This window comes from Nicotiana tabacum, chromosome 19, assembly GCF_000715075.1.
Source record: "Nicotiana tabacum cultivar K326 chromosome 19, ASM71507v2, whole genome shotgun sequence".
Classification (NCBI taxonomy): Eukaryota; Viridiplantae; Streptophyta; class Magnoliopsida; order Solanales; family Solanaceae; genus Nicotiana; species Nicotiana tabacum.
Window position 1 is genome coordinate 5,674,769 of NC_134098.1, and position 72,089 is coordinate 5,746,857.

The following is a 72,089-nucleotide window of genomic DNA, read 5'->3' on the forward strand; positions in this document are numbered from 1 at the left end:
TCACTCTTTATTGTTTATTTCTTTTTTTTTCTCCCTTGATGCTCATACTATAGATACTTTTCTCATTTAAATTTCATCAATTTCCCTTTTTATTTTATTTTTGCTTTTTCTTTTTCTTCTTTCTTTTCTTACTTACTCTTTTCATGGAGATAATTTCTTTTCTCCTCTTTCAATGCCTTGTTACCTTTTTTAAATTCCTCAACTCCCCCCCCCCACTAAACATAGGTTTGAGCCACTTATTAAGGATAACTCTACTATGACATTTGAGTTTCAAGAATTGGCTTCACTCATCAAGGAATCTTGTTCTTTTATATAAATCATGGTGGACTCCAAACTCTTCCTCCTCTACCTTCCATTTTTTATGCTCACTTCAAGATTTAACACTCAAATTCTAGATTAGTAAAGGGTTCACTCTTCTCTCACAAAGGATAGTCACAAGTAAAGTTTCAAGTACCATAGGCTTGCCCCTCTTGTAGATCTCCACTAATGTAAGTTCACTCGGTTCAAAATCAAGTAGGACTTCTTTCGGGTTATAATGAAGGCTTTTGGATTGGGGTAGGATACAATATGGGATGAGTGGTTACATCATTTCTTAAGCACTTCCACTTTTCATTTCTTGGCTAACTTTTGCCAAACCCTTGGAAGTATTTCTTTTTCTTGGGGACTAGAGAGACTTGCCATCACTCTTTATTATTTATTTCTTTTTTTTCCTCCCTTGATGCTCATACTATAGATACTTTTCTCATTTAAATTTCATCAATTTCCCTTTTTATTTTATTTTTGCTTTTTCTTTTTCTTCTTTCTTTTCTTACTTACTCTTTTCATGGAGATAATTTCTTTTCTCCTCTTTCAATGCCTTGTTACCTTTTTTAAATTCCTCAACCCCCCCCCCTCCCCTCCCCACTAAACATAGGTTTGAGCCACTTATTACATATGAATGTTAAGGAAGGTTCGGGTACCAAGAGAGGATTATGATCAAAACTATTAAAGGCTTGTAATATGGTTGCCAATAGAGAAAGGCTAAAGGCTCAAAGGGGTTGACTAGGGATAACGATCATAGAGTGGCAATAGAAAGCTCAAACGGTCCAAGGAAATCCTATAATCATTTTTTAAACCAAGAAAACTTTGAATTTCGTCTTGAAACACATTCGGGGCAAGTTCTAGATTATTCACTCAAGTACTTGGACTAGCAACAAGAATTCACCTCACCTCTCATGCAACTAGATCGTAAAAGAAGATAGAGTCTAAATCCCACAACGGTCAGAGTCAAGTTAAAGACCACTATGGTCCATTCAACCACCTAATGATTATCAAAGTCAACTAAAGAACCTCGTACTCACTAAACTAGAGCTATTTCTTCCCAAGAATCTTGTTTCAAACCATAAGCTTGTAGTTAAGTATGTTGGTTCCAAATGAAGCATAAACAACCCTTTTTTTGAGAATGACTTAGTTAGGGCTTTTATTCATTACTACTTACTCCTACTATTACCTAAACAAGAAACTGACTCATTCCCTTAAGAAATTTGTCACACCATCCATCCTCGGGAAGGTCACCCGGTTCACACAAATGACTTCCTTTGGAAAGAATCGTAGCATTAAGAAAATCAAAGGCTTATTATCAATACTAATACAAAAAACATAAAATCTACCAAAACAAACACAATTAAAGATAAACAACTAAATATGCTAATAAATGTAGCAACTACCAAAGAAAACAAAAAATAAAATCATCCAATTATTATATCCGAAAATTGTCAAATGTATCAAATCATCAAATATGCTCCACCCCCGGAATAAAAAGAAGCATTGTCCTCAATGCTTAATAAAATAATATTAAAGAGAAAAGAGGGCAAAGAAACTCCCTAAGTGTCCTCACTCATCAGAGTGTCACCACCAGCACCAGTCCCAACCGGCTCAGCTAACTGAATATCATCATCAAGTGTGGGAGTGGTTTTAGAGGTGAACATATCATCCGCTGCCTCAGCAGTATCAGAGTCAAGACAGGCTCCTCAGTCTGAGCAATGAGAGCATCATGAGAAGATGGAGCTGGGTGAGGCTGGGCGGGGCGTAGTAGCATGTAAAAAGGCAAATCTCTGGCCTCAGCTATCCGGGTCACCTCCTCTCGAAGTGCATCAACTGACTTCTTGCTGGCTTGCATCTTCCTCATCTTATGTACCTGCTTGGTCAACCCCTCTATTACAGCACCATGTTGTACAAGTGTATCCATAATCACTTTCTGGTAGACCAATAGTGTGGTGAGCTTCTTGTCTATTTTCGAGGGATCTAATGGTGCCCGTGAAGATGATTGCCCTGCAACTGTACTGGAGATATCATACAGCTTTGAAGTAGCTGCCTGCATCCAGTTGTTAAGGCTTGCAAGTGTTTGAAAGACTTGCAGGTCAGATAATGGACTTGTAGGCATAGGCACCAGCCTAGGAGCTGGGGTAGGCACTGTAGTAGGAGCTGAGGATAGTGGCTCAGGAATCGAACCCGTGATACTGGTAGAAGGCTCGGTCGAAGTAGATACAATATCAGATGAACCAGGAGCTACCACTACCATCTCATCAGACTGGCCAGCAGTAGTAGGAAGTTGAATGCTCTTCTTTGGGTTCCCGAAGCTTCATTTTTGGATTTTGAAAACCCGACCCTACTTCATTAAAATAGATGTAAAGGGCCATTTTTAGCAAAACCTGATAGTCTAGAGTGAGGGCGAGAATCCTAGAGGGAGGAAGTAATCTTCATCAAATTACTCTTCAATTCTTGCTAAACCATTGAGGATTAACAAAGGAAGTCTTCACCCTAAAGGTAAGAATCTATGTCCTAGCTCTCAATTTCAAAACTTTATAAAAATGGGGTAATTAGAGAGGCAATTATTGGGTGTGGGGCGTGGGGTGTGCAGGGTTGTTGTCTTGCATGCATGTATCCTTGAAGTATGTGGGAAGGTTATGATCTAAAAATGGTAGAGAATGGGTTGGGAAATAATGGAATCTTCCACAAAAGGGCTTTAGAACCTTAATGCACACCTAGTGTTTGATAAAATACTCAAATGAGCTAAAAAATGATCATCTTCCTAATTTTTGGTTCGAATTGTTATATTTATAAAATAGATTGAAGTTAATAAGAATTCTGGATCATTTTAGAGTTTGAGAAGCTCAATTGAGGTATGTTGGCTAAACCCCCTTCTTCTTAGAATTAAATCCCCCGGTGTTAATGTAATTGGAGTAAGTCCTTGATCATTATTGAATTGACTATTCCTAATGTGGTTGTGTTGAAGGATGTATGTTCAATATTTATTCTAAATGCTTCATCATGTTATCTTTCCATTTGAGGATGTGTTCAAAATGTGAAATATGTGTTGGAAATGTTAAGACTTCATGTCAAGATCGAAATAACGGTTGTTATGCCAAATTGTATGAAAAGCCTCTATGTGCCTAAGATTTCCCAAATTGCTCATATGTGAATTTAAATATCTTGAAAGGGAATCCCTATTGTTGTTGATAATGATAATGATATTTGAATGTGGAAAAGGGAACTAGAATTACGAAATACATCCAAGTGCCAAGAATGACCTTATAATTGGGGCCACTAGTGCCAATAAATTGAAAGGATATGAAAGAAGAATGATGTGAGATGATTGACTGAAAAAGGTAATGTCCTGGGTGAGACGGCCTAGCCGATCGGGCCGCGATCGGACTTTGTGTAAGAATACGATGGTATTGTGAATTGTGGAATATAGGCACTAAAGATCATCCAACCTAATAATATGGAAATTGACTTGAAAACTTATGTGATCTTAAACTTGATGTTTTAATGTTATTTGAAGCTCGTATTGAATTCTTGACCATTTCCCTTGTATTATTATTCATTCTATTGAGATGGTGTTTAGCTATACATACTAGTGCTATTCGACGGTACTAACGTCCCTTTTGTCTGGGGTGCTGCATCTTTAAATGGATGCAGGTGGTTACATAGCAGGCAATGTTGTTCAGCGCTAGTGGCACATCCTCTTCCCAGCAGACTTGGTGAGCCCCACTTCATCCCGGGATCACGTATTGTATCTTTTGTTCCTATTATTATCATGTCTCAAGGTATAGCCGGGGCCTTGATGTCGGCACTATCATAACATTCTTTTGTATCTTTTAGAGGCTCTGTAGACGCTATGTGGGTTGTACATGGGTGCTAGAAAAGTCAAACAAGTTATGTTGTGTATTTTGAGACTTAATAGTGTAGTAACTAATGAAACGGGTTAATGTTGTATGTATGAACTTCCTACTGTCTAATTAATGAAATCATGTCTTTTCTTGATCATGGGTGAGTTGGGTAGAAAGTATTTAACAAGTTTGCTCGATCGGGTGCACTCGGTTGAGCATCGGTTGTGCTTCCCGAGGTTGGGGCGTGACAGCCTTGGTATCATAGCCTAAGGTTTTAAAGTGTCCTAGGATGTCTCGGAGTCGTGTCTGGTAGAGTCCTTCTTATCGGTGTGTTGTTGACCATATCTATAAGTTGGAGGCTACTTGGACATTTAGTAATAATACCCTTCTTTGATATTCTGGATCGTGCGATGAAACTGATTGTGAAACTGTTCCTCCTCTAACTCGTGGATTCCTTTAACTTCCAGTACATGGCACCTAAAAAGAGAGCAAGAACTGGTCAAGGAGCCAATGTCGCCTTAGGAGTGGAAGTTGACCCTTTACTTGGTAAGGTTGGTGAATACCCGAGGGGTGAGGATAATCCCCCGACCGCTATATAGCCTGATTCCACTACACCTGACCAGGCCACACCAGTTTCTGTACCTACTGAGGGTGCAGCGGTTCCTCCAAGTGATATTCTGGTTCCACCATCAACTCCAGCTTTTGATTATGGTGTTTCTGATGTGGATCTTAGGGGAGCTATTCAGATGCTGATCTAGATAGTGGCTTCTCAAGCCTAGAGATCAAATATTGCACCCACTTCTTCTAGCCAACAAGGGGATTTTAGTGGTTCCAAGGTGAACAGGTTTATTTAGTTTGATCCTCCGGTGTTCACGGGTGCTAATCCCGAGGAGGACCCACAAGACTTAATTGATGAGATACATAAAACTCCCGGGGTTATGCGCGCTACTGAGACGGGGAGTCATTTAGTGGGGGAAGGTCAGCTTTTAGGGGAGGGTCATCAGGGCCATCCCAGTCTGTTGCTTAGTATTCAGCCAGTGCCCTGCCAGCAGGGCCCAGTCAGCAACAGGGGAGTCGTTTCAAGCCTAATCAGGGCAGCAGGGGACCTCACCAGCAGGGCCAATCAGGAGGGAAATTCCAGTAGCAGCAAAGGCCCCCATGCCCTAGGTGTGGGAAGATGCACTTGTGGATCTGCTATATGGACTTACCTATATGTTATGGGTGCGAATTAAGGGGTCATATTCAGAGAGAGTGTCGTTTATCTCACCAGGGTGCGGGTAGGGGCACAACACATCCATCCAGTTCTGCAGCTGCTACATCTTCAACACCCCCTCCAGCTCGAGGCACTCCAGCACCAACAGGGCGTGGTGCAACTAGGGGTGGTGCGTGGAGTTCAGGAGGACCCAACTATTTCTATGCTATGAGTGGTCGCCAGAATGCAGAGGCTTCTCCAGATGTTGTCGCAGGTATATTGACTGTCCAATCTCATGATGTATATGCTCTTATTGATCTCGGATCCATCTTGTCCTATGTTACCCTTTTTGTTGCTATGGAATTTGGGATAGAACCGGAACAACTTCATGAGCCGTTCTCTGTATCTACTCTGATTGGCGAGTCTATTGTGGCTGCATGAGTTTATAGGGGTTGTGTTGTCACGGTGCATGGCCGGGACACCGTGGCCGATCTCATTGAATTGGGGATGGTTGATTTTGATGTAATTATGGGAATGGATTGGCTTTATTTATGTTTTGCCAAGCTCGATTGCCGGACTAAGACTCTGAGGTTTGAATTTCCTAATAAGCCAGTTGTTGAGTGGAAGAGGGATAATGTGGAGCCGAAGGGTAGGTTTATTTCTTACCTTAAGGCCACGAAGATGATTAACAAGGGGTGTATCTATCACTTGGTCTGAGTTACGGACACCACTGCTGAGGCACCTACACTCGAATCTGTGCCAGTTGTGAATGAATTTCCAAAGGTCTTTCCTGATGAACTCCCTAGGATTCCGCTGGATAGGGAGATTGATTTTGGGATTGATGTGATGCCAGGCACGCAGCCTATATCTATTCCACCCTACAGGATGACACCAGCAGAATTTAAGGAACTAAAGGAGCAATTGAAGGATTTGTTAGAAAAGAGTTCCATCCGACTAAGTGTGTCACCATGGGGCGCGCTGGTCCTCTTTGTGAGTAAGAAGGATGGATCACTGAGGATGTGTATTGACTACCGGCAGCTCAACAAAGTCACAATCAAAATCAAATACCCATTACCAAGAATAGATGATTTGTTTGATCAGTTACAGGGCGCTAGGTACTTCTCCAAAATTGATTTACGGTCCGGTTATCACCAATTGAAGATCAGGGAGCAGGATATTCTGAAAACAGCTTTCAGAACCCAGTATGGGCACTTTGAATTTCTGGTAATGTCTTTTGGGGTAACAAATGCCCCGACGGCTTTCATGGATCTGATGAATCGGGTTTTCAAGCCTTTTCTTGACTCCTTTGCGATAGTATTCATTGTCGATATTCTTGTATATTCACGAGGTCGAGAGGACCATGTCGATCATCTCAGGGCAATTTTGTAGACTCTTCATCAGCACCAATTGTCTACGAAGTTTTCAAAGTGTGAATTTTGGCTTGAATCTATCACATTCTTAGGTCATGTTGTCTCTTGAGAATGAATTAAGGTTGATCCTCAAAAGATTTCAGCAGTAAAGAATTGACCTAGACCTATAACGCCAACCGAGATTCATAGTTTCTTGGGCTTAGCAGGGTATTACAGGAAGTTTGTGGAGGGGTTCTATACTCTTGCCTCTCCGCTGACTAAATTGACTCAGAAAGCAGTTAAGTTCCAATGGTCCGATGCTTGTGAAAGGAACTTCCAGGAGTTGAAATTGAGATTGACTACAACACCGGTGTTGACCCTGCCAGAGGGTACAGATGAATTTGTGGTATATTGTGATGCTTCAAGAATTGGGCTTGGGTGTGCGTTAATGTAACACGGCAAGGTTATAGCATATGCTTCTAGGCAACTCAAGAATCATGAAAAGAACTATCCAACTCATGACTTAGAACTTGCGGCAGTAGTTTTTGCATTGAAGATTTGGCGTCATTATTTGTATGGGGTCCACGTGGATGTATTCACGGACCACAAGAGTCTCTAATATATTTTCAAGCAAAAGGAGCTGAATCTGAGGCAGAGAAAATGGCTTGAGTTACTCAAGGATTGCGACATCGATATCCTATATCACCCGGGGAAAGCCAATGTGTTGAAGGATGCTCTTAGCCAGAAATCTATGGGAAGTTTGGCTCACTTGGAGGCATGTGAAAGGCCATTGGCCAAAGAGGTTCATCAGCTAGCCAATTTGGGAGTTCGTCTTGCAGACTCTAGTGAAGGAAAGGTAATTGTTCAAAATAGGGCAGAATCATCGCTTATTGTAGAAGTCCAAGAGAATCAATACGACGATCCATTGTTGGTACAACTGAAGGAGGGGATTCATAAACATAAAACTATGGCTTTTACTTTTGGCATGGATGATGGTACACTAAGGCACCAAGGGCAGATATATGTTCCAAATGTAAATGGTCTCTGGGAAAGAATCATGACCGAGGCTCACACTTCTAAGTATTCCGTGCACCCAGGTTCTGCGAAGATGTATCATGATCTCAAGGAAGTCTATTGGTGTAATGGCATGAGAAGGAATGTAGCAGACTTTGTGGCAAGGTGTCCGAATTGTCAGCAAGTAAAGGCCGAACACCAACGGCCTGGTGGGTTGGCACAAAACATAGAAATTCCAATGTGGAAGTGGGAAATGATTAATATGGATTTTGTAGTAGGATTACCACACACTCAGTGCAAGTTTGACTCAATTTGGGTTATTGTGGATCGGCTCACGAAATCAGCACATTTTTGCCAGTTAAATCTACTGACACAGCGGAACAATATGCTCAACTGTATATCAAAGAAATAGTCAGGCTGCATGGCACTCCAATTTCTATCATCTCCGATCGAGGGGCTCAATTCATGGCAAATTTTTGGAAGAAATTTCAGAAAGGTTTGGGTACTCAGGTAAATCTTAGTACAACCTTCCATCCATAGACTGACGGGCAAGCAAGGCGGACTATTCAGACAATTGAGGACATGTTGCGTGCTTGTGTCCTTGATTTCAAGGGTAGCTGGGATGATCATTTGCCAATCATAGAGTTTGCTTATAACAATAACTTTCATGCTAGTATTCAGATGGCACCCTTTGAGGCATTGTATGGTAGGAGATGTAGATCTCCCATTGGGTGGTTCAAAATTGGGGAAGCAGATTTGATAGGGCGAGACCTCGTGCATCAGGCTGTGGAAAAAGTTATGATGATTAAGGAGCGGTTAGAGACTGCTCAGAGTTGTCATAAGTCCTATTCAGATGTTCGCTGTAGGGATTTGGAGTTCAAAGAAGATGATTGGGTATTCTTGAAAATTTTCCCCATGAAAGGCATAATGCGATTTGGTAAGAAAGGGAAATTGAGTCTGAGGTATGTCGGGCCGTACAAAAGCATCCAGAGGATCGGTCAGGTGGCGTACAAGCTTGAGTTACCACCCGAGATGTCATTAGTGCACCCGGTATTCCATGTGTCTATGTTGAAGAAGGTAGTTGGAGATCCGTGAGCTATTGTGTCGGTTGAGACCATTGAGGTTAATGAAGAATTGTCATATGAAGAAATTCCAGTTTCCATTCTTGATAAACAAGTCCAAAAGTTGAGAAATAAAGAAATTGCCTCCGTGAAAGTGTTATGGCAAAACCAACAGGTTGAAAAGGCCACTTGGAAGGCCGAGGAAGAGATGAAGAAGTATCCTTACTTGTTTGAATAGCTGTGTAATCCTTTTTATGAACTTGTCGCGTATGAATTTTGTATCACTTGTTTAGTTAATGTAAAGGTGTTCCTTTTGGTTATATGTTGTTTACATGAGGCCACGGTTGGTATTGTTATGAGTTATGTTACATCGTTGGATTGTGTACATATTTTTAGGATGTGATTCTGGGGCTTTCTAACAGGTGGATAGGCCCAATTACAAAGTAAACTCAAGCGAAATATTTAGAAATTTGGGGAGTTAGTTAAATTTGGGGCAACTGGTGTGGGGTATGAAAAACTGAATTGCATAAGGTGCTAATAGTGGACCTTGATCCTCATTCGAGGATGAATGATATTAAGTGGGGGAGGATGTAAGGCCCTGTAAAAGTTTTCCTAAAAACCAAGATTCCGTGGCGTAGAGGTTAATAATAATAGAAATTCTTCACGGAGAGCTTGCTCGCCGCGGTTTGGACTTTTTGGATTGAACAGTGTGCTGGGGAGTTGAAGAAAAATGTTGGGCAAAAGTAGGCATTTCTGCGGTCTGTTCTGCGACCGTAGAACCACTCTGCGGACCGCAGAATAGCCGCAGAGTGGAGCTGTCTTTTGGGCCATTTTTAAGGTCATTTTTTGCGGCCCATTATGTGACCGCATAACCATTTCGCGGGCCGAAGTCTTGTTGCATATCCCGCTTTGGGATTTTTCGGAGGGAGGTTCTGCGGTACACTGTGCGACCTTAGAACCGTTCTGTGGTACACTATGCGACCGCAAAACCATTCTGCGGTGCATTATGCCACCGCAGAACAGGTTTGCGGGCCGCATAGTGATCGCAGACCTGGTCAGCTCCTTTCCAGTTTTAGCACCCCAATTTCACGGTCATTTTGGGGAGCGCATAACCATTATGCAGTCGCATATGCGACCGTAGAACCTGTTCCGGAGCTTCATTTTTGGATTTTTAAAACCCGACCCTACTTCGTTAAAATAGATGTAAAGGGCCATTTTTGAGCAAAACCTGATACTTTAGAGTGAGGGACAGAGTCCCAAAGGGAGGAAGTGATCTTCATCAAATTACTCTTCAATTCTTGCTCAACCATTGAGGATTAACAAAGGAAGTCTTCACCCTAAAGGTAATAATCTATGTCCTAGCTCTCAATTTCAAAACTTTACAAAAATAGGGTAATTAGAGAGGCAATTATTGGGTGTGGGGTGTGGGGGGTTGTTGTCTTGCATGCATGTATCCTTGAAGTATGTGGGAAGATTATGAGCTAAAAATGGTAGAGAATGGGTTGGGAAATAATGAAATCTTACACAAAAGGGCCTTAGAACCTTAATGCACACCTAGTGTTTGATAAAATACTCAAATGAGCTAAAACCATGATCATCTTCCTAATTTTTGGTTCGACTTGTTATATTTCTAAAATAGATTGAAGTTGCTAACAATTTCGGATCATTTTAGAGTTTGAGAAGCTCAATTGAGGTATGTTGGCTAAACCCGCTTCTTCTTAGAATCAAATTCCCCGGTGCTAATGTAATTGGAGTAAGTCCTTGATCATTATTGAATTGACTATTCCTAATGTGGTTGTGTTGAAGGATGTATGTTCAATATTTATTCTAAATACTTCATCATGTCATCTTGCCATTTGAGGATGTGTTCAAAATGTGGAATATGTGTTGGAAATGTTGAAACTTCATGTCAAGATCGAAATAATGGTTGTTATGCCAAATTGTATGAAAAGCCTCTATGTGCCTAAGATTTCCAAAATTGATCATATGTGAATTTAAATGTCTTGAAGGGGAAGCCCTATTGTTGTTGATAATGATAATGATATTTGAATGTGGAAAAAAGAACTGGAATTATGAAATACGTCCAAGTGCCAAGAATGACCTTATAATTGGGGCCACTAGTGCCAATAAACTGAAAGGATATGAAAGAAGAATGATGTGAGATGATTGACTGAAAAAGGTAATGTCTTGGATGAGACGGCCTAGCCGATCGGACCGTGATCGGACGTCATGCTGCACACATGGTGGTGACTATGCTAAAAATTATAATTGAAATTGTGGTTATGGATGATGTCTCAAGTGAGTTGACCTAGCCGATCGGGTCGCGATCGGACTCCGTGTAAGAATACAGTGGTATTGTGAATTTTGGAATATCGGCACTAAAGATCACCCAACCTAATAACATGAAAATTGACTTGAAAACTTATGTGATCTTAAACTTGATGTTTTAATGTTATTTGAAGCTCATATTTAATTCTTGATTGTTTCCCTTATATTATTATTCATTCTATTGAGATGGTGTTTAGCTATACATACTAGTGTTATTCGATGGTTCTAACGTCCCTTTTGCCGAGGGCGCTGCATCTTCAAATAGATGCAGGTAGTTACATAGCAGGCAGTGTTGATCAACGCTAGTGTCACATCCTCTTCCCAGCAGACTTGGTGAGCCTCACTTCATCCCGGGGTCACGTATTGTATCTTTTGTTCCTATTATTATCATGTCTTAAGATATAGCCGGGGCCTTGTGGCCGGCACTATTATAACACTCTTTTGTATCTTTTAGAGGCTTTGTAGACACTATGTGGGGTGTACATGGGTGCTAGAAAAGTCAAACAAGTTATGTTGTATATTTTGAGACTTAATAGTGTAGTAACTAATGAAACGGGTTAATGTTGTATGGATGAACATCCTACTGTCTAATTAATGAAATCATGTCTTTTCTTGATCATGGGTGAGTTGGGTAGAAAGTATTTAATAGGTTTTCTCGACCTGGTTCACTCGGTTGAGTGCCAGTCACGCTTCCCGAGGTTGGGGCATGACAACTTTCTTCTTTGAACGTCCCATGCCTGCCTGCGCACCTGATCCCCCTTTCCCGTCATCTGGGGCATCATCAGAATAAGAGCCTAGAGCAGCTGCATTGGACTCATGAGTTCCACTCTCTGAACCCTAGGAGGTGCTGTGGGATGTAGAAGGCACATCCAGAGGCTCAGACTGCCTCTGTGGCCTGGATTTTTCTTCAGTGCGCTCCTTCCATAAAGATACAGAATTCCCCGAGGAGGCCTCCCTAGACGGGGCATAAGAACTCGACTCTAAGAGGCTTCTACCTCTCCCCCGGCCTGTATTTTTCTTCTTGGTAATGCTCGTTATACACTTGGGTGCATGGCACGTCCACCCCTTCCCCTGCCCCTTGAAGATTCACCTCGACCTCTTGATTATACCATTGTCTGTATATGTATAAAGATACTTGTTAGTTGAAAATCATGTTGCAAATAGTTAATAATCATATAAGTATGTGAGGACATCATAAACACAGTGAGGTTTCAGGATTCCAACATTCAGTAGAAAAGGGCCATGCGGTTCGCACTTTTTCAAATGTCGTTCGCAAAGTGGAAGTGTAGACCGCACAATTCCTCATGTAGGCCTCACTTCTGCATAGGTATGCTTGGTTCTCAGATGCACCTTCTTTGATAGACAGTGCGCTGGCCTTCCGCTGCTGCAGAAATTAACTGTAGTCCACACAATTAGTTTTGCGGTCTGCACTTGAGAGGCTCAGAGAGCATGTCTCCGATTCTTAGTGCGGGCCAAATCTGTGGCCTCAGAACAAAATCTGCAGTCCACACTTTTAAAGTGCAGCCGTGCAAACAACAATCCAATTTAGTTACCCTAAACAGCAGTTTGTGGACCGCACAATTCCAAGTGCGGTCCGCACATTCAAGAACAAAGACAGAATAGGTCTGTTTACCTAGATTATGCAAATATTTTGTTCAATTGTACTTGGAAACATGGTATAGAGATGAAAATCAGTTAACCCAACCCAATCTAAACATGCTTTTATCAAATTGTTAGTATTGAACTACCTCACATGTATACATTGAAGGAATGCAATAACAGATGGCCTAAAAAGAAGTTAAAAAGAAAAAATAAATTCAAAAATTAAAATAAAATTAACATGAAGTAAAGCATACCAGATAATGTAAGTGTGCTAAGATCCAAGTGAGTGCAAATGGTTGTGTGTGATTGAAAGTGCAAGTTCTTCGGGCAATCTCTCAGAGTAACAGTGAAAGTGAAGAGTGAAAGTGTAAAAATGTGGCTATTATTCTATTTATACTCAGAGAAGAGTTAGGGTTAGAGAGACGAGTGCGGCCTGCACAATTGCAAGTATAGGTTGCATTTTGTTACCTGGCCCTTAGTGGAAAATATAATTTTGCGGTCCGCACATTTTCAAGTGCGGCCGCACTCCTCAGCTATTTAGGTTACAGTCCCATGTTAACAGATATTTTTACCATAAGTCTTCTCACCTCACTTCATCTTAGTTTTACCAATTTTGTTTGCTATTTCTTACATGATAAAAAAAGAAAAAGAAATGCCAAAATATTGTCCCTGTATATGATGTTAAGCATTTTTAATGTATAATAGCCTAATTTACTTATTATTATGACATGGGCTACCAGGCTAGGAATACCAATCGATAAATTGTTATTTATCATACTCCGTATGTTTCATTTTACGCGACACTTTTATTGTAGTCTTTTCAAAGAAGAATGATACATTTCTATGTATTGAAACTATTAAAAGTTAGCATTCTAATTTTATCCTTAATGACATGACTTGTTTGGACCTACTTATATAAAAGATCATTCTGTTACTAGGATCGAGAAAATGAAAAGACATGGAATTCTTACAACTCATTTAATTATATCGTAAGGACAATTTTTTATACTTTGCGTTTAATTAGCTTGTGTCAAAAGTCCAACAACAATAACAAATCCAGTGTATTTCCACAAGTGGGGTCTGGGGAGAGTAGTGTGTACGCTGACCTTACCTCTACCTTTAAAAGGCAAGGAGGCTGTTTCCGGTAGACCCTCGGCTTAGAGAAGATTAAGGGAAGTATCAATGACAAGCAAACCAATCCGAAAAACAGGCGAAAACACACAACTATCACTAGCTAGTATAGTTAAAACCGAAGCGAAGGCAACCACAAGTAATAACAAAAGTCCAAAAAGGTGAAAATACATAAAGACACTAAGTGGTGTACTAAAGCTCCTGTAACAAAACAAAGACAAAGCTCCACTACCTAACCCTCTACCCTAATTCTCAACCTCCACTCCTTCCTATCCATGATCAAAAGTCCCTTTATTTCTTAAACTTTATATTCCGTGAAACACCTTCACATAAATGGGATGGAGGGAGTACTTTGTTTTTGGCATATTTTGGCGAATGTTCACTCCTGTACTTCAATCAAGGACAGTAATCTTTTTCGGTTTACTGATGCTCTGACTATTCTCTGTGAGTATCTGTCTTGCCATTTGGTTGTTTCCTACTGGGTGAGGCTTCAGAAGAGTGCAAACTCTCACAAAATTTGGTTATTCACCTATTCTGCAGTTTATGTGTGTAATAGGATGAGCCTTTCTGAACATAGAATATAATGCCTCAGTCCCAACCCAAGCTAGTTGGAGTCGACTATATGAATGGTTACTATTGATGTCACTCCCTTTAGGCCGTATTCAATATTGTGAGGGTTCATCATAAATAGATTAGTTTTACGTCGGCTTCAATCAGGGGCGGATTTATAGGCAAATACATGGAGTATGTGAACCCATGGTATTTCCGTCAAATTAGGTATTTTTTGTACATATTTTTTAGAATTGTTTTAATATTATATGTTGGCACCCATGCTCCAAAGAGGCTAACTGCTGCACTTGGTTGAATGTTGAGTTATTTACCTAAAGTACCAAGGATCAAATCTCACTTAATATTTTCTTTTTTCTCCTTTTTTTTTAGTGGTGCACCCATATTATAAAAATTTTAGATCCGCCCCTGGCTTCAACCTACCATAACTCTCCTCCTTTTATCTAGTCTTGGGGCCGAAAATGTGAGCAAACTCACAGTGACAGTTTTCCAAGAAATAGAATGATGAGATAAATATTTTTCTGCTGAGCATGAACTGTGGGAAAATCTAGAGTTGGGTTGATAATATTCCTTGCATTACTTCCATTTGGCATGAGCTGGTGGGATATATTTTGGCTTTATTTGGTTGGTTAGAATTAGTGCGACTCATAGTTGGTCTATTTAAGAACCCTTTGGTTTATTTATTTGGATAAACTTTTTAACTTTTTGGAACGGCGATCAACCTCTAGAGCTTATGTTTAAGTAAGATATTGAGCCTATCCAAGAAGAGCTCAGTGCGAACACAAATTTTGAGTGGAACTACTTACCCCCTCCGCTACTAGGGGGCAGATGTATAATGTACTACTTCGATCCAGCAACTTGTTAGGAGTCTTCTATGAAATCTGCCGTCGAGATTACATTTGATCTCAATTTGAGATCACTGAGATAGATGCTTTATGACAGGCAGCTCTTTTATCAAACCTACTTGTTTGATCCATGTCGACTTGTATGTTTGACTCGCAGCTCGCCTCACTGGTTATTTTGGATGAGCATTGTGTTTTAGTGATTTCTAAGGAGAGTAAAGGTTTTGGGTCCTGTGTACACTTTTGTATTCTATTTTTATTTCTGTGAACTTTGTTTATGCTTATCTTTCTTCTTTTTCTTTCTGTGCGGAATGGAGAAGGGTTTGAGAAGCTATTATTGCGCTTTGCTATTAAATTTTGCCACACTTTACTCCCTACCCTCTAATTCCCCTTGGTTTGTTTTTGGCTCTCCTGTGTCATGCGTTCTGCTATATAATTGCTGATATAGTTTCTGTTTTATCCTGTTCAGTGGATAATATCCTTCGTCTTGTGGAGAAAGAAAGCTCGTCGATCCAAGTGAGTTGATCTATTTTATCTTATTGCTCATATTGTACTCTTTTGAAACCAAAATCTGTTTCTAGAAGTTCCAGTTTGAGCTAGATAATTGGCACTGAAATCATCATGTTGCTTGTTTGGTTTGTCAGCCAACAATGCGGGATTGCTAATGCTTTTAGACAAGGGACCTAGTGTTGGCCAATGGAGATGTCTTTCAAGTACGCAGGTGTAACACCAATCCCATTGGTCCACATCGACTTCCGAATCTCTTGTACTCATTGGCATGAATGCAGAATCGATTTTAGTCAAGATTAGTTGTTTTTGGATGTTCATTTTCCCTCGCCGTATATGCCTTGCTGCCTGCTAATTTGAATACTCGATTACTTCGTGCAACTTCTTTTCACTTGATTATTGGAATTGAATGCATCTTGCTGAAACAGTTTGTAGATTTGTGAATATTTTTTTTGTAGGGTCTCAATCAGAAATGAATGCTTTGTTTTGTGATTGGGACATAGTTGATTGATTAATTCGAATATGAGTGCAATTTTTCCATTTGTTTTCCTAATTGAAGCGTGTTTCTTTTCATAGAATCTTGCCCAAGATTCTTATATTGGCCAAAATAGTTTAATAACGTGTAACTGCAAAACCTGAACAGGTAATCCTGTTACTGAAATTGTGAATAATTCTGGAAGGGATAGAAGTACAACTTTCAATTTGGGAAGCCCATTTGAGAGTTAGTCGTTTGTTACCCTTTTTAGCCCCCAATTGGGAGGGGGAGGGGTCAAGTGAAATCCTTATTAGTCCACTAGGAGTAAAACCAAAAGAAACCTTCAAAATGTTGCAGTGACTAGTAAATACGATCAAAGGAAGTAATATATTATTTTCTCCTCCTCACGGTCTAGCCATTCCAATGCAAAAAAAAAAATCTGGAGGGGGAACTAAGCAAAGTTTGCAAGAGACAACGGCATAGTAAATGCCATCAACTGCAATGCACTTCAGTTCAGCAATACCCAATCACCAGAATCAACACGGACAACTATGAACTTTTAATGGCAACTGCATACATAAAGTTTGTAGTTGCATTAATCATCAGCCTTTTGCAAATTATACGCTGTATTAGCTTTCAAGGCAGCTATACAGCAAGATTAGTTTAAAATAAAAATAAGGGATGAACCGTGCCTCCTATTAATTTGACAAAATAAAGTTCTCACAAACAATTACTGAACAACTTTACAAACGGAAAGATGTATTGCAGCAAAAACAGATGCCACTTATAATTTACCCAGAATATGTCACAACACAGGACGTCAAACAGGTGAAAGAAAAGCAGTATAGGAACCGCCAAAGTACTTCACGCCCTTTAAAAAGGCAGAATTTATCTGGGCACACAATTTGGTATTTGGGATACCAAAACAGAGGCTACCGTTATCCAAGGCTTCAGTTGCTGAAACTTGTGGATCAGAACATTTCCCGCTAATACTGAGACATGTATTCAAGCCAACCGAAGTAGGTTCTGTGATAAAACTGCAAAGCCATAAAATACCACGGAGGAAAAAAAAGAAAACATAAGTAAATAAATAAAATAAAACAGCATTAGTAAGATAAATTAAAACTTCTGAACAGAATACAAATACAAAAGTTGGATGGTCCAAGTATTTGGACACTACAGTAGACCTATCTTCATACTAGCAGGTTTTTTCATATTACTGAAGGATTTCTCCCAGTAGGATTTTGACATTGAAACATTTAAGTTTCAAAGTTCTTTCGGTGGATCTTTTGTAACCAAAATACCAAGTATGAAATGTTGGCATTCAAGGTTTTTCATGTTCCAAAATATGAGTGTTGGTGAATTCTCAATAACCCTCCAGTTCTGAGTATCTTCTAACTTGCACTATATTGAAGACACTAGACCAAATCCACGGCCCAAGTAAAATATTAGTCTGGAAGTTCTTGGAAATATGCAACATAAAGAAGCACTTTTTTTAATAAGGAATACAAAGCAACACTTTTCGGGATCTTCAACCCCCCCACCCTCCAAAAAACAAATCCAACAGCAACCTCCTATGGAGAACAGCTAGTAAAGGAGGAAAAGCAAAAAGAACTTGTTGATGCAAGACTTCTCTCAACTTAGTTAATTCAGAACAATTTGCAGAATTAAGAAAAACAAAGATCCAAACCATCTCCATTTAGATATGCACAAGCAAAAAAAACCATATTAACTACACTCTACTATTTGGTAGGTTTTGTTTTTCGAGTTCTATCGATTGGTGATAGTTTTGACCTACCCATGACAACATTATCATCAATTTGGGGACTCCAATTACTGAACATGTGATAAATCCTGCTTAGCACAAGGAAAACTAAGGACAATTTACTAAAAGCTAAACTAGTGATGCCACGTTGTAAGGCCACACTGAAGGATGATGGTCATGACTCATGCATGAAAGCCTTGAGCAAGCATCTTCAGTAAGCTATGAAAATTTAACAAATTAATCCTGGGGTCCAATCAGCTGTACGTTGATGATTTAAGATCATAGATGCTCTATGTATATCTGACAATTTTGTTTACAAAGCAATGTTTTACAAAGGCACGGCATCTGAATCCAGAGATAGCTCAACACTTAACCACCATGAGCTTGCCGGTTTTAGTTTTTTGGTGTCTATCAACTTAGCAGAACACTTCCACCTTTTTAGGGGCATCATCTACTGATAGCGTTTCACTTCTCTTAGAACATCTTACAAACTTACTTTAGGGGCATCATCTGCCGATAGCATTCACTTCTCTTGGGACATCTTACCACCCCAAGGAATATCCCCTTCCAACCAGTAAAAGAACATGTTTTAATACACTATATGCAACAATATATTCTAGATAATCCATGTGAACAGTGTTTTGTAGACAGTATACCTAGCCTCAAAACTTGTGCTGTTAGAGCTGAAAGCATCACATATAGCAGAGGTTACCCATGGGGCAAGGTATCGACCCTTAATTTCAACACTATAGCACATCCCAGAAGATGGTTGTTGATTATGCTCACAAGGCACATTTGACTCCATTCCTTGAAAAGCTACCTGATCAATTCTCCTGACCTCCTTGCATCTGACCTGCAAAGTAGGTATAGTGATATCTATTTGCATTCTGGATAACACTATAACCAGCTTAAGACAGAACACATTGATAATGCAATAACAAGCTCAAGACTAAAGATATTTAGAGATTATTTTTTGTAGCGTAATAAGTAATAATCAGCTTAAGACTCGGTATATTAAGAAATTATCTTTTATAAAAAGATATTACTGACAGCAGATGCAGATAATGCTTTGTGAACGTGCCTCGAGCCTAGCCTCTCTATTATAAAAAAACATAGGTAGATGTGTGCCTGTATCACAAAGTAAGAGCAAGTCTTTGCGTGTTTTATTCAGCAAATCTTTGGTTAAACTCAACTGCCTCAAAGATTAAAACAGATTTAAGGTCTCAACTATGAATGAACAGATCAAATTTAACAAACATTCAAATATCAAGCAGACTGCGATATGCCACCTTCAATTAAATATCTTATGTACAAGAAGCATAGATATAGTTCATCCATTTATTTAGCCAAAGAAAATAGTATCTGATATCTATATTCACAGTCAAACACTTAGACAAGTGATGCTGTGTTCTGCAGCAAGCATCTTTTCTCACGGTACTTGTATCCAATATAAATTGAAAAATAAGGAAACTAACAGAATAGGGCATCCTGGACATATCATGGGTGTATCTTACTGGAAATTGATATGATACAATAAGCCCCACATCGGGAGTGGCACTTAATGAAGTGCAGTAACTTATTTACTTTAAGACTCCACTATTAGAAAAATGTGCTGCTGTCATACTACTGGTCAGCAGGTGTAGCCCTCAAATTTTCTATAGCTGCATATCCCACAGTGGCAAATTCTGAACTTTAGAATAGAATGTCATGCTCTATTTTTTTCCAAGTTCAAAATAAGATATTTGTTTTGTATTTCACAAACCCATTTATTGTTGCTAGTTTTAGGGGAGTGCCACGAATCTAATAGCTTATGTTTAAACACCTAACAGAGGAAGACAGCTTATGAAGCATAAAGCCACACTGAGGCAAGTACAGGCACAATCATTGGCATGATAAAAAAAAATTATTTTACAGTATTCCTGTTGAATTAAGTGGCTACACATTATCTATAAGCATAAGATAAAGAAGATAGATTTATCAACAATACAACAAATGATAACGTGTGTTCATTTTAATATCTTAGGGAATATGAAATTGTTAATATGGGAGTTACTATTTACAAAATTAAAATTTTAAAAAAAGAGCATATTGAGATTGTTATCTTTCTTTTTTGATCGGTTAACCAAATTGGGATTGTTATCCCACTGCACAAGCCCCTAAATGTCGAAATTATCCTTTGGATATAAGGTGAGAGACTCCAATCTTGGGTGAAGATTGGGAGGAAGAAAATGTTCATTGAAGGGCAAACCCAGAACAGTGTTATATTGAGCCCTCAGTTAAAGTCTTCATCACAATCAAGCAAACACACAACTGCAAATGTATATCCGGTTACAATCCATGTATTTGCTTACTACTCATACTACACTCGTCTTATAGTCGTGTACTATCTCATCTCCATAAGAACGACCCCAAAGGTCATGGCTTGAACCCAACTATTCGGACAATCAAATTGAAGAAACAAGATTATGCATAAGTCTTAAACTAACCTCAGGGGCAGTGAATGCGGCATTCTCAAATGGGATAGGTGAATACAACACAGGGACGTCCACACCAGTTAGAGAAGTTAAGAAATATCTGAAAATTTGACAAAATGCTATATAGTTTAGAGAAGATCATATGCAATTGAATATCAAAACTGTGGCATAATACAATGGAAGGGAGGATATAGAATGAAGCCAACTAAACTATTTTATTAACTATGAGCTTACCTATAGTTCAGTAGAAAATCATATAAAGAATGAACATTCTTATTTCCAGTGAATGCCAGCAGAGATTGGGGCCTATTATCCACATCAGACATTGCACCCCGCCGCCTAGTCTGCATAAAACATTAAACTCACCAGTTGGAAAAAAAATTATTATAAACCAACAAATAAATAAGGATGTCCCCTCTACAACTTAAGCTTTTAAACCAGGTTATTCACACACTAAAACATATTAAGCAAGCAAAGGTCCTTAGTTCAGCCTACCATCACCTATAAATGAAATATTTCCATGTGTGTGGCCCAAGGAAAAAAAATCAAAAAATATTTGGGTGGGGCGGGGGGACAATGTTGTGAACTATAAAAGTGTCTCGTCACTGGCAGTTTAAGCTGTTAAAGGAAGTAGTTGACATACCTCAACAATAAAAAAGTTTTGCATGGTAAAAGGGGAAACTGAATAATCCACTATTGAACATACCGTGACAGTTCTTCAGCAAGCAGTAAAGTAATTTTATACATCATTATAATTACTCCAAATTTCCACATTGAGAAAGTTAAGTTCATTAAGGCAAAGGAAACTCAGACATAACATGAAAAAAATACTCAATACTTCGGACAATTGAAGGGAAGCCTCAGAGCAACGGTCAAGTTGTCTCCGTGTGACCTATAGGTCACGGGTTCAAGCCGTGGAATCAAGCATCAGACTAGTCATTGACAAGTCAGTCAAAGAATCTGACATCATTAATACAAAGATTTGTAAGCAAATTTCTCTCCTGGATTTATTTTTCCACGTGAGTCTCAACTACATGACAAATTTACCTGGCCCAGATTTTGTTTCTCAATCTCTGAAAGCTCAAGCAGCTCTTCTGTACTAAGTTCCTCCAATTTTGAGTGGCAAAGCGGCATAGAAAAAGAAACATCCTACCACCCACAAAAGATTGCAACACATAATCAGCTTAACAAATTACATATGCAACAAAATGCATAATCACACAGTTAAAATGCATGTCCATTCAGCACTTTAGCATCACCACTTAAGTGGTATTAGAAAATCATCACCTGTTCAACATAAAGAAGCCAAATAGCATATACACGAGACAATGAAACCAGGAGTCAAATCCTAATCATCCTTCTTTACTGTTAATAGCTGATAGTGTTTCCTAATCATCCTTCTTTTTTATGCAAGTATATGGAAGTTCAATGTCGCACTTTTGTACAAGAAGTACCTTCTAAAAAGACAACTCAAATCATTAATTTTTTATGGTTTTTGGCTTTTTGGCGCAACACTCAAGATGAAGACAGCATGTTAGAGTTCATAAACTCTCTGCAGGAGTAGATTTTCTTTTTTGTACAGTCACAATCTCTTCTTTTTCTTTTTCTATGGGGGGTCTTAGATCTTGTAACTCACAAGCACTCTCTTTGAGCTTGGCCAGTTTCAAAAAAAAACAGTTGAAGTTGTGCTCTGGACTTGTATGTCCAATAATTTATTTTCCAACTTCAATTTCAAATAGTTTTGCTCAACTTTATTTGCTTGACTCAAATGGCTGTGGAAAGCCAAAGAGTCCATCTTTGTATTCACTCTACTCATCAGTTATTCTATCTTGCTCCTAAAGACTTGGCACCAACTTTTGTCACTTGTTATACTGTAGTAATATACTGAGCTAAAAACTTATTTCCTATCTTTTTTAACACATTTTCAACAGATAGAAGTAACGTGATGCAATATTTACGCACCATGCATTCGCTTCTCACTTAAAGTCCTGGGGCTATATTGTCTTTAACACCTTACGGCTCCTATTTATGGACTAACATATGGAACTTCTCCACCGGAGCACGTACCAACTTTCATAACTTGTGTAATGTTATCCCTCTGGCAATTTAAGATGCTATTCAAATCCAAACTAATACTTGCAAATCATTACATCATTAAAACTAGTCTAGTTGTTGGGGAGCTTAAATTGCAGAGGTTAGACCTAATCAAGTATATGAAACTTTAGTGACTCATTAGAACACCCCCGAGCTGCTCCAGGATCAACTTTTACAATCACAAACTAAAAGCATTGTATCAGCACTTTGCAGGAGGGTAACAGCAGAAACCAAATAGGCCAAAACAAGCTGGATAACAAAAGAACTATGCTTGAAGAATACCATGAAGAAATAAGTAAAATAAGAAGTACCATCAAGTCATCATCTTACATGTTCTTTGAGTGATGACCTCAAACCCCGGGTTGACTGAGATATATATGCATTGCAAACACAGTTTTCCTCAGAATAAGAACTGGTGAACATGACCACAAATTGAGCAGTGCAGACTGCAAAGTTAAAAACAGAGAGAGAACATGAATACATAGAATTCAAATCACTACAATGAAGCAGGAAAAAGGTATTCCCACTATTTCATTTTATACGACGGAAGTCATTCATTTTGGAACAGGCTAATAAGGAAAGAGTGCAATATAAAATGGAACAAAGGGAATGACTTTTAAGCTGCCAAGAAACTGTATCCACAAACAATTGCATCTTTATTTAGTTTTACAGAGTTATTACAACAGAAAATTAAAATCAGATTGTTTTGTATTTTATGTTAATTAGATTCTATATCACCTCATCCTAAGAGATCTAATCTAATTCAGGTGTTACCCTTTCTGGACTTTTGGGAGCAAAGAAGGGTAGTCAGGCAAATAAATAGAATCATAGAAGAAGCAACAGGCAAGTATGTATAATCCATTGGATAGTTCTTCAATGGACATGGCAATGCGAACTTTTGTATGTGTTCTTAAATTGTCTCAGAGTAGAGCTCTTAAAGGCAAGTATGTATAATCCAAGAAGCTGACACCAGACCTTTAGACCTAGGAGTTAACTAACATCACAAGTACCAAAAACCAATAAAGTTAAACAATGATCATTAACACATAACAATGGAAAATACATATGAAAAAGGAGGGAAAAATAGATAGTAGAACCATGGCTTCCGTGTAAAACAGAACCTGCCGTAATCACTTCAAATAGTTTCTCCATCATGACAAGCAACATAACTAGGCTGAAAATAGGTACATGTCTATGTGTTAAAAACTCCTTGTAGACCAATATCAGAGACTCTACTGGTAAGACCCAATTGCCTAACCAAGTAATAATATCATAAAAATTCATGTATTGCATTTCTCCCTTTTCTAAGTTGCAGATGTCCACCCTAAATCACCACTATTTATAAGTGTGAAGTCTCATGAAATGCAAAGAGAATAAAAACTGTATGTCAGTTATAAGTGGCACATGAAGGTGGTAATTAAAATGATTCTTACCGTAGAAGATGCTGCAAACATTCTTCCGAAGCATGTAATATAAACTTCGAAAGGAATCCTGCCATGCTAGCTGCCTTTCGCTTAAAAAGTCCAGTTGCCCTAGGATTAAATGTCAAAATTCTACAGTCAGGAGGAAAGATAGCAAGCAAAAGGTAGGACTATACAAAAGAATCCAGCAAATACCTCCCGTTGAAGCAGACAATGTTAAAGCTGATATAACTGAAGGCGGTAGAGGAGACTGCGGATACATCCAGGAATGCAATGGCCTATGATTAACTGCTTGGGAAACAGAATTCATTTCAGAAAAGCAGGTCATTTTTTGACTCGTGGAACAATTCGAGGATGTAAACCTCGCCACCACATTGCTGGTGCCACAATTGATCAACCTATGAAACCTACAGGATTATACGAGACACAATTAACCTTAAAAACACAACACCGAGGAACACAATTCAAAGTAATAAGACATGCGGCAACACTTGTCTTTTTTTTTTGAGACACAGTTCATGGCATGGTCACTTGGTCAGAGAAAATGTTATGTATATCTCTCACTTGTTAAATGGTTATGCCACTTGGTTTAGTTATGTGACATGCCATCAAGTATTACTTAAGCATGTGATAACTTAAGAGAACTTGCAACTCTCAGGAAAGAAATTGTATACATCAGATACTGCATTATAAACCTAAAACACTTAGAGCAATATCATAAACAAGCTCTATAACTCCAGATCCAAATAGTGCAGGACTGCGGGTATTTCAAAACATCTTGCCTTATTGGTGGTAAAATAAACTTCCAGAGACGCACAAATTCTTCCGTGCTAAAACCAAGAGAAAACAGATTCCTTATAAGTTGTAACAGGAGCTCAACATTTCATGAGTTCAACTAAGGAATGCATATAGACAGTTTTTCCAACAAATAAACGTAGACATGCGTCAATATTAAAATGACTCATTATATAACTAAATCAATCAAGTCATCACTCACCAGTTGATGGAAGATGCAGACACAACTCGTATATTAGTTTTCATCGTCAGATCCAACGGGGTCATCTTACATGGGACTTGGAGTTCTGAGGAGAAAATTTTTGACCTTAAACCACCATCTGGTTCTGAGGATTCAGCAATTTTAGCAGAAGCAACTTGATGCTCATGGGTAGCCAGTCCTCTTAAGGCTTTATCCTATCAATAGAAATAAAAGGTTAATCCTTAGCTTTATCAAAGTATAAAGAGCGGTGAAAAAAAAATGTATACAGAGCAATTAAAGAGGATAGATGCTGGCAATAGTAAGTACCATATCAATAGTAGACAAGCCATGAGCATCTACACCACCCAGTGACAGCTCAGTGACGCTGCGGAAGGTATTTTCATTGCACCTTTGACTTGTGCTACAAGTTTTGGTTGCACAATCTTTTCCAGTTACAGTTGAAGCAAAAAAATATTCTGGGCTTTTAATGACAATATACGAAAAAATCATTAAATGAGCAGAAAGAAGATACAACAGACAATACATTCCTACAAATATTGAATACTATTCTACATAATTACCATTTAAATTGCTGTTGATTCTCAGCAGGAAATGCTGAAGGCGCAGCAGATTTTGTAATACTACCACTTTGCTCTGCTGGAAAACTTTCCTGCCAGCGAGAAGAAATAAAGATACTTAACTAGTGAGGGAAAACACAAAAAGAAGTCGGTCGAAGCATTTGTTGAATTACATAGATTCCAAATAAAAGTATCGCGACAATAAGTAAACTAACATTTTCTTTCCTCGAAATCAAATTTAGCCTGATGCTGTTTTTTCTGACAGGAAATAGCTCATCCACACGAGTATCAACATATCTTGGGTTCTTCGATACATCAGATCTCTTGGGCCCCGGGAAAACACCATTTCTTTCAAACAAGTGGATGGACTTTGTTAGTTGCACTTAAAAAGTTATAAGAGAAATGGAAACAAAAATTACCTCATAGAGCCACCAATTGGGGCTGGGGATTCATCCACAAGTTGCGTAGTTTCCTTTCTCTTCAATTGCTCTCCCTGTCATATTCAGTGTGTCAAAGGCAAAAGTGAAGAAAAGCGCCAAGGTTTACTAGATCTACAAAGATGCAATTTAAATTTTCTAAGTCACATTTCATGACTAACTATCTATACTAACTTTCTTATATTATTCTTAATCACCAACATATTCATTTATATCGCTTCCTTAACAAATAAAATTCACTTGGCAATTATATTTACTGCCTAGTGTGCACTCTTCAAGACAAAGCCTATGGGAGATGAGGCACACGCCTTAACGTCCTCGTGCCCGCACCAATGTGCCGTATAAGCAAAGCCACCAAGGACCTATGCTGCACGCTTCAGAGCTAAGCATGCCCCCAGCGAGCTTTTACTATAATAGTCATTCACGTATGTTGAAAGCCAATACGTACCTCCATATATACCATTTGTATTAACAAATAAAAGAACTTTAAAAAAGGCAATACATGTAAAATCACACCAGCTTCACATGACTAACATAAATATTGCATGTATGTGCACAATATCAGACGGGAAATGATAACATGGCATGAACTAAGGCACATTCTTTTGCATCTAGCACTACTACATTATTCAGTGAGCATCTCAATTGATCATACCACGAGAAGAGAAAGTTAGTCATGCTTTGAAAGTAGAACCTACTTGATGTAAGAATACAACCACCCCAAAGCCATTACTCAACTTTCATTGCACTCCAGTTCAGGCTTAAAATTGGAAGGAAAAGGTAACCATTTATCAATAGTTTGAATGCACACCAAATTAAAGTAATGTTCAATCATTTAAGCGACCATTTATATTTTCCTTTTCTTTGATTTGCTAGCTAAACCTATATGTTTACACTCTTTGATTGACTTTCTGAAAACAATTCTGGAAACAATACTCAACTCTAACTTCTTCATCCTCCCTCAGCTGACACATGTACACAAACCAGAAGATATTCCCCATCAAATTATGCTGCCGAACCATTTTCTCTTACCACCCCTCTATTCCTTTATCCCTCCCTGGACACACATAAACAATCTCAGATGACATGCACAATCCCTGTTATAGCTGCACCAATAAGTCAAATGCAGGCAGCCTTATTCTCCATTGTAATGGCTGGAGATGAACCCATCTCCTTCCAGCAACTTCTCACAAACTATATGATCTAAACAGAGATATGGATGTCTGCAGGATTGCTTTTGAAAGCAAGTACAGATTGGAGAAGTAACATTCATTCAACTACTTCTCCAAATATCCTTCAATTGTGGTGCATCAGGCCTCAGGTATTGTCAGTGCTCACAGCTACAAGGGTGTGGTGTTTGGTGGTTGTAGAGAAAGATGTTCATGGATGCCCACAGTGAGAGATTTGTTCTACTTACAAAATTAAAAAAAAAAAAAATAGTTTTTTGTCAAATTTTAATTGTAAATTAACCAATACGTTTAATTTCAATTATATTGTAAGAGTTTCTTTCAAAATAAAAGCAAAAAGAAACTTGTGCGTCCTATGCACTGATATGGATAGTGCAATGGAGGAATGAAATAATTTTTAGAGTTTAACTTTTGTGCACTTACATGGATAATGTAAAACTGTTTTACATAATTAGGTTATGATGACTACAACATGTGACTATCCACAATAAGTCTAGTCTGGTAGCTTGAAAATAAAGTAAATAACTTGCTATAATAGGTAGGTTAAAGTACAATGTAAAAAATTGTTTACACTATAATGTAAAAAACTTTTTATATTGCAAGTGAATATAAGTTAAAATCTTGGTTTTAATACAGGTAAAGAGGTTACTAAGTTTAACTAGGCACAGAGTTTAAAGACATACTTTTAAACTTGTGAACTAAAACAAGGCATAAATATTTGTGTGGCTAACTATCTCATTAAAGGTAAAATGAAAAGTTTAAAGTTAAATTATTTCTAAATACATAAAGATAATCATCTCATACAAGGCCCAATTGATGGACAAGTGAGTGAGTTTTTACATACAAGGCCTAACTAACAAATGCTCTCTTCACCCACAAAGTAATCACATAATCTCCCATTCTTATGTTCATCTCATTTAAATTACATATATAGCCATAAAGAATTCTACTTTCATATTTAAAAAGCTGATTAAAAATAAATCGGGAAAAGAGGAACTCACGCGTAACTCAGATGGAGTTTTTCGTTTCAATGTGGTGGTAGTGACCTTAGAACCACCACCCCCACCAAACTTAAGTGCATTTGATGGATGTACTGGACCCGCAGCAGCAACCTTCGCCATCTTCTTTAACTTTAACTAACAAATAGCTTCTTCAGATATCACACATCAAAAGAAAAACACAGAAATCAGATACCAAAAAATGGTCAACAAATATTATAATCAGTAAAATCACATAAGTGATGTTAATATATCGTAATATACATATTTTATAAGCCTTTTATTGGAATTCATTGGATTTAGGGCAGTGAAACAATAGCGATTTACCTAAGATTTAATCAAAACCTAAGAATAGTACAAGTTCCGAATCATTAGTGATTGCCCTAAATCCAATAGGAGGGAAATCTGCGGCTTTCGGAGAGAGGCTGAGCCACGTAGAAGTGATGTTTCCGGTGGGGTAGGGGTGAGTTTTGGGGAAGAGAAGTGAAGTGGTAAAATAAAAAGGGGGAGGGGGGAATTTTGGGGGATTTGAACGATTTCAATTTCCCTCGCAACTGTTCGGGCTGACGGCAGCGGGACGGGTATGGGGCGATAATTTCAGGTAAACTGCCCCGCTATATGTTATTTTTAGTAGCGATCACGAATCTATATCTATATTATCTATATTTATATCTATATCTATATCTATATCTATCTACAGTCAAACCTCTCTACCAGTGTTATAAATAGCGCTCGCTACAGCGCTAAGGCGAGCGTGTGTCGCTACAGAGGGCCTGTTGCATTGCGATTCAAAATAGCGGTCGCCTCTGCTTGTGTAGCGAGAGGCGAGAGTGTGGCGAGAAGCGAGCGTAGCGTCGCTATTTTAAAAAAAGAAAAGAAAAAGGCACTTAAGCCGCGATTAGGGCTTGGGTGAAATCACTTCTTACGAGCAGCGACCCTTCTTCTCCAGTTCTCCTTCAGCGACAAAATTAGGGCTTGGGTTCACATCTTCTTCTTCTTCTTCCATCGTCAGCCATCAGCGACCCCTTCTTCACCAGGTACGTTTCTTTCTTTTCTTTTCTTCTTCTTCTCCTTTCTTCTTCTTCTGGTCGACCACCATTGCTGGTCTTTTTTTTTCTTTTTCTTCTTCTTTCTTCTTTCTTCTTTCTTCAGTGATCGCTGTTTTTCTTCTTCTTTCAGCTCTGTTTTTCTTCTCTTTCAGCCCAGCTCTGTTTTTCTTTCTTCCATCATCTCTTTCAGCTCTGTTCTTCTTCATATTTCTTTACTCTTTTTTTTCTTCTTCTTTCTTTCTTTATTTGCTCTGTTTTTGGGTTCTTTGCTCTGTTTCTTCCATCATCTCTTTCAGCTCTTATTTTTCAATTTGTTGCTCTGTTTTTCAAAATCGAGCAGAGGCAGTAGCTGTATTTTTTTTTTGTTGCTCTGTTTTTCAAAATCGAGCAGAGGCAGTCAGACAGTAGCTTCATTTTTTTGTTGCTCTGTTTTGTTACTATGTTTTTCAAAATCGAGCAGAGGCAATAGCTTTATTTATTTGTTGCTCTGTTTTTTCAATTATAGATTTATAGTCTTATAGAGTAGAATTAATTGCATATTGAGTCTATGACTATCAACTATGAGTCTATGACTATCTATTGAGTCTTTAATTTTTGAATGATATTTATTAATATATTATTGTTATTGAGTTTTTAGTTATATGTATATAATATTTTATGTTTTTGTATAAATTGTCGCTTCACATCAAAAAGGCGAGCGCTTCGCTGCGCGCCTCTCGCCTCAGTGAAGCGGGCCCTCGTCGCTATTTGTCGCCGCACGCTATCCAAAACACTGCTCTCTACAACAGGATTGTTTGTTCCGAATATTTTTGGATGTTATAGCGAAGTGATGTTATAGAGAATATATATTATAACATAACATAAAAATTGGTTCCGAAAAAGCTTGGCTTTTATAGAGAAGTGTTGTTATATACAGATGTTATTATAGAGAGATTTGACTGTATACTATATTAAAAGCACGAAACCCCTTAGCGAAATATTGTTCGTATTTTTTACCCTTTAAAAATAAAGTTTACAATAGACAAAGTAATCATTTAATTATTTTCCTAATAATTAGGACTTGGAAATCTATTGAAATTTGGTTATTAAATCTTTCCTAATTTGAATTATATACCTAAAAATTAGGACTTTGAATCAATTAAATTTTACCTTAAATAAATAGTAAAAAAGTCAACTCTTTTGGAGCTTTAATTTATAACTATCTATAACGACCCGACCGGTCGTTTTGAGCATTTGCACTTTGCTCGGTAGTTTGAGGGCATGAATAACTCTATATGATGTATTATGACTTGTGTGAATCGTCGGTTTTGGTTTTCAGGTCATTCGGAATCGATTTGAAAGAATGAATTTCATGATTGAAGCTTTAAGTTGGAAGAGTTAACCAAGTTTGACTTTTTAGTATTTGACCTTGGATTTGAGTTTTGACGGCTCCGTAGGTCCGGATGGTGATTTTGGACTCGGGCTTATGCCCGGATTTGCATTTGAATGTTTCTAAAAGGTTTCGGCACTAATTGGCGAAAGTTGAAAATTTGAAGGTTTGGAAAGTTCATAAGTTTGACCGAGAGTTGACTTTGAGGATATCGGATCTGGATTGTAGTTCCAGGAATTGGAGTAGCTTCGTTACGTCATTTGGGACTTGTGTGCAAAATGTGAGTTCATTCCGAGTAGATTTGATATGTTTCGGCACGAGTTTTGGAAGTTGAAAAAGTTCAAAGTTCATCAAGTTCGATTCGAGATGTGATTCGTTATTTCGATGTTGTTATGCGTGATTTGAGACCTCGAGTAAGTCCGTATTATGATATGGGACTTGTTGGGATGTTCGGACGTGGTCCCGAGGGGCTCAGGCGTGTTTTGGATCGAATTCGAATCATTTTCCTTCATTTTTGCGTTGTTGGTTCTACTGAGCATCTGGTTTCCTTGTCTGCGATCGCGTAGAGTTAATCGCGATCGGGTAGATTTGTTTGATGGCTAGGGAGAAGTTGTTCATCGTGTTCGCGTATGTTGCTGCAAAGTGAATATCGCGTTCGCGCAAGTGTGCACGCGTTCGCGTAGTGATTTGGGCTGAGCTGGGCTGAGGCTGGTTTCTCCTTCGCGTTAGTACCGAATGATTGGGATGACTGAGTGATTGTGAGGACTGAGTGACTGTGAGAAATGAGTGACTGTGAGGAATGAGTGAATTGATACTCTGGGAGTATACATATGGTTTTATCACTGAGTTGCATTGCATTCGACATGCACACTTGACATGCAGGCATAGAGATGCATTTTCCTCATGTTGTACGGTATTGCGTCATTCATGACTTCACATACACATTGACATGTTGGCATAGAGATGTACTTTCCTCATGCTATTTGATAATGAAACATCTTACATGTTGTTGAAAGTTTTTAGGAAAAATCATAGTTTTTCAAAATTACTCATATTTTGGTAATTTCGGTAAAAGATTTGGGTTTTACTGTTATACTTAAAAAGCATGCCTATTTTTCGGAACTGTGAACGAGCTGAGCATTATATTTTTGAGTTATTACTTGTACTGCTTTAGTTATATTGTTATGAGTTGTTACTGGCTGTTGGTGTTGGACTCGGACATTTGTCCCAGCTCGTCACTACTTTCAACCTAAGGTTAGGCTTGTTACTTATTGAGTACATGGGGTCGGTTATACTCATACTACACTTCCGCACCTTGCGTGCAGATTTTTTGGATGTTGATGTTGATGTGCATGGCGGGAGCTGGCATTGAAGATGTACCTGTGTTCCGATCATAGCTGCCTCTTGTTCTTGGTAGCTTTAGAATTATTAATCTGTTCATATATATTTCAAATACATGATATATTTATTTTATACCAGCTTTATAAACTCTAAATCTTAGAAGCTCATGATTTGTACATACCAGTCCTTGGGAATTGTTTGTATAGAAGTTCAGTTATATTATCATTACATTTCTTAGTAAATCTCATTGAATCGGATTGTTGTTAATTCTAATGAGTTACGTTAGGTGCCATCACTACTAGTTGGATTTTGGGTCGTGACACTATGTCACGCCCCAAAACCGAGGAGCGCGACCGGCGCTCAACCGAGGGACCCCGACCGAGCAAGCCTGTTAGATTTCCTTCTACCCAAACTCATCCACGAATGGAGATAAAACATATTTCCATTAATTGGACAAAAACGTGATCATGTCTACAATTCCAATTCATTACCAATAGTTTTCATCATTTTTAAAGTCTCAAATGGAATAAGTAATACAACCACAACATGACATAGTTTGACTTCCCCAACACCAATACACAAACCACACTATGTCTACGAAGCCTCTATGGATAAAGAAGAGAACTATGATAATGCCGGCAACGAGGCCCCGACTATACCTCAAACAAAATACACAAAGAACAAAAGATATATGACCCCGAAATGAAGTGGGGCTCACCAAGTCAGCTGGGAAGAGGGTGCACCGCTATCACTGATCAATGTCTCCTACTGCAAAACCACTTGCATCCATTAAAGATGCAACGCCCCCGACAAAAAGGGACGTTAGTACCGTCGAATAGTACTAGTATGAAAACCAAACACCAATTTAAGAATTCGGAAATACAATATGAATATAATGAACCAGGGTGACAATAGAATAGCACAGATAGCCGCTAAACCAAAGCAAACTTATCAAGAGTTACCATTAACATTTATAGAATTTAAAAAGAGATCCCCTGTAACCACTTTCACACAAAGCGGTTCCGTCGCCTTACCCCAATGTATGCAGGTGCAGGTGTAAGCACAATACCAAAACTCTACCCAAGCGGCCCTGCCGCCTCACCCCAATGTATGCAGGTGGAGGTATGACCACAATACCAAAAACCTACACAAAGCGGCTATGCCGCCTCACCCCAATATATGCGGGTGGAAATGCAGCAACGATACCAATACTTACACAAAGCGGCTATATCGCCTCACCCCACTATATAAATGTGGGTGGTGGTGCAACAATAATACTAAATCATACACAAAGCGGCCATGTCGCCTCACCCCAATATATGCAGGTGGAGGTGTAACAACAACACCAAAATCATACACAAAGCGGCCATGCCGCCTCACCCCAATATATGCGGGTGGAGGTGTAACGACATTATCAAAATCATACACAAAGCGGCCCTGTCGCCTCACCCCAATATATGTGAGTGGAGGTATAACCCCCAATCACAATCTCTACACAATTTGGCATAATAATTTTTCACATAAATCACGACTTGAAAACCATAACACGTAAATACACAATCCATAGTTTGGAACACATCTTCAATTTATAATACAATATGATAAGAGCATTTGAAACACGAATTGAACATATATCTCTATCACAAAACTTATCGGAATACTCGATTTGAAATCAACATCTTGGAACTTACAAGGATAATGGGGATCCCAACTCTAAAGAAGAGTTTAGCCAAACATACCTCAATGGAGCTTACTTACACTCTAAAATATTCCGGAATTCTTAGCAACTTTAATCTATTTTAAAAATATAACAAATTGAACAAAAATTAAGAAGATGTCCATGGTTCTAGCTCATTTGAGCAATTTATCAAACACTATGTGTGTATTAAGGTTTCAAGGTCCTTTTATGGAGGATTCCATCATCCCACAACCTAATCTTTACCATTTTTAGCTCAACAATCTTCCTACATCCTTTGATAACACATGCATGTAAAATAAACAACTCTCATGCCCAAAAATCATCTTGCTAATTACCCATTTCTAGACAAAATTCGAAATTGAGGGTTAGGATGTAAAATCTTACCTCTAGGATGAAGACCTAGTGAGTTTCCCTTCTTAATCTTCCAAAATTTGAGCAAGAATTGAAGAATAATTATTGAGGAACATCTTCTCACTCTAATCAGAGGAATCTATCTGAGAGGCATCTTAACTTAAATATAAGTCATAGCTTTGAAAAACAGTGTGATACATAGCATGAAACAGTTCTTAAATAGCATCAGTCTGAAATAGGATAAAATGAAACTGTACGGAAATATGCAGTAAATATTTGTAACAAAAACTCTTTTGAACATATGTATATCTTTCTGTGGGAGATCCTAGTTACTGACATATATAGTCACCATGTATACATCATGGCATTCGATCCTCTAGACCGTCTCACCGCGATTGTCGCGTGGTTCGACGTATATGTGCGTATGATGTAGTATTTGATCAATCCCAAACAAGGGAGAATTTCTGGTCCCAATCAAGGGAGACTAACTAATCACCCGACCTTTGTGGCGATCATAGTCCTACACCTGCAATGTGTAGCTTCAAGAATGGGACTTACTTGCTCAAACCTTCTCAGTTTCTAAGAGTGCTCCCAAAACATTTATAAACTATGGCACTATGGCTCTTTCTGTAAAGCTGTGAAAATAGTATGCACATGGCTCGCTAGCCTATGTGAAAATAGTATGTATATATGGCTCACTGCCCCCTTTCTATAAAACTATACATATATGTGGCTCACTGACCTATTAAAATCGTATGTGTGGCTCAATAGCCAAAATATCAAAGGCTCACTAGCTTGAAGTATCTGTAAAAATATTCTGTAAGACTAACATAAGTAAATCCCCTATTTAGGGAAATATTATGAAAATCCTTTGTAGAGGAACGTGAAATTAAATGATATCTAGACATACGAAATATTACAGAAAACTCACAGAACTTATTGAAACTTGGAGCTTTAGAACATCAATAGAAGTACATAAAGTCGTAAAAAGACTTTTTGAAACTGATATACTCTAGAGGCACTTGAGAACGTATATAAACGTACGCGAACTCGTAGAAGAGCTTTTGAAACTGCTAGGCCATGAAGGCCATAAGAAACTGGTACAACTGGGAGGATACTTATATACGTTTAGACCTTTCTTATTTAAAACACTCAGACATGAATATCTTTCGATCCGTAAGCGACATAATCTCGAGAGGCATATAAGTGAACTTGTTCAAGCCTAAAGGCTAATTAATATTTCAACATTTGTAGTATAGCTTCAAGAAGCATATAAAAGAACTCATTCAAGCTTATGGGTGAACTACACCATCACCAGTCCAGTAGGAACTGGACATCTTATAACGCTCTTGTACTTCGAGTTCTAGCATAAAGAGCTAACATAGAATTTCTTGAAATTCTAAGGTGTAACATGTACGAATGACTATCAATTCACATATGAATAAATCTAGATCCTTAGGGAGATCACATCAAACATATGGAACTCTATATCTAGGAAACCGATAGATATTCCAAAATTGAGATGTTTAGCCTTACATACCTTGATTCTCAACCTTTAGCTCAACTACAAAGAATCAATCCATCTGTTATAAGCTTCAACCTACATAGAACGTTAAAGACGAGGACTGGAATCAACAATAACAACCCAACATCATGCTTTAATTATACAAACAATTCGTCAAACACTCGGAGAGCGACGAGTTGTCGAGACTTAGAACTCATTGGCGTTCTCCACACCCAACCTTCTCCTAGCTCACACAACAAACAAACTCCATACAATGCTAAATAATACCTCCCGTTCTTCATAACACATAAAACAACCCCTTACTCATCTCAAACAAATAACAAATCTTGGACTCACAGCTTCCGATCATCATCCCGTGAGTTCTTATCGTAAAACATACTAAAACACTCACATGAGCTCGTACATGAAGGTGGAAGAGAAGCCTTATCTTGGCTGCCGAACCCTAGAACTCTCTTCACTTAGTTCTCTTGGAATAACCCCTTCGATTTGCAATAATCCGCAGATGAATTGATGTTAAAATCATGAAATCAATGGGGGGAATAACCATGTTTAATTCTTGGAAGAAGCTTACCTTGAAGATCTTTGATGACGGAGAGAAAAACTCGAGAGAGCTGTTTAGTTCGTCCAAGGGAAATGTTACAAATGAATTCCCAAAGTTTAAACATAAAGAGGCGTTTGGCTATACATTTTGACAAAATAAACTTGGTTTTTATTTGTCAAACTCATGTTTGGCCTTGGCATACATTTTGCCTATATTTTATCAAAATCTCAAATCCCAAAATAGCTAGTTTTGGGCCAAATCCCTAATAATACACATATTTTTCCAAAATAAATTTAGAAAATATATTTTGAAAACGTATATCCAAACACATTTTCATTTTCCAGCCAAACTTCACCCAAAACAGATTTTTCAAAACAAATTTGGGAATCTATGGCCAAACGCTAGCCAAGTTTAGCCGACTTAACCTTGGAGATGCCACGTATCCCGCATCATTTTGGCAGTCTGCATGTCCATAATAAAATGTGTATAACTCTTTGTACTAAAGTCAGATTGATGAACGGTTTAATGCCTTTTTTCTTTTCTTTTTGTTTAATGCATTTGAAATTAGAATTAAAGGCATTTAATTGGGTAGGTAATGCACCCAATTGTCACGTCCCGACCTCGGGGAGCGCGACCGACGCTCAATTGAAATAACCCGGCCGAGCAAACCTGCTGGATTTCCTTCTACCTCACTCACCCATAAATAAAGAGAAGATAAACTCCATTAATTGATACCAAGAGAGTTCATGAACAACACTAAATCCATCACCATTAGTTACTTCATTTATAAAGTCTCAAAATACACGCACTTTCATAGTTTGAAGTGGAAGATGTAACACACATACAATATTACTATCTTGAATTTTTCCAATACCAATACACAACCTACACCAGGTCTACGAAGCCTCTAATAGATATAAAAGAGTACAATGATAGTGCCGACAACAAAGCTCCGGCTATACCTCAAAATATAATATACACGGGACAAAAGATGCACAATCCCAGAATGAAGTGGGACTCACCAAGTCAGCTAGAAAAGGAGTGTACCGCTATCACTGGTCAATGCCTCCCGCTATGGAACCACCTGCATCCATTAAAGATGCAGCGTCCCCGGCAAAAGGGATGTTAGTACATGTCGAATAGTACTAGTATGAAAACCAAAACATCTATTCAAGGACTTGGAAATACAACACGAACATGATGAATCATGGTAACAATGCCATACAAGTCAAAACAGATTTATTAAGAACTTCCAATAACATTATAAATTTCAAGTCGGGAATCCTCTACAACTACCTTTACACAGAACGGCCTTGCCGCCTCACCCCAATGTATACGGGTGGAGGTGTAATCACAATACCAGAAACTCTACACAAAACGGCCCCGCCGCCTCACCCCAATGTATGCGGGTGGAGGTGTATTCACAATACCACAACTATACACAAAGCGGCTACGCCGCCTCACCTCAATATATGCGGGTGGAGGTGTAATCACAATACCATAGCTCAACACAAAGCGGCCCCGCCGCCTCACCCCAATGTATGGGGGTGGAGGTGTAACCACAATAACACAGCTCGAGTTCCCAAAATGATAATAATATGTACAAAAGAGCTCCCTTCTAATCAACTGTTTGACACCTTTGTTAAACGGTACACGGGATGCCAATTTTGTCCCGTTTATCCCGTCCCGTCCCGTCTGTCCCGCGTGTTTTTTTTGTTTTTGAAATATAGTCGTTGGGCAACGGCCTTCATTGCAAATTTAGCCGTTCCCAACGGCCATATTTGCCCCCCCCCCCCCCCCCCCAAACTTTTAATATAACCCCTAAGTTTATTAAATTACACTTTGGCCCTATTTTCTTACTATAAATACCTTCATCCTTCTTCATTTTTTTCCCACAAAAGTCAATCATTCTCTCTCAAATCTCTTACATTCTATCTATATTATTCTCTCTATTTTCTTACAATCAAGTGATCAACTAAGTTTCAAATATTTGGGCAAATGTTTGGAGAAACTTTCAAACTTCAAATTAATTCGTCAAGTATTTGGAGCAATTTTTTAGGCAATTTCTTCAAGTTTTAATATTTAATCATGGTGCACTCGTTCTATCTCCAAATTTTAATATATAATTTTTGCGTATCATTTTAGTGCTTAATTTTTGTATTTACTTTACGCGTTCTATTTTCGTATTTCATTTGTGTGTTTAATTTTTGTGTTAACTTTTTAAATTTAATTTCGTATTTAAATTATGGCACCTAAAAATTTATTTGGCCTATTTAAAAAAAGTAATAAAAAAAAGTAGTAAATGTGATAGTAGTATTAATCCTAATCACATCCTTCTCCTACAATTAGAAAACATATAGATGAAATGACTCATGTTGATAAAACTTTATTTTTTCAATTTCCGCATGTTATAATATTAATTTCGGAGAATAACTAGATCATGAAACTTTACAAAGATAATTTGGCAATGATATTTTTATTGAGGACGAAGAAAATGAGGAAGAAGAATTAGATGAAACACCCACTAGTCCCGCAACACAAGCTCCAACTCAGAGTCAATCTCGGTCTGGATCTATACCTCTTGTACCTCCCGTAAGGGGTAAGCCTAAGGGTGAACGTGACAAAACATCACTTGTATGGAAATTGTTTAAACATGATAAAGTGAATCAACGTGTTATATTTGAAAAATGTAAGCAACGATTTGTACACAAGACTAGTGGTGGGACGGGGGGTTTAGCCAGACACTTACTTAAGGAGCACAATTCTTTATGGATGCAAGCCAAATAGAAGCCGGGAAAATTACGGATCCTAGCACCGGTACTGGAGCTCCTAGTGGATCTGGCGGGGGTTCTAACTTTTTACAACAACAACTTGACTCTGCTTCTGGTACTATTTTACGCCCCTATAACAAAGATAGAGATCGCGAGAACTTAGCAAAAATGGTGGCTGTTTGTGGATTACCTTTTACTTTTCCTTCTCACCCTGCTTTTGTGCATTATATACAAGAAACTTATAATCCTTCTTTTCAAGGTTTTCCTAAGACCACAGTTAGAAATGATGTTTTTAAATTTCAAACGAATATCTTCAGTATATTCGTTGTGTATTTTTTCACTTGGATTGTAAAGTGTTTATCACATCTGATATAGGTCATAATCCTAATGGTTGTGATTATTTAACTGTTACATGTCATTGGATTGATCATCACCGAAATATGCAAAAACGTATTATTGGTTATAAATTTGTTGATTCAAAATACACTGGAGCATATATTGCAACTACTGTTATACAAATAGTTGATTTTTATGGACTCATTAATAAAGTTTTAACTATCACCTTAGATAATGCTTCTGCTAACACAACCGTAGCAACTAGCTTAAGAACTAGACTTTGTCCAATTAATCCAGTAATTTTTCATGTTAGATGTGCATGTCATATTTTTAACTTGGTTGTAAAAGATGGTATTAATTTATTTTCTGATGTTTGTAGTAAAGTACAACATGCTTGCGACTATATTTTTCGTGCTAATAAAGCGAGTAGACTTCGTGAATTTGCTCAACAATGTGCTAGTGCTAACCTTCCATATAGAAAAGTTCCAAAAGATGTTTGTACTAGGTGGAATTCTACTTACGAAATTATTGATTTTGATTGGGATGAGATCAAAGAGCTTACTAAATTTTTAGAAATTTTTTATTATGCTACAAAATAATTTTTTAGTATATATTATCCTACTGTTACACAAATATTATGGTGTATTTGTGGAATTTCTGTTGTATTTGGTAAGTATAATATAAATCCAACTTATGCACCGACCATTAACGAAATAATTACAAAATTTAAAAAGTATTTTTTCCCTATTCCCCAAGTTTATTTAATTTCTACTCTACTTAACCCATTTTTAAAATTAAGAGGTGCAAAGAGACTTGTTCGTAAAATTTATGAGAATTTAGCAATTCAAGAAAATGAACAACTATCTCTCGAAGACTGCCAAGCTAACATATATTCTTATGCTAGATCAATGTTTGATAAATATAAATCTATGAAAATAACAGGTGGTGAGACTGCTCCTTCTACTTCTAAGGCTAGAATAGAAGTTCTATGGGAAGGTATGGATGATATAACAGGTTTTGATTCCTCTATTGATGATGAGATTGATTATTATCTTAATCAAGGATTGGAAAGTATTAAAGACAAAAAAGGCAACGAACAACTTTTGGCATGGTGGAGGGAGCGTGGCAAGGCTTTTCCAACACTTTCAATAATGGCCTGAGATATCCTGGCTATTCAAGCATCACCAGTGGCATCAGAGAGTGCTTTTAGTGCAGCAAAATTTCAAATTGGAGATCATAGACATTCATTAGTGGAGGACAACCTAGAAATTTCCGTGTTATTCAGAGATTGGATTAATTCATAAAAGAAGAAATCTTGGTTTTGAAAAATTAACCATTAGTGAAGAATAATACAATGAGATACTTAGCATTGTGAGTGATGATGATATGGAACTCATGGAACATCAATTAACATTGCCAATTCCATAACAATGTCTGAGAGAAATTATAGATAAGTTACAACGAAGCTATATAGGAGCTTACAAATATTAGTATGATAATTTGTAATTGGCTACTAAGAGGCATACTTCAAACAGAACCCTTCCGAGAAGGTGGCTGTGTAGATTAGGTGCTCTTCAAAAGAATTATATTTGTATGTGAAATTTGAAAGTTCTATTAATAAAATAAAAGGCTCTAAGCCTTGAATTTTTCTATGAATTGTCTTACACTCTTACTTAGTTACTTAATGACTTGAAATTATATTAAATAAATTACAACTCTATTATAATTACTAAAATATTTTATTACAAGTCTTTTGTTTTAATATTTTATAAATCTTTACTTAGTTTCCTAATTTTCTTATAATTTATTAAGTTTTAAGTTTATTAAATAAGTCAAAAAACTAGCTGTTGCAAACTTTAAAAATTTAGTCATTGTCAAAAAACTAGCCGTTGTCAAACTTAATGCTTAAATAATTAATTTGTTTTTTTTTTAAAACGGCCCACTTAAGGCCCGCAAAACCGCCCCGTCCCATCCCGTTTGTTAGCGGGATGGGATGGGCCTACCGTTTCGTCACGTTTAGGCCCGTCCCGGCTAAATGTCATTCCATCCCGTCCCGTTTATTTGGTCTCGTCCCGTCCAGTCCAGTTAGACAGCCATAATCCCGTTTAAGCTTCTTCCTTTGGTTTGAAGAGAACTCATCCGGGATGATTCCACACACAAAAAATTTGCGAGATCCGTGAACCATGGCACATCTTTCATTGAAATAGCCAAGATTTTCTCATTGGGGAAGGAGTCATTGATTTCAAGGCCATCATGCGGCCTCCCTTCCTCCTCCAAATGAGACAAATGGTCTGCCACTTGATTTTCACTTCCTTTTCTATCTTAGATGTCGATATCAAACTCTTGCAAAAAAAGAACCCACCTCATCAACTGAGCTTTGGAATCTTTCTTGCTCATAAGATAATGAAGTGCCGCATAATCCGTGTGGACAATAACTTTTTCACCCATCAAGAACGAGCGAAACTTCTCAATTGCAAACACAATGGAAAAGAATTCTACTTTCATATTTAAAAAGCTGATTAAAAATAAATCGGGAAAAGAGATACTCACGCGTAACTCAGATGGAGTTTTTCGTTTCAATGTGGTGGTAGTGACCTTAGAACCACCACCCCCACCAAACTTAAGTGCATTTGATGGATGTACTGGACCCGCAGCAGCAACCTTCGCCATCTTCTTTAACTTTAACTAACAAATAGCTTCTTCAGATATCACACATCAAAAAGAAAAACACAGAAATCAGATACCAAAAAATGATCAACAAATATTATAATCAGTAAAATCACATAAGTGATGTTAATATATCGTAATATACATATTTTATAAGCCTTTTATTGGAATTCATTGGATTTAGGGCAGTGAAACAATAGCGATTTACCTAAGATTTAATCAAAACCTAAGAATCGTACAGGTTCCGAATCATTAGTGATTGCCCTAAATCCAATAGAAGGAAAATCTGCGGCTTTCGGAGAGAGGCTGAGCCACGTAGAAGTGATATTTCCGGTGGGGTAGGGGTGAGTTTTGGGGAAGAGAAGTGAAGTGGTAAAATAAAAAGGGGGAGAGGGAAATTTTGGGGGATTTGAACGATTTCAATTTCCCTCGCAACTATTCGGGCTGACGGTAGCGGGACAGGTATGGGGCGATAATTTCAGGTAAACTGCCCCGCTATATGTTATTTTTAGTATCGATCACGAATCTATATCTATATTATCTATATTTATATCTATATCTATATCTATATCTATCTACAGTCAAACCTCTCTACAACGGGATTGTTTGTTCCGAATATTTTTGGATGTTATAGCGAAGTGATGTTATAGAGAATATATATTATAACATAACATAAAAATTGGTTCCGAAAAAGCTTGGCTTTTATAGACAAGTGTTGTTATATACAGATGTTATTATAGAGAGATTTGACTGTATACTATATTAAAAGCACGAAACCCCTTAGCGAAATATTGTTCGTATTTTTTACCCTTTAAAAATAAATTTTACACTAGACAAAGTAATCATTTAATTATTTTTCTAATAATTAGGACTTGGAAATCCATTGAATTTTGGTTATTAAATCTTTCCTAATTTGAATTATATACCTAAAAATTAGGACTTTGAATCAATTAAATTTTACCTTAAATAAATAGTAAAAAAGTCAACTCTTTTAGAGCTTTAATTTTTAACCATCTATAACGATCCGACCGGTCGTTTTGAGCATTTGCACTTTGCTCGGTAGTTTGAGGGCATGAATAACTCTATATGATGTATTATGACTTGTGTGAATCGTCGGTTTTGGTTTTCAGGTTATTCGGAATCGATTTTAAAGAATGAATTTCATGATTGAAGCTTTGAGTTGGAAGAGTTAACCAAGTTTGACTTTTTAGTATTTGACCTTGGATTTGAGTTTTATCGGCTCCGTAGGTCCGGATGGTGATTTTGGACTCGGGCGTACGCTCGGATTTGCATTTGAATGCTTCTAAAAGGTTTCGGCACTAATTGGCGAAAGTTGGAAATTTGAAGGTTTGGAAAGTTCATAAGTTTGACTGAGAGTTGACTTTGAGGATATCAGATCTGGATTGTAGTTCCGGGAATTGGAGTAGCTTCGTTACGTCATTTGGGACTTGTGTGCACAATGTGAGTTCATTCCGAGTAGATTTGATATGTTTCGGCACGAGTTTTGCAAGTTGAAAAAGTTCAAAGTTTATTAAGTTCGATTCGAGGTGTGATTCATTATTTCAATGTTGTTATGCGTGATTTGAGGCCTCGAGTAAGTCCGTATTATGATATGGGACTTGTTGGGATGTTCGGACGTGGTCCCGAGGGGCTCAGGCGTGTTTTGGATCGAATTCGAATCATTTTCCTTCATTTTTGCGTTGTTGGTTCTGCTGAGCATCTGGTTTCCTTGTCTGCGATCGCGCAGAGTTAATCACGATCGGGTAGATTTGTTTGATGGCTAGGGAGAAGTTATTCATCGCGTTCGCGTATGTTGCTGCAAAGTGAATATCGCGTTCGCGCAAGTGTGCACGCGTTCGCGTAGTGATTTGGGTTGAGATGGGCTGAGGCTGGTTTCTTCTTCGCGTTAGCACTGATTGTGTTGCGATCGTGTCACGACCCAAAATCCAACTAGTCGTGATGGAACCTAATCCAACCCGTTAGGTAAGCCTATTTATAAATATCCGATTCAAATAATATTTAATTGACTCTAATACACTCCCCAAGGACTGGTAGTACAAATCATGAGCTTCTAAGATTAGAATTTACAAAGCTGGTATGAAATAAAAATACGTCATCTGTCTAAAATATACATGTACAGATTAAAAATTCTAAAGCTACCATGAACAAGAGGCAGCAATGACTGTAATGCAGGTAGATTTTCAGATCCAGCTCCCGCCGTACGCAGCAATATCGGCATCAGAAATTTGTACGTAAGGTGCAGAAGTGTTGTATGAGTACAACTGACCCTATGTACTCATTAAGTAACAAACCTAACCTTAGGTTGAAAGTAGTGACGAGCTTGTACCAAGGTCAGAGTCCACACCAATAACCAATAATATCTCATAACAATACAATTTAAAGCAGCACAAGTAATAACTCAACAGTAAAATGCTTGGCTCGTATACAATTCCGGAAAATAAATATTTTCTTTTCAAGTATAACAGTAAAACTCAAATCCTTTGTCGAAATTCACCGAAAATATGAGTAGGTCTGAAATCTGTGATTTTTCTCAAAAACCTTTCAACAATAAATAAGATATTTCATTTTTCAAATAGCATGAGGGAAATACATCTCTATGACTGTATCTCAAGTATGCGTGTCTAATGCAATGCAGCACAGTAGAACTCATGTATTCACTCTGAGAGTACTCAATCACTCAGTACTGTGCGGGGCGGATCCAGCCCAGGAAAGATCTATCCCTCAATATAAAATACAACTGACAGTCAGTCAGTACTGTATAGGGCCAATCCAACCCAAGAAAAATTCATCACAATTATAAATAAATAAAACAACTTCATGCCCTGGGAAGTCCATCCCAAATATAAATAAATAAGGTAACTCCATGCCCTGGGAAGTCCATCCCAAATATAAATAAATAAGGCAACTCCATGCCCTAAGAAGTCCATCCCAAATATAAATAAATAAGGCAACTCCATGCCCTCGAAAATCCATCCCAAATATAAATTAAAAAGGCAACTCCATGCCCTGGGAAATCCATCCCAAATATAATATCATTTGCGCTCACTATGGGAGTGTAGACTCCGGAGGGGCTCTTTCAGCCCAAGCGCTATAATAAGTCAACCTGGCATATTGCGGCGTGCAGCCCGATCCCATAATAATAAAGCCTATAAGGCCTGCTACGGTGTGGAGCCAATATGGCTTGCTGCAACGTGCATCCCGATCCCATAATATCCTCACAATCAGGCCCTCGGCCTCACTCAATCATTAATCTCTCCAATCTCTCGGGCTCATAATATCATTAAACTAGCCCAAAACGATGACATGATGTATCAATATTTTTTAAAAGAAATAAGATCCTTTATTTTTTTTTTTCGCTAACCAGCTTCTTAACTTGAGATTGATACAATTTTACATCAGGTCAATCTTGTCTCAAGAAAATTTAAATAGTTTGAATATATTACGACTAAAAAAGAAAAAATAGAATAATTTAATTACAAGAAAAAAGTAATGATTTTGCATGTTAAAAACTAAAAATACAAACTTCATACAAAATTACAGATGACTATTATTAAATGATTTTTTGCCTCAAATATGTAGCCATCAATTGCAAAGGATATGGAGTATACTACTAGTAGAGAAAAGGCTACTAAAAGAGATCCTAATAACTAATTTTTAATTCCAAGGGTCCACTAAGGGTGGGGATTGTACACTGCACAGTACATACTATACACAAGAAATATGATACACTCTCCGTTTCAATTTATGTGAACTCATTTATAGAGCACGGAGTTTAAGAAAAGAGGGAAGACTTTTGAACTTGTGGTGTAAAATGAGGCACATATATTTTGTATGGCTATAAATCATTGCATAAAGGTAAATTATTTCCAAATAAGGAAAGGAGTCATTCTTTTTGGCACGGACTAAAAAGGAAATAGGTTCACATAAATTAAAACAGAGGGAGTATAATTAATATTAACGGAAAACGAAGCGCACGAGAGATAAGTGAAAATCTATTTGTATGACTGTTAATATTAAGGGGTCAATTGATAGAATGTATTAGGGAAAATAAAATATGTATTAGTTTTGGTATTATTAATTTTTTATTTAATAGCATTTTTTAATTTATATAAAACAAATACTCGTACTAATTATACACTCTATTCAATACTATTCTTATATAAAACAAACACCGCATTAACAATACCATGATTTAAATATGTAGGTAAGTATATAAAAAACAGAACTGTCTTTCCAAATCTTTTCCTATGCATGTGGAGTAGGGGTGTTCAAAACCAAACCGAAACCGAAAATCGAACCGAAACCGAAGCTTAATGGCTTATTGGTATCGGGTTAACGGTTTAACGGACGGGGAACAGATTAAATTTTTTTTATTAACAGCTTATCGGTTTGGGGGCGGATTATTCAATTTTCTTAACGGATAATCCGTTAACCCGTTAAGAATATATATATATATATATATATATATATATATATATATATATATATATATATATATATATTAAAGATCAAAAAACCCTTCCACTTCTTCTAGTACTCTATCTCTAAGTTCTAACGCCTAATTCCTAAATAATTAGAACCCTTACGTACTATGCATCAGAAGATCCCAGGCTTGGCTTAGCTTAGCTTATTCTCCCACCCTACAACAAGATTGTTTAAGTTGATGTCTATGGTTCACCTCTGCTTTTATTTTTTAAAACTAATGCATGTTGTCTATGTTTAATAGAAGAACAACAGTGTTGTGCCACATCTTTTTTCACTCTACAACACATGACACACTACATCATTCTTATGTAGGCGTTAACAGACATGTATGGCTGGACTCAACGTATAATTTCCTATTTTGAATTTGTATGCTAGGCGGTTAGCAAACAACTAATACACGCAATATAGATTGAATTAGGCCGATAAACCGTCCAATAACCGCCCGATAAGAGCTAAACCGATACCAATCCGCCCGATATCTTATCGGGTGGCTAGCGGATTGATACATTTAAAAGCCGATAACCGTTAAGCCAAACCGTTAAGAGTAATTAACCGCCCAATCCGCTCGATAAGCAGCCCTAATGTGGAGGGTCTATTTGTAAACAATTAATTTTTTAAAAAATTATGCAATGCATATTATTTTTAATATACCGAACCAAAGAATCGATAAGAAACAATCGAACATAACTAATTATAACATTACTAATACACCATATTCATTATTATTTTCCTACGTCCTATCGAACAACTCCTAAGTTCAATAATGTAAGAACTGTCTTGCTTATACTAACTATTATTAAATAATATATATTTATTATTAATAAGTGTGATAGTGTTATTTTATTAGGAGAAAGGAAGCGCACGGGAGATATGGTCCAGTTTTGGATTCCTCTATCTATGCTTGAAACGAAAATCCCTTTTTCCTCGGTTTATATGCCGTTGTGTTCCCCGCTAACCCTCTTTTGATTTGGAATTACCATTTTACCCTAATACGGCGTTCATATTAATTACCATTTTCCCTATGAATTGGCCTAACTTTATGATGGTCACTAATGATGATCATTCTTTTGATAGGAAAACGATCCAAAAAAAAATTATGTACTAGTTTTTGAAATTGTTTAATTTTATTATTCGTGAGATGATGTTGGGCATATATATATATATTAATATTATTTAATTTATATTTTTACCGCTTTTTAATTATATTTTATATTAAATATGTTCGACATTATTCGGCTATGTAAATTATGCTAATTGTTTGGTAATTGTTGGATTAGGACAAAGTATGAATTAAAATACAAAGAATCTATATATTATATTAAAAGAACGAAAACTCTTAGCAAAAAATATAGTTAACCATTTTTATCCTTCAAAAATAACTTTTATAATAGAAAAAAGTATTTTCGTTTGTGCTCGCAGTGTTTCAATTTGAATTCTCGTTTGCTCCTTGAGATCGTCGACCTCCTTTCGGAGTTCCCCATTCCTCGTTGTCGTCTCTGGCATGTTTCAGTCGTCCGAGAACTGCTTCGCTCTGATACCAATGTAAGATGCTTAATGAATTCACAATGATCGAAACCTTAGGAGCTTATGGAATGAAAAGGTCCTGCACAGTGTTCAACCCAAGAGACTTAAAGAGGCAGGGATTTTAGAAGAATAGTTCAATATCATTTCTAAATGAATGAGTTCCCAATACAATGAAATGGATATAAATGATTACTGAACGATTCACTAGTTCTCAGCTAACAGCCTCTAACTACTTGTAACTAACTTGTAACAACCAACCAACCAACTAACTTCCGGAAGTCTCTTATTTACACAAGTGTCTTCGACTACTTTACTAATTCCTAGCTAGCGCTTGACTTATTAAAAGCACATAACACAACTTTTTCTTGTTTTGCTTGGACTTGGTTAATTCGTCTAGGTTTTTCCCTATATGTTAGAGAAACATCTACGTTTTCTTAATGAGAAGCATCATAACAAAGAATATAAGTTAAAAATGAAAGATAGGAATCCCAAGTTAAAAGAATTGCATACGATAAAGCTATCCGAGTAAGAGAAAGAGCCGATTTATTAGTATTCCACCTAGTCCAATAGAAGGACAAATCATGAAATTGATTCTTTAAAGATGAATAATTTCCGATAATGTCATCAAATTTAGACAAATTAGGCACAGTTGAATTAAGAGCAGTGAGCACATCTTGACAATTGATTGCAACCATCACCTTATTAATATTAAAGCCTTTAAGCCATGAAAGAGGCTCTCGAGCGGGTTGAATTGTGACCCATTTTAATTTGACCCAGGTTTAATCCGTCCAAATGCAACCCAATTATTTTTTTTAAGGCAAGAAATTTTTATTAAATAACCAAGTTAAAATAGAGTTACATTAGAGAAATCCCTGTTCTCTGAACGAGAAACGTCAGAAGAAAAAATAGAAGCTAAATATGAAGGATAGAAATCACAAGTTACACGAATTACATATAATAAAGCTATCCGAGCAAGATAGTGGGTCGCTTTATTAGCTCCCGCCTAGTCCAACGGAAGGACAAATCATAAAATTGATTCTTTAAAGATAAACAATCCCTAATAATGGTACCAAATTCAGACGAATTAGGCACAGTTGAATTTAAGAGCAGTGAACACCTCTTTACAATTGGTTGAAACCATCACCTTAAAATTGCGACAAATCCCGTTACCCCTTCCTCTTGAAATAGTGCATCATTCTATTGTATTTTCTTTGCCATACGTAAAGGTTCCTATAAAAGCATAAACCTCAGAGCCAAAATATATAAAGTTTTTAAAAATTTAGCCGTATCATAATCAATTTCAGACATGAAATTTTAGCAGTTTTAGATGACAAACTCTGACTTTATACCTGATATCTGAACTTGAAGTGAATTTAAATGCAGTTTAAATTCAGACATGAAGTGTAAATTTCAATTAAAATGACTTCCCTTTTATGAAACATATATTGTCAAAACCGGTATCTACCGAAGAAGACAAGTTTGTGTTTGTGTTTTTTTTTTTTTTTTTTTTGAAGTCATTAGTATTATTTGTTGAGGTTTTTGTTACTTAAGATGAAATAGTCTTAAAATGAGGGTGAATGAGAAATGGAGGGAAAAATAAAATTTTTGAGTAAAATTTTAAGTTTCTCCCTCTTGACAATGAGACATTGTCCCATATTGGAAGAGGAAAAGATTTTTGGTGGGTATATATATATATAATTGCTCTTCTTGTAGCTCTTAAAGAGTTAAGAAGAAAGCAAGCCTCGCGCCGTCGTCGTCGTCGCTCGCTCGGCTCGGCTTCGGCTACGGCTACGGCTTCGGCTTCGGATTCGGATTCGGATTCGAATTTGGATTTGGATTTGGATTTGGTCAAATGATCGATTGATTGATTAATTTTTTGGATCAAATTTATTTGTTAATAGTAAATATTAACGTAAGATTATCCGTATTTGTAAACGGATATTTTCCAATCCGTGTATTGATAATTTGGCAGCCGGATAATGGTCTTCCCACCATGAAGTGCTTGCTCCACAAACATGAAGTGCTTGCTCCACAAACATGTAATGCTTGCTCCACCATGAAGGGTGGACGTTTGGTCTTACACTCCTTCTTGGCTGCTATATATATGAGCAGCAAATGTTGAAGAAAGATACTCAACTCAACATACAATTCGCTCAACAAATTGGCTATACATTGCACTCCTTCCTCTCAGAACTTCCATACGTTTTTCTGAGTATATACTCCTTCGTTCTGCATTATTTTTTAACTTCAAACAAAGCAACTGTAAGTGTGATTTGCTACCGAACTTTGTGTTCGCCGAAACACTGGGGTTTGAAGTACCGCTACACCAGTGTGTTATTCGTTCTATCCTGGGAGGAAATAATCCATTACCTTGGGTACTAGGAGGGGATTAAATTCCTTAAGGAAACACTGTGAATTCAGTGGGCTCGAATTTATTATTATTGTTTCATTACGTTAACTTATATTTTGCAGAATTAATATTTACAAATACAGGAATATTGACGGGAATAACAATCTTAAGGAATTTAATATTTATTTCTGTACTTGTGTTATTCTTATTATTCTGCAAACTAAAACCTTTGTGGTTTGTGTACTCCCGTTTTGGAGAGTTAAGCCTTCGTGGCGTTTTGTTGGATATTAAAATCTACGTGATTTTTACTCCAGTTTGAAAACGTGTATTAAACGTTTGTTTGTGTCATTCTTTTACAGAAAAGATGATGACTGAAAACGAAAACCAAGCTGTTCCGATGGCGACTGCCAACGCAACGACAAGCCGAACACCGGCGTTGGCACCGGCAGTTATGGCATGTACGTTTGGGTCATGTCAATTATAAAACCTTGCGGAAAATGATTAACTTGGAAGTACTGCCCAAGTTTGAATGCGAAAAATCAAAATGTCAAATATGTGTGGAATCTAAGTATGTTAAACATCCTTATAAGTCAGTTGAAAGGAATTCAAATCCTTTAGACTTAATTCACACAGATATTTGTGACATGAAGTCAATACCATCTCGCGGTGGAAAGAAGTATTTCATAACTTTTATTGACGATGGTACTCGATATTGCTATGTTTACTTACTGAATAGTAAAGATGAAGCAATAGACGCATTCAGGCAATACAAAAATGAAGTTGAAACGCAACTTAACAAGAAAGTAAAAATGATAAGAAGTGATAGGGGTGGTGAATATGAATCTCCTTTTGAAGAAATATGTTTAGAATATGGAATTATTCATCAAACAACAGCCCCTTACACGCCCTAATCTAATGGGATTGCGGAAAGAAAGAATCGCACATTAAAGGAGATGATGAATGCGTTGTTGATAAGTTCTGGTTTGCCACAGAACTTGTGGGGGAAGCCATTCTTACGGCTAATCGAATATTAAATCGAGTGCCCCATAGCAAAACACAATCCATTCCTTATGAACAATGGAAAGGAAGGAAGCCCAACTTGAATTATTTTAAAGTGTGGGGGTGTTTGGCAAAAGTGCAAGTTCCTAAACCCAAAAGGGTAAAGATAGGACCGAAAACCGTTGATTGTGTTTTCATAGGATATGCGACAAATAGTAAAGCATATCGATTTCTGGTTCATAAATCAGAAAATCCCGACATTCATAATAATACGGTTATAGAATCAGATAATGCTGAGTTTTTTGAAAATATATATATCCGTATAAAAAGGAATGTGAGTCGTTTGGTGAAGGATCTAAACGACCTCGGGAAGAAACAAAAGAAAGTACATGTAATCAGGAGAATCCAAGACGTAGTAAACGTCAAAGAACGTCTACTTCATTTGGACCAGATTTTGTGACTTTCTTATTGGAGAATGAGCCTCAAACATTTAAAGAAGCTATGACTTCTTCGGAATCATTGTTTTGGAAAGAGGCAGTCAATAGTGAAATAGAATCCATATTGAACAACCATACATGGGAATTGGTTGATCTTCCTCCTGGAAATAAACCTTTGGGTTCTAAATGGATTTTTAAGAGAAAAATCAAAGATGATGGCACTATTGATAAATTCAAGGCAAGGCTCGTAGTCAAAGGGTATAGACAACGAGAAGGTCTAGACTACTTTGATACATACTCTCCAGTTACAAGAATTACGTCCATACGGATGTTAGTAGCATTAGCTGCAGTGTATGGTCTTGAAATTCATCAAATGGATGTTAAGACGGCCTTCTTAAATGGAGAGTTGGAGGGAGAAATTTACATGGAACAACCTGAAGGGTTTGTGGTTCCAGGTAAAGAAAAGAAGGTATGTAGACTTGTTAAGTCTCTTTACGGACTAAAACAAGCACCCAAACAATGGCATGCGAAATTTGACCAAACAATGTTGTCAAATGGTTTTAAGATAAATGAATGTGATAAATGCGTGTACATTAAAAATGTTCCAAATCACATAGTCATTGTTTGCCTATATGTGGATGATATGTTGATAATGAGTAATGACATTGCCAACATAAATGCTACTAAGCGTATGCTCAATAGCAAGTTTGATATGAAAGACTTGGGAGTTGCTGATTTAATTCTGGGAATTAAGATCAATAAGACTCCTCAAGGTCTGGCATTGTCACAATCTCATTATATTAAGACAGTACTCGAAAAATTCAAGCACTTGGGCTTTAAAGTTGCAAAGACTCCAATTGACGTGAATCTTGCATTAGCAAAGAACAAAGGCCAAAACATATCACAATTGGATTATGCTCGTGTATTGGGATGCTTAATGTATATCATGAATTGTACACGACCAGACATAGCTTGTGCTATAAGTAAACTGAGTCGATATACGAGCAATCCAGGCCAATCTCATTGGATGGCAATGAAACGAGTTTTGGGATATTTAGAACATACCCAGAACTTTGAATTGCACTACAGTAATTTCCCTGCGGTGATTGAGGGATACTGTGATGCAAATTGGATCACCGATTCAACTGATTCTAAGTCCACGAGTGGATATGTATTCACTATTGGTGGAGGAGCGGTATCTTGGAAGTCGTCCAAACAAACATGTATTGCCCGCTCTACAATGGAGGCTGAATTCATAGCCTTAGATAAAGCCGGTGAAGAAGCTGAATGGCTCTGGAATTTCTTGGAAGACATTCCTTTTTGGCCCAAACCGTTGGCACCAATATGCATACATTGTGATAGTCAAGCGGCAATTGGAAGGGCTGGGAGCGTCATGTATAACGGTAAATCTCGTCATATACGACGAAGACATAAAACCGTTAGGCAATTACTCTCTAGAGGAATTATCACAATTGACTATGTAAAGTCAAGTGATAATGTGTCGGATCCACTTACAAAAGGCCTAACTAGAGAGGTAGTTGAGAAATTATCAAGGGGAATGGGGCTATGGCCGAGAACAAGTCATTGTGGCGGTAACTCTACCTAGAAGACTGGAGATCCCAAGATCTAGGTTCAAAGAGATCAAACAAAGTCATTAATGACGGTTCAACATTGTCAAATAAAATTTTAGTCCATTCTCGTGATGAGACAATGTTCAGTACCAAGGATAAAGCATTAAGGCTTTTTAATGATTTCTAAATTTGATACGGGGTATATCAAATAGTGTATCTACAGGATGACACGTTTAGGAATCACCTATTTAAGTGTGAAGTGTGAGCCGCTTCAAGGAGAACTTTGTAAGGCCAGTTCTCTACGCACTTATGAAACCAGGCGGTGTTCATGGCTGAAACGAACACAACAATGAGAACCAAAGACGGTTAAGGGTTGATTGTGTGACTTATGGTTGTCTAGGTATACACCAAAGATCGACGGTTCAAAGATATCAAATCTACCGATTGACCGAGTATATCCGACATAAGTTTACTACGGAAAGTTCAAAGGGAAACCTACTTATCCAGATGCAATTAATCCTTGCTTGTAAATCACACAGTTTTTTCATGCATACTTCCGTGATATAGCCATTCCCCATTCATGTGGGGGATTGTTGAGGTTTTATTTTAAGATGTAATATTCTTAAAATGAGGGTGAATGGGAAATGGAGGGAAAATGAAATTTTGAGTAAAATTTTAAGTTTCCCCTCTTAACAATGAGACATTGTCCCATATTGGAAGTGGAAGACATTTTTGGTGGGTATATATATAATTGCTCTTCTTGTAGCTCTTAAAGAGTTAAGAAGAAAGCAAGCCTCGCGCCGTCGTCGTCGTCGCTCGCTCGGCTCGGCTTCGGCTACGGCTACGGCTTCGGCTTCGGCTTCGGATTCGGATTCGGATTCGGATTTGGATTTGGATTTGGTCAAATGATCGATTGATTGATTAATTTTTTGGACCAAATTTATTTGTTAATAGTAAATATTAACGTAAGATTATCCGTATTTGTAAACGGATATTTTCCAATCCGTGTATTGATAATTTGGCAGCCGGATAATGGTCTTCCCACCATGAAGTGCTTGCTCCACAAACATGAAGTGCTTGCTCCACAAACATGTAATGCTTGCTCCACCATGAAGGGTGGACGTTTGGTCTTACACTCCTTCTTGGCTGCTATATATATGAGCAGCAAATGTTGAAGAAAGATACTCAACTCAACATACAATTCGCTCAACAAATTGGCTATACATTGCACTCCTTCCTCTCAGAACTTCCATACGTTTTTCTGAGTATATACTCCTTCGTTCTGCATTGTTTTTTAACTTCAAACAAAGCAACTGTAAGTGTGATTTGCTACCGAACTTTGTGTTCGCCGAAACACTGGGGTTTGAAGTACCGCTACACCAGTGTGTTATTCGTTCTATCCTGGGAGGAAATAATCCATTACCTTGGGTACTAGGAGGGGATTAAATTCCTTAAGGAAACACTGTGAATTCAGTGGGCTCGAATTTATTATTATTGTTTCATTACGTTAACTTATATTTTGCAGAATTAATATTTACAAATACAGGAATATTGACGGGAATAACAATCTTAAGGAATTTAATATTTATTTCTGTACTTGTGTTATTCTTATTATTCTGCAAACTAAAACCTTTGTGGTTTGTGTACTCCCGTTTTGGAGAGTTAAGCCTTCGTGGCGTTTTGTTGGATATTAAAATCTACGTGATTTTTACTCCAGTTTGAAAACGTGTATTAAACGTTTGTTTGTGTCATTCTTTTACAGAAAAGATGATGACTGAAAACGAAAACCAAGCTGTTCCGATGGCGACTGCCAACGCAACGACAAGCCGAACACCGGCGTTGGCACCGGCAGTTATGGCATGTACGTTTGGGTCATGTCAATTATAAAACCTTGCGGAAAATGATTAACTTGGAAGTACTGCCTAAGTTTGAATGCGAAAAATCAAAATGTCAAATATGATGTGGAATCTAAGTATGTTAAACATCCTTATAAGTCAGTTGAAAGGAATTCAAATCCTTTAGACTTAATTCACACAGATATTTGTGACATGAAGTCAATACCATCTCGCGGTGGAAAGAAGTATTTCATAACTTTTATTGACGATGGTACTCGATATTGCTATGTTTACTTACTGAATAGTAAAGATGAAGCAATAGACGCATTCAGGCAATACAAAAATGAAGTTGAAACGCAACTTAACAAGAAAGTAAAAATGATAAGAAGTGATAGGGGTGGTGAATATGAATCTCCTTTTGAAGAAATATGTTTAGAATATGGAATTATTCATCAAACAACAGCCCCTTACACGCCCCAATCTAATGGGATTGCGGAAAGAAAGAATCGCACATTAAAGGAGATGATGAATGCGTTGTTGATAAGTTCTGGTTTGCCACAGAACTTGTGGGGGGAAGCCATTCTTACGGCTAATCGAATATTAAATCGAGTGCCCCATAGCAAAACACAATCCATTCCTTATGAACAATGGAAAGGAAGGAAGCCCAACTTGAATTATTTTAAAGTGTGGGGGTGTTTGGCAAAAGTGCAAGTTCCTAAACCCAAAAGGGTAAAGATAGGACCGAAAACCGTTGATTGTGTTTTCATAGGATATGCGACAAATAGTAAAGCATATCGATTTCTGGTTCATAAATCAGAAAATCCCGACATTCATAATAATACGGTTATAGAATCAGATAATGCTGAGTTCTTTGAAAATATATATCCGTATAAAAAGGAATGTGAGTCGTTTGGTGAAGGATCTAAACGACCTCGGGAAGAAACAAAAGAAAGTACATGTAATCAGGAGAATCCAAGACGCAGTAAACGTCAAAGAACGTCTACTTCATTTGGACCAGATTTTGTGACTTTCTTATTGGAGAATGAGCCTCAAATATTTAAAGAAGCTATGACTTCTTCGGAATCATTGTTTTGGAAAGAGGCAGTCAATAGTGAAATAGAATCCATATTGAACAACCATACATGGGAATTGGTTGATCTTCCTCCTGGAAATAAACCTTTGGGTTCTAAATGGATTTTTAAGAGAAAAATCAAAGATGATGGCACTATTGATAAATTCAAGGCAAGGCTCGTAGTCAAAGGGTATAGACAACGAGAAGGTCTAGACTACTTTGATACATACTCTCCAGTTACAAGAATTACGTCCATACGGATGTTAGTAGCATTAGCTGCAGTGTATGGTCTTGAAATTCATCAAATGGATGTTAAGACGGCCTTCTTAAATGGAGAGTTGGAGGAAGAAATTTACATGGAACAACCTGAAGGGTTTGTGGTTCCAGGTAAAGAAAAGAAGGTATGTAGACTTGTTAAGTCTCTTTACGGACTAAAACAAGCACCCAAACAATGGCATGCGAAATTTGACCAAACAATGTTGTCAAATGGTTTTAAGATAAATGAATGTGATAAATGCGTGTACATTAAAAATGTTCCAAATCACATAGTCATTGTTTGCCTATATGTGGATGATATGTTGATAATGAGTAATGACATTGCCAACATAAATGCTACTAAGCGTATGCTCAATAGCAAGTTTGATATGAAAGACTTGGGAGTTGCTGATTTAATTCTGGGAATTAAGATCAATAAGACTCCTCAAGGTCTGGCATTGTCACAATCTCATTATATTAAGACAGTACTTGAAAAATTCAAGCACTTGGGCTTTAAAGTTGCAAAGACTCCAATTGACGTGAATCTTGCATTAGCAAAGAACAAAGGCCAAAGCATATCACAATTGGATTATGCTCGTGTATTGGGATGCTTAATGTATATCATGAATTGTACACGACCAGACATAGCTTGTGCTATAAGTAAACTGAGTCGATATACGAGCAATCCAGGCCAATCTCATTGGATGGCAATGAAACGAGTTTTGGGATATTTAGAACATACCCAGAACTTTGAATTGCACTACAGTAATTTCCCTGCGGTGATTGAGGGATACTGTGATGCAAATTGGATCACCGATTCAACTGATTCTAAGTCCACGAGTGGATATGTATTCACTATTGGTGGAGGAGCGGTATCTTGGAAGTCGTCCAAACAAACATGTATTGCCTGCTCTACAATGGAGGCTGAATTCATAGCCTTAGATAAAGCCGGTGAAGAAGCTGAATGGCTCCGGAATTTCTTGGAAGACATTCCATTTTGGCCCAAACCGTTGGCACCAATATGCATACATTGTGATAGTCAAGCGGCAATTGGAAGGGCTGGGAGCGTCATGTATAACGGTAAATCTCGTCATATACGACGAAGACATAAAACCGTTAGGCAATTACTCTCTAGAGGAATTATCACAATTGACTATGTAAAGTCAAGTGATAATGTGTCGGATCCACTTACAAAAGGCCTAACTAGAGAGGTAGTTGAGAAATTATCAAGGGGAATGGGGCTATGGCCGAGAACAAGTCATTGTGGCGGTAACTCTACCTAGAAGACTGGAGATCCCAAGATCTAGGTTCAAAGAGATCAAACAAAGTCATTAATGACGGTTCAACATTGTCAAATAAAATTTTAGTCCATTCTCGTGATGAGACAATGTTCAGTACCAAGGATAAAGCATTAAGGCTTTTTAATGATTTCTAAATTTGATACGGGGTATATCAAATAGTGTATCTACAGGATGACACGTTTAGGAATCACCTATTTAAGTGTGAAGTGTGAGCCGCTTCAAGGAGAACTTTGTAAGGCCAGTTCTCTACGTACTTATGAAACCAGGCGGTGTTCATGGCTGAAACGAACACAACAATGAGAACCAAAGACGGTTAAGGGTTGATTGTGTGACTTATGGTTGTCTAGGTATACACCAAAGATCGACGGTTCAAAGATATCAAATCTACCGATTGACCGAGTATATCCGACATAAGTTTACTACGAAAAGTTCAAAGGGAAACCTACTTATCCAGATGCAATTAATCCTTGCTTGTAAATCACACAGTTTTTCATGCATACTTCCGTGATATAGCCATTCCCCATTCATGTGGGGGATTGTTGAGGTTTTATTTTAAGATGTAATATTCTTAAAATGTGGGTGAATAGGAAATGGAGGGAAAATGAAATTTTGAGTAAAATTTTAAGTTTTCCCCTCTTAACAATGAGACATTGTCCCATATTGGAAGTGGAAGATATTTTTGGTGGGTATATATATAATTGCTCTTCTTGTAGCTCTTAAAGAGTTAAGAAGAAAGCAAGCCTCGCGCCGTCGTCGTCGTCGCTCGCTCGGCTCGGCTTCGGCTACGGCTACGGCTTCGGCTTCGACTTCGGCTTCGGATTCGAATTTGGATTTGGATTTGGATTTGGTCAAATGATCGATTGATTGATTAATTTTTTGGACCAAATTTATTTGTTAATAGTAAATATTAACGTAAGATTATCCGTATTTGTAAACGGATATTTTCCAATCCGTGTATTGATAATTTGGCAGCCGGATAATGGTCTTCCCACCATGAAGTGCTTGCTCCACAAACATGAAGTGCTTGCTCCACAAACATGTAATGCTTGCTCCACCATGAAGGGTGGACGTTTGGTCTTACACTCCTTCTTGGCTGCTATATATATGAGCAGCAAATGTTGAAGAAAGATACTCAACTCAACATACAATTCGCTCAACAAATTGGCTATACATTGCACTCCTTCCTCTCAGAACTTCCATACGTTTTTCTGAGTATATACTCCTTCGTTCTGCATTGTTTTTTAACTTCAAACAAAGCAACTGTAAGTGTGATTTGCTACCGAACTTTGTGTTCGCCGAAACACTGGGGTTTGAAGTACCGCTACACCAGTGTGTTATTCGTTCTATCCTGGGAGGAAATAATCCATTACCTTGGGTACTAGGAGGGGATTAAATTCCTTAAGGAAACACTGTGAATTCAGTGGGCTCGAATTTATTATTATTGTTTCATTACGTTAACTTATATTTTGCAGAATTAATATTTACAAATACAGGAATATTGACGGGAATAACAATCTTAAGGAATTTAATATTTATTTCTGTACTTGTGTTATTCTTATTATTCTGCAAACTAAAACCTTTGTGGTTTGTGTACTCCCGTTTTGGAGAGTTAAGCCTTCGTGGCGTTTTGTTGGATATTAAAATCTACGTGATTTTTACTCCAGTTTGAAAACGTGTATTAAACGTTTGTTTGTGTCATTCTTTTACAGAAAAGATGATGACTGAAAATGAAAACCAAGCTGTTCCGATGGCGACTGCCAACGCAACGACAAGCCGAACACCGGCGTTGGCACCGGCAGAAAAATCCGGAAAATTTTCCGGGATTGATTTCAAACGCTGGCAGCAGAAGATGTTCTTCTACTTAACTACGTTATGTCTACAGAAGTTCATCAAGGAAGATGTTCCTGATCTGCCGGATAAAACTCCAGATAATGAACGCTTTCTCGTGATTGAAGCGTGGAAGCATTCTGATTTTTTATGCAAGAATTATATTCTTAGCGGACTGGATGATAATCTGTATAATGTATACAGTAGCATGGAGACATCCAAAGAATTGTGGAATGCGCTTGAAAAGAAATATAAGACTGAAGATGCCGGGATGAAGAAATTCGTTGCCGCAAAATTTCTGGACTACAAAATGATAGATAGCAAGTCTGTTATTACTCAAGTCCAGGAATTGCAAGTGATTATTCATGATCTACTTGCTGAAGGTCTTGTAATCAACGAAGCATTCCAAGTAGCAGCAATGATTGAGAAGTTGCCTCCGTTGTGGAAGGAGTTCAAAAATTATTTGAAACACAAACGAAAGGAAATGTCCCTTGAAGATCTCATTGTTCGGTTGAGAATCGAAGAGGATAATAAAGCTGCTGAAAGGAGAGGCCGTGAAAATTCAACAATAATGGGAGCAAATATTGTTGAAGCTAACAAAAAGAGGAAGAAGGCTTCTGGTCCAAAATACAACCCAAGCAAGAAGCGGTTCAGTGGAAACTGCTACAATTGTGGGAAAATCGGACACAAATCTACGGAGTGTCGTGCTCCGAAGAAAGACAAGAAAAGGGGTCAAGCAAACATGGTAGTAAACCATGATGATGTTGATAACTTGTGTGCCATGCTCTCTAAATGTAACTTGGTGGAAAATCCTAAACTGTGGTGGTTTGATTCAGGAGCCACTCGCCATGTTTGTGCAGTTAGAGAGGCTTTTGCTACCTATGCTCTTGCTGAACCCGGAGAGACAGTTTATATGGGAAATGCTTCAATAGCAAAAGTTGAAGGATATGGGAAGGTATTTCTAAAAATGACTTCTGGCAAGGTCATGACTTTGAACAATGTCCTTCATGTTCCCGAAATGAGAAAGAATTTAGTCTCTACTGGACTTCTTGTTAAGCACGGTTTTAAGTGTGCTTTTGTATCCAACAAGGTTGTAATTAGTAAGAATGGAATATTTGTGGGAAAAGGTTACCTCACCGAGGGCCTTTTCAATCTAAATGTAATGGTTGTTGAAAATAATAATAATATTTCAGCTTCTTCTTACTTACTTGAGTCAAATGATTTATGGCATGTACGTTTGGGTCATGTCAATTATAAAACCTTGCGGAAAATGATTAACTTGGAAGTACTGCCCAAGTTTGAATGCGAAAAATCAAAATGTCAAATATGTGTGGAATCTAAGTATGTTAAACATCCTTATAAGTCAGTTGAAAGGAATTCAAATCCTTTAGACTTAATTCACACAGATATTTGTGACATGAAGTCAATACCATCTCGCGGTGGAAAGAAGTATTTCATAACTTTTATTGACGATGGTACTCGATATCGCTATGTTTACTTACTGAATAGTAAAGATGAAGCAATAGACGCATTCAGGCAATACAAAAATGAAGTTGAAATGCAACTTAACAAGAAAGTAAAAATGATAAGAAGTGATAGGGGTGGTGAATATGAATCTCCTTTTGAAGAAATATGTTTAGAATATGGAATTATTCATCAAACAACAGCCCCTTACACGCCCCAATCTAATGGGATTGCGGAAAGAAAGAATCGCACATTAAAGGAGATGATGAATGCGTTGTTGATAAGTTCTGGTTTGCCACAGAACTTGTGGGGGAAAGCCATTCTTACGGCTAATCGAATATTAAATCGAGTGCCCCATAGCAAAACACAATCCATTCCTTATGAACAATGGAAAGGAAGGAAGCCCAACTTGAATTATTTTAAAGTGTGGGGGTGTTTGGCAAAAGTGCAAGTTCCTAAACCCAAAAGGGTAAAGATAGGACCGAAAACCGTTGATTGTGTTTTCATAGGATATGCGACAAATAGTAAAGCATATCGATTTTTGGTTCATAAATCAGAAAATCCCGACATTCATAATAATACGGTTATAGAATCAGATAATGCTGAGTTCTTTGAAAATATATATCCGTATAAAAAGGAATGTGAGTCGTTTGGTGAAGGATCTAAACGATCTCGGGAAGAAACAAAAGAAAGTACATGTAATCAGGAGAATCCAAGACGTAGTAAATGTCAAAGAACGTCTACTTCATTTGGACCAGATTTTGTGACTTTCTTATTGGAGAATGAGCCTCAAACATTTAAAGAAGCTATGACTTCTTCGGAATCATTGTTTTGGAAAGAGGCAGTCAATAGTGAAATAGAATCCATATTGAACAACCATACATGGGAATTGGTTGATCTTCCTCCTGGAAATAAACCTTTGGGTTCTAAATGGATTTTTAAGAGAAAAATCAAAGATGATGGCACTATTGATAAATTCAAGGCAAGGCTCGTAGTCAAAGGGTATAGACAACGAGAAGGTCTAGACTACTTTGATACATACTCTCCAGTTACAAGAATTACGTCCATACGGATGTTAGTAGCATTAGCTGCAGTGTATGGTCTTGAAATTCATCAAATGGATGTTAAGACGGCCTTCTTAAATGGAGAGTTGGAGGAAGAAATTTACATGGAACAACCTGAAGGGTTTGTGGTTCCAGGTAAAGAAAAGAAGGTATGTAGACTTGTTAAGTCTCTTTACGGACTAAAACAAGCACCCAAACAATGGCATGCGAAATTTGACCAAACAATGTAGTCAAATGGTTTTAAGATAAATGAATGTGATAAATGCGTGTACATTAAAAATATTCCAAATCACATAGTCATTGTTTGCCTATATGTGGATGATATGTTGATAATGAGTAATGACATTGCCAACATAAATGCTACTAAGCGTATGCTCAATAGCAAGTTTGATATGAAAGACTTGGGAGTTGCTGATTTAATTCTGGGAATTAAGATCAATAAGACTCCTCAAGGTCTGGCATTGTCACAATCTCATTATATTAAGACAGTACTTGAAAAATTCAAGCACTTGGGCTTTAAAGTTGCAAAGACTCCAATTGACGTGAATCTTGCATTAGCAAAGAACAAAGGCCAAAGCATATCACAATTGGATTATGCTCGTGTATTGGGATGCTTAATGTATATCATGAATTGTACACGACCAGACATAGCTTGTGCTATAAGTAAACTGAGTCGATATACGAGCAATCCAGGCCAATCTCATTGGATGGCAATGAAACGAGTTTTGGGATATTTAGAACATACCCAGAACTTTGAATTGCACTACAGTAATTTCCCTGCGGTGATTGAGGGATACTGTGATGCAAATTGGATCACCGATTCAACTGATTCTAAGTCCACGAGTGGATATGTATTCACTATTGGTGGAGGAGCGGTATCTTGGAAGTCGTCCAAACAAACATGCATTGCCCGCTCTACAATGGAGGCTGAATTCATAGCCTTAGATAAAGCCGGTGAAGAAGCTGAATGGCTCCGGAATTTCTTGGAAGACATTCCATTTTGGCCCAAACCGTTGGCACCAATATGCATACATTGTGATAGTCAAGCGGCAATTGGAAGGGCTGGGAGCGTCATGTATAACGGTAAATCTCGTCATATACGACGAAGACATAAAACCGTTAGGCAATTACTCTCTAGAGGAATTATCACAATTGACTATGTAAAGTCAAGTGATAATGTGTCGGATCCACTTACAAAAGGCCTAACTAGAGAGGTAGTTGAGAAATCATCAAGGGGAATGGGGCTATGGCCGAGAACAAGTCATTGTGGCGGTAACTCTACCTAGAAGACTGGAGATCCCAAGATCTAGGTTCAAAGAGATCAAACAAAGTCATTAATGACGGTTCAACATTGTCAAATAAAATTTTAGTCCATTCTCGTGATGAGACAATGTTCAGTACCAAGGATAAAGCATTAATGCTTTTTAATGATTTCTAAATTTGATACGGGGTATATCAAATAGTGTATCTACAGGATGACACGTTTAGGAATCACCTATTTAAGTGTGAAGTGTGAGCCGCTTCAAGGAGAACTTTGTAAGGCCAGTTCTCTACGCACTTATGAAACCAGGCGGTGTTCATGGCTGAAACGAACACAACAATGAGAACCAAAGACGGTTAAGGGTTGATTGTGTGACTTATGGTTGTCTAGGTATACACCAAAGATCGACGGTTCAAAGATATCAAATCTACCGATTGACCGAGTATATCCGACATAAGTTTACTACGGAAAGTTCAAAGGGAAACCTACTTATCCAGATGCAATTAATCCTTGCTTGTAAATCACACAGTTTTTTCATGCATACTTCCGTGATATAGCCATTCCCCATTCATGTGGGGGATTGTTGAGGTTTTAAGTTTTTAAGATGTAATATTCTTAAAATGAGGGTGAATGGGAAATGGAGGGAAAATGAAATTTTGAGTAAAATTTTAAGTTTCCCCCTCTTAACAATGAGACATTGTCCCATATTGGAAGTGGAAGACATTTTTGGTGGGTATATATATAATTGCTCTTCTTGTAGCTCTTAAAGAGTTAAGAAGAAAGCAAGCCTCGCGCCGTCGTCGTCGTCGCTCGCTCGGCTCGGCTTCGGCTACGGCTTCGGCTTCGGCTTCGGCTTCGGATTCGGATTCGGATTCGAATTTGGATTTGGATTTGGATTTGGATTTGGTCAAATGATCGATTGATTGATTAATTTTTTGGACCAAATTTATTTGTTAATAGTAAATATTAACGTAAGATTATCCGTATTTGTAAACGGATATTTTCCAATCCGTGTATTGATAATTTGGCAGCCGGATAATGGTCTTCCCACCATGAAGTGCTTGCTCCACAAACATGAAGTGCTTGCTCCACAAACATGTAATGCTTGCTCCACCATGAAGGGTGGACGTTTGGTCTTACACTCCTTCTTGGCTGCTATATATATGAGCAGCAAATGTTGAAGAAAGATACTAAACTCAACTCAACATACAATTCGCTCAACAAATTGGCTATACATTGCACTCCTTCCTCTCAGAACTTCCATACGTTTTTCTGAGTATATACTCCTTCGTTCTGCATTATTTTTTAACTTCAAACAAAGCAACTGTAAGTGTGATTTGCTACCGAACTTTGTGTTCGCCGAAACACTGGGGTTTGAAGTACCGCTACACCAGTGTGTTATTCGTTCTATCCTGGGAGGAAATAATCCATTACCTTGGGTACTAGGAGGGGATTAAATTCCTTAAGGAAACACTGTGAATTCAGTGGGCTCGAATTTATTATTATTGTTTCATTACGTTAACTTATATTTTGCAGAATTAATTTAATATTTACAAATACAGGAATATTGACGGGAATAACAATCTTAAGGAATTTAATATTTATTTCTGTACTTGTGTTATTCTTATTATTCTGCAAACTAAAACCTTTGTGGTTTGTGTACTCCCGTTTTGGAGAGTTAAGCCTTCGTGGCGTTTTGTTGGATATTAAAATCTACGTGATTTTTACTCCAGTTTGAAAACGTGTATTAAACGTTTGTTTGTGTCATTCTTTTACAGAAAAGATGATGACTGAAAACGAAAACCAAGCTGTTCCGATGGCGACTGCCAACGCAACGACAAGCCGAACACCGGCGTTGGCACCGGCAGTTATGGCATGTACGTTTGGGTCATGTCAATTATAAAACCTTGCGGAAAATGATTAACTTGGAAGTACTGCCCAAGTTTGAATGCGAAAAATCAAAATGTCAAATATATGTGGAATCTAAGTATGTTAAACATCCTTATAAGTCAGTTGAAAGGAATTCAAATCCTTTAGACTTAATTCACACAGATATTTGTGACATGAAGTCAATACCATCTCGCGGTGGAAAGAAGTATTTCATAACTTTTATTGACGATGGTACTCGATATTGCTATGTTTACTTACTGAATAGTAAAGATGAAGCAATAGACGCATTCAGGCAATACAAAAATGAAGTTGAAATGCAACTTAACAAGAAAGTAAAAATGATAAGAAGTGATAGGGGTGGTGAATATGAATCTCCTTTTGAAGAAATATGTTTAGAATATGGAATTATTCATCAAACAACAGCCCCTTACACGCCCCAATCTAATGGGATTGCGGAAAGAAAGAATCGCACATTAAAGGAGATGATGAATGCGTTGTTGATAAGTTCTGGTTTGCCACAGAACTTGTGGGGGAAAGCCATTCTTACGGCTAATCGAATATTAAATCGAGTGCCCCATAGCAAAACACAATCCATTCCTTATGAACAATGGAAAGGAAGGAAGCCCAACTTGAATTATTTTAAAGTGTGGGGGTGTTTGGCAAAAGTGCAAGTTCCTAAACCCAAAAGGGTAAAGATAGGACCGAAAACCGTTGATTGTGTTTTCATAGGATATGCGACAAATAGTAAAGCATATCGATTTCTGGTTCATAAATCAGAAAATCCCGACATTCATAATAATACGGTTATAGAATCAGATAATGCTGAGTTTTTTGAAAATATATATCCGTATAAAAAGGAATGTGAGTCGTTTGGTGAAGGATCTAAACGACCTCGGGAAGAAACAAAAGAAAGTACATGTAATCAGGAGAATCCAAGACGTAGTAAACGTCAAAGAACGTCTACTTCATTTGGACCAGATTTTGTGACTTTCTTATTGGAGAATGAGCCTCAAACATTTAAAGAAGCTATGACTTCTTCGGAATCATTGTTTTGGAAAGAGGCAGTCAATAGTGAAATAGAATCCATATTGAACAACCATACATGGGAATTGGTTGATCTTCCTCCTGGAAATAAACCTTTGGGTTCTAAATGGATTTTTAAGAGAAAAATCAAAGATGATGGCACTATTGATAAATTCAAGGCAAGGCTCGTAGTCAAAGGGTATAGACAACGAGAAGGTCTAGACTACTTTGATACATACTCTCCAGTTACAAGAATTACGTCCATACGGATGTTAGTAGCATTAGCTGCAGTGTATGGTCTTGAAATTCATCAAATGGATGTTAAGACGGCCTTCTTAAATGGAGAGTTGGAGGAAGAAATTTACATGGAACAACCTGAAGGGTTTGTGGTTCCAGGTAAAGAAAAGAAGGTATGTAGACTTGTTAAGTCTCTTTACGGACTAAAACAAGCACCCAAACAATGGCATGCGAAATTTGACCAAACAATGTTGTCAAATGGTTTTAAGATAAATGAATGTGATAAATGCGTGTACATTAAAAATGTTCCAAATCACATAGTCATTGTTTGCCTATATGTGGATGATATGTTGATAATGAGTAATGACATTGCCAACATAAATGCTACTAAGCGTATGCTCAATAGCAAGTTTGATATGAAAGACTTGGGAGTTGTTGATTTAATTCTGGGAATTAAGATCAATAAGACTCCTCAAGGTCTGGCATTGTCACAATCTCATTATATTAAGACAGTACTCGAAAAATTCAAGCACTTGGGCTTTAAAGTTGCAAAGACTCCAATTGACGTGAATCTTGCATTAGCAAAGAACAAAGGCCAAAACATATCACAATTGGATTATGCTCGTGTATTGGGATGCTTAATGTATATCATGAATTGTACACGACCAGACATAGCTTGTGCTATAAGTAAACTGAGTCGATATACGAGCAATCCAGGCCAATCTCATTGGATGGCAATGAAACGAGTTTTGGGATATTTAGAACATACCCAGAACTTTGAATTGCACTACAGTAATTTCCCTGCGGTGATTGAGGGATACTGTGATGCAAATTGGATCACCGATTCAACTGATTCTAAGTCCACGAGTGGATATGTATTCACTATTGGTGGAGGAGCGGTATCTTGGAAGTCGTCCAAACAAACATGTATTGCCCGCTCTACAATGGAGGCTGAATTCATAGCCTTAGATAAAGCCGGTGAAGAAGCTGAATGGCTCCGGAATTTCTTGGAAGACATTCCATTTTGGCCCAAACCGTTGGCACCAATATGCATACATTGTGATAGTCAAGCGGCAATTGGAAGGGCTGGGAGCGTCATGTATAACGGTAAATCTCGTCATATACGACGAAGACATAAAACCGTTAGGCAATTACTCTCTAGAGGAATTATCACAATTGACTATGTAAAGTCAAGTGATAATGTGTCGGATCCACTTACAAAAGGCCTAACTAGAGAGGTAGTTGAGAAATTATCAAGGGGAATGGGGCTATGGCCGAGAACAAGTCATTGTGGCGGTAACTCTACCTAGAAGACTGGAGATCCCAAGATCTAGGTTCAAAGAGATCAAACAAAGTCATTAATGACGGTTCAACATTGTCAAATAAAATTTTAGTCCATTCTCATGATGAGACAATGTTCAGTACCAAGGATAAAGCATTAAGGCTTTTTAATGATTTCTAAATTTGATACGGGGTATATCAAATAGTGTATCTACAGGATGACACGTTTAGGAATCACCTATTTAAGTGTGAAGTGTGAGCCGCTTCAAGGAGAACTTTGTAAGGCCAGTTCTCTACGCACTTATGAAACCAGGCAGTGTTCATGGCTGAAACGAACACAACAATGAGAACCAAAGACGGTTAAGGGTTGATTGTGTGACTTATGGTTGTCTAGGTATACACCAAAGATCGACGGTTCAAAGATATCAAATCTACCGATTGACCGAGTATATCCGACATAAGTTTACTACGGAAAGTTCAAAGGGAAACCTACTTATCCAGATGCAATTAATCCTTGCTTGTAAATCACACAGTTTTTTCATGCATACTTCCGTGATATAGCCATTCCCCATTCATGTGGGGGATTGTTGAGGTTTTATTTTTAAGATGTAATATTCTTAAAATGAGGGTGAATGGGAAATGGAGGAAAAATGAAATTTTGAGTAAAATTTTAAGTTTCCCCTCTTAACAATGAGACATTGTCCCATATTGGAAGTGGAAGACATTTTTGGTGGGTATATATATAATTGCTCTTCTTGTAGCTCTTAAAGAGTTAAGAAGAAAGCAAGCCTCGCGCCGTCGTCGTCGTCGCTCGCTCGGCTCGGCTTCGGCTACGGCTACGGCTTCGGCTTCGGCTTCGGATTCGAATTTGGATTTGGATTTGGTCAAATGATCGATTGATTGATTAATTTTTTGGACCAAATTTATTTGTTAATAGTAAATATTAACGTAAGATTATCCGTATTTGTAAACGGATATTTTCCAATCCGTGTATTGATAATTTGGCAGCCGGATAATGGTCTTCCCACCATGAAGTGCTTGCTCCACAAACATGAAGTGCTTGCTCCACAAACATGTAATGCTTGCTCCACCATGAAGGGTGGACGTTTGGTCTTACACTCCTTCTTGGCTGCTATATATATGAGCAGCAAATGTTGAAGAAAGATACTCAACTCAACATACAATTCGCTCAACAAATTGGCTATACATTGCACTCCTTCCTCTCAGAACTTCCATACGTTTTTCTGAGTATATACTCCTTCGTTCTGCATTGTTTTTTAACTTCAAACAAAGCAACTGTAAGTGTGATTTGCTACCGAACTTTGTGTTCGCCGAAACACTGGGGTTTGAAGTACCGCTACACCAGTGTGTTATTCGTTCTATCCTGGGAGGAAATAATCCATTACCTTGGGTACTAGGAGGGGATTAAATTCCTTAAGGAAACACTGTGAATTCAGTGGGCTCGAATTTATTATTATTGTTTCATTACGTTAACTTATATTTTGCAGAATTAATATTTACAAATACAGGAATATTGACGGGAATAACATTATTTACATTGAAAAAATTAAATAAAATTTGTAGTATCTTTTATAAGCTACATGGCTTAAGTTTACTAGAATAAATTCAATTTCCTTGAGCATATCTTCCCAAACTTCATGTTTGTGTCCCTTCAGATGTATATAATAGTAGTTTCGTTCACTTCCAACAAATACCTATAATCCTCAATTGTGGCCAGAGGCGGATCTAGATTTTAAATTTTATTGTTTCAACATTTAGTTTTTTTAAAAAAAAAAAATTTAACTCATTATATTTTTAAAGTTATGTGTTCATATCTACTATTTGTTGCAAATTTAATGAATTTTTGCACAAAAAATTATGCTCAGCGTCGAAAGTCATGAGTACAGTTGAACCCGTAAATACAGTGCTACATACGCCCCTGATCGTGTCCCAAGAAGATGTCGCTGTAGGTCCTCCTCTTTGATAAGTTTGACATATATTTTTATAACTTCCCGTGCTTGAGAATTAAGGATAATTTCATCAAAATACAATCTTAGTAATATACTATAATCCACATGCTACAATATTCATTTTTATAAGATATTTTTGTGTGGTTCCTTATGCCGAGGATCTACCAAAATAGCCCTTCTACATCCAATTCCCAAGGTAGGGGTAAGATTTGCGTACACTCAACCCTCTCGAAATTCATTTTGTGAAATTTCACTGTGGGGCTCTTTGCGCTACTAGGTGCATGTCCTAGGCAATAATCGAGATTTGAGAAAAGTCCTATTCATATTAGAATGACTTAGGCATATTTATACTATAAAAATTGTTGTTTCTAGTTTCCCTTCATGAATTTTAAGCTTAATGTAATTGTCCTTCGTGAACTTTAAGGCTTTCCATCAATTGTATCAGACAAACTTTGAGACTTTAGCCCCAAATTTAATTTCAAAAACCCTAATTATGATATACTTCTTTCCCCTTGTACATTGGGAAAATATAACTTATTACACCACATGGAATGTAAGTCCTAAAAATAGTTGTTAAACCGGCAACATCATATAGAAGTGAATGTAGGACCACAATAATGCACAAGATGGGTTCATAGAAAACTAACATATGGTTGCTAAAAGAATTTATTATCCACAACTATGTTACTGCTCTTAAAAGGAGAAAGAAATACATTAACCAGCAAGTGATGGATATAGCAATGTGAATAACAAATTGCAGAGGACATTAACCAGCAACTAATGGATATAGCAATGTGAATAAAAAATTGCAGAGGTTGAAATATTACTAGCTGTATCCTGGGATTGTCGTTCATCCCTGCTTTCGCAAACAGCAGCGATGGTGAGGAAGTTGATTAATACCCATTTAAAATACATCTCAAGTATCTTGCTGCTTGAGCCATTATCATGATTGGTGCTCACTTGTGAAATATACCCTTCTTTGCTGTCTTTGGTTTCTTATGTGATCGGTTCTGCCACAAGATCCAACATCCAAAAAAAGTAGTCAGTTAGTTAATGTCATATTTTGATAAGTAGAAGTAGGTTAATGTCAATATAAGTAGGCCAATCACCATGCAAAATCCCTCACCTTGTGACTTTCCAGAGCTTCAGTGTCAGTCCTCTCTTGCCACTTGCTCTTGCGGAGTTTAATCGGACGGTTTCCAACATATTTCCCTGAAAACAACTTGGATTACTACCTCATTAGGCAACAACAACATACCCAGTATAATCTCACCAGGTGGGATCTGGGGAGGGTAGAGTGTATGCAGACCTTACTCCAACCTCATTAGGCATCCGGGAATAATATTACACCAATTCAATAATTAAAACTACTGCCACTTCAGACATTCATGTACTTCCCACTTTGCTAGCTCCACAAGACACCAGACTTGTGAAATTCTCTCATGCGAGTTTGGTTGATATTGTTCTTTTCCTTACTGATTTTTTCTTTAGCTAAACTGACTTCAAAAGCAGTCCTAAAAGTTGTTTCCAGTACAGAGCTATGTTACTTGTTTCCTTCACCATCCCTTCTTTTTCATGGAGAGACAAGAGGGGAATTACACACTCTAGCACAAGAACCAGGGGCCTAATAGAGAGCACTCTTTCCATCAAAGGGGATTGTTTGTCGCAAAGACATCAAAGAAGTGGGCCAAAGAAATCCACACATGGCATTAACCAAACATTATATCAAGGAAACTGTTAGATCTAACTGAAAGCTACCATCTATCATTTATGAGCGGTGATCTTCAAGAAGGTAAGAGCTGATCACATAACTGCGACAGACCCACTATATCAAGTTCTATCACTTAATATACTCATTATGTTGTACCTTGAGCACAGTAAGAGACTACACATTCATATATTGATTAACAGATAACTCACCATTCATTCCTTTAAGTGCCGCAGCAAGGTCTAATGGATTGGAAAAACTCACAAATCCAAATCCCTTGGTCTTACCAGTCCGCTTGTCTCTCACAACCTGTGAACATGCATTGCAGAAACCCTTCGTTACTGAACCTTGTAAGCCATAACATACAATTATACAATAAAGTACGACGAGAGCAAAGCAAATATAAAATACTACTTAATTTTTTCTGTTCTTTTTCCCTGGTCAAGACAGAAAGACTGAATTAGTAATAACATCAGCATGATGGATCTTGAAATATAACTAAGCTATACTTCTTTATAACAACATTATTACTACTGCACTTTTGGACAACAAATAAATTACGAGTAGACTATGTTCCAAGGAAGAGGTAAGGTATCACTGCGCACACAAACATACAACCTGAGGAATACATTTTTTTATCCTACAATGATACTACTATTATGAGCTGTCAAACTCACTTCTTTTGTAACTTTTTGCATCTTCTTGATGCCTTTTAT

At 37.6% G+C, this 72,089-nt stretch overlaps 2 protein-coding genes and 1 long non-coding RNA gene across 35 annotated transcripts in view; 1 reads left to right on the top strand and 2 right to left on the bottom strand.

The window, feature by feature from the left end:
- Positions 1–14,842: 14,842 nt before the first annotated feature.
- Positions 14,843–16,171, top strand: LOC142173355 (uncharacterized). The gene is made up of 2 exons (XR_012703123.1): positions 14,843–15,753; positions 15,882–16,171. It is a non-coding gene; the product is annotated as an uncharacterized LOC142173355 (long non-coding RNA).
- Positions 16,172–16,773: 602 nt separating this feature from the next.
- On the bottom strand, positions 16,774–36,194 carry LOC107759942 (uncharacterized). Of its 33 annotated transcripts, none has more exons than XM_075239592.1 (18): positions 36,055–36,187; positions 35,887–35,962; positions 35,499–35,558; positions 32,627–32,687; positions 28,153–28,301; positions 25,947–26,020; positions 25,743–25,875; positions 25,531–25,619; positions 25,277–25,430; positions 24,971–25,164; positions 24,169–24,380; positions 23,986–24,084; positions 22,883–22,998; positions 21,506–21,607; positions 20,693–20,802; positions 20,471–20,558; positions 18,641–18,837; positions 16,774–17,256 (listed from the first exon to the last, which is right to left on the bottom strand). In XM_075239592.1, exons 5-18 carry the CDS (start codon positions 28,270–28,272, stop codon positions 17,040–17,042), a joined length of 1,905 nt encoding a protein of 634 aa, XP_075095693.1. In that variant the 5' UTR covers positions 28,273–28,301; positions 32,627–32,687; positions 35,499–35,558; positions 35,887–35,962; positions 36,055–36,187; the 3' UTR covers positions 16,774–17,039. The 33 variants fall into 33 exon arrangements, with proteins under 33 accessions (XP_075095693.1, XP_075095695.1, XP_075095689.1 ...); XM_075239594.1 differs by having other exon boundaries at positions 28,153–28,298; positions 32,627–32,676; positions 35,875–35,962; XM_075239588.1 differs by having other exon boundaries at positions 32,627–32,676; positions 35,875–35,962.
- Positions 36,195–70,282: 34,088 nt separating this feature from the next.
- Positions 70,283–72,089, bottom strand: part of LOC107816239 (uncharacterized) — a 13,423-nt gene continuing 11,616 nt past the window's right edge. Inside the window, exons 4-6 of the mRNA XM_016641938.2 lie at positions 71,586–71,682; positions 70,792–70,877; positions 70,283–70,675 (exon numbers count right to left, since the gene is read on the bottom strand). Of these exons, the coding sequence (XP_016497424.2) occupies positions 70,622–70,675; positions 70,792–70,877; positions 71,586–71,682 (237 nt within the window). The 3' untranslated portion in view covers positions 70,283–70,621. The remainder of the gene's footprint in view (positions 70,676–70,791; positions 70,878–71,585; positions 71,683–72,089) is intronic.

Excerpts from the sequence above, each read along its gene's own strand:
- LOC107759942 (XM_075239593.1), bottom strand. The coding sequence starts at position 28,272 with ATGGCGAAGGTTGCTGCTGCGGGTCCAGTACATCCATCAAATGCACTT. Across the intron at positions 25,620-25,742 it reads TGATTTCGAGGAAAGAAAAT|GAAAGTTTTCCAGCAGAGCA; the intron begins GTTAGTTTACTT and ends TCTCGCTGGCAG. Across the intron at positions 17,257-18,640 it reads AGCACAAGTTTTGAGGCTAG|TTTTATCACAGAACCTACTT; the intron begins GTATACTGTCTA and ends ATGGCTTTGCAG.